The sequence below is a fragment of the Apostichopus japonicus genome, chromosome 22 (assembly GCF_037975245.1).
Source record: "Apostichopus japonicus isolate 1M-3 chromosome 22, ASM3797524v1, whole genome shotgun sequence".
Taxonomy (NCBI): Eukaryota; Metazoa; Echinodermata; class Holothuroidea; order Aspidochirotida; family Stichopodidae; genus Apostichopus; species Apostichopus japonicus.
In genome coordinates, this window is record NC_092582.1 from 24,548,097 (window position 1) to 24,620,185 (window position 72,089).

Here is a 72,089-nt window from a genome sequence, read left to right on the forward strand (position 1 = left end):
GCTTAATCCTATTCGTAAGTATTCTAAGCAGCAGATATTCATAGCTTAAGTCTATTCATAGGTATTATATGCCACAGATATTCATATATTAATCCTATTCGTAAGTATTCGAAACCACAGATATTAGTTGTCTGCGTGTCTGGTTGTCTGCGTGTCTGGTTGTCTTCGTGTCTGATTGTCTGTATGTCTGCGTGTCTGCTTGTCTGTGTGTCTGTGTGTCTTGTTGTCTGCTTGTCTGCTGGCATGATTGTGTGCGTGTCTGATTGTATGCGCGTCTGATTATCTGCTTGTCTGATTATCTGCGTTTTTGATTGTCTGCGGGTTTCATTGTCTGCTTGTCAGCTTGCGTGTCTCATTGTGTGATTGTCTGCGTGTCTGATTGTCTGCGTGTTTTGTTGTCTGCATGTCTGGTTGTGTGATTTTCTATTTGTCTGCGTGTCTGATTATCTGCTTGTCTGATTATGTGTGTGTGTGTATCTTGTTGTGTTCGTGTCTTATTGTTTGCGTGTCTGATTGTCTGTGTGTCTGATTGTCTGCGTGTCAGGTTGTTTGCGTGTCTGGTTGTCTGCGTGTTTGATTGTCTGTGTGTCTTACTGTCTGCGTGTCTTATTGATTGCGTGTCTTGTTGTCTACGTGTCTGAATGTCTGCATTTCTGATTGTCGCAGTGTCTGATTGTCTGCGTGTCCGGTTGTTTGCGTGTCTTATTGTCTGCGTGTTTTATTGTCTGTGTGTCTTACTGTCTGCGTGTCTTATTGATTGCCTGTCTTGTTGTCTACGTGTCTGAATGTCTGCATTTCTGATTGTCGCAGTGTCTGATTGTCGGCGTGTCTGATTGTCTATGTGTCTTATTGTCTGATTGTCTGTGTGTCTGATTGTCTGCGTGTCTTGTTATCTGCGTGTTTTGTTGTCTGCTTGTCTGATTGTGTGCGTGTCTGATTATCTGCGTGTCTGATAATCTGCGTGTTTGATTGTCTGCGGGTCTGATTTTTGATTGTCTGCTCATCAGCTTGTCTGATTGTCTTATTCTCTGATTGTCAGCGTATTTGATTGTCTGGTTGTGTGGTTGTCTGGTTGTTTGCGGATCTGGTTGTCTGCTAGTCTAGTTATCTGATTGTCTGGTTTCTGTAGCCTGCTTTTCTGCGGGTCAGTTGTCTGCGTGTCTGATTGTCTTCGTGTCTGATTGTCTGCGTGTCTGTTTGTCTGATTGTCTGCGTTTCTTATTGTTTGTGAATGTTATATTCTGCGTTTCTGGTTGTCTGCGTGTCTGCTTGTCAGCTTGACTGCGTGTCTGATTGTCTGCGTGTCTTGTTGTCTGCTGGTCTGATTGTTTCATTGTCTGATGTTCTGATTGTCCGCGTGTTTGATGGTCTGCATGTTTGTCAGCGTTTCTGGTTGTCTGCGTGTCTGGTTGTCTGCGTTGCTAATTGTCTGCGTGTCTGGTTGTCTGTTTGTCTGCGTGTCTGATTGTTTGCGTGTCTGTTTGTCTGCGTGTCTGGTTGTGTGATTGTTTGTTTGTCTGCGTGTCTGGTTGTCTGCGTGGCAGGTTGTCTGCGTTTCTGGTTGTCTGCGTGTCTGGTTGTCTCTGTGTCTTATTGTCTCCGCGTTTGATTGATTGCGTATCTTGTTGTCTACGTGTCTGAATGTCTGCATTTCTGATTGTCGCCGTGTCTGATTGTCGGCGAGTCTTAATGTCTGATTGTATGCTTGTCTGGTTGTCTACGTGTCTGAATGTCTGCGTGTCTGATTGTCTACGTGTCTTATTGTCTTATTGTCTGCGTGTCTGATTGCCTGCGTGTTTTGTTGTTTGCGTGTTTGATTGTCTGGTTGTCTGCGTGTCTGGTTGTCTGTTAGTCTAGTTATCTGATTGTCTGGTTTCTCTAGTTTGCTTTTCTGCGGGTCGGTGGTCTGCGTGTCTGATTGTCTGCGTGTCTGATTGTCTGCGTGTCGGATGGTCTGCGTGTCTGATTGTCTGTTTGTCTGATTGTCTGCGTTTCTGATTGTCTGCGTTTCTGATAGTCTGTGAGTCTAATTGTCTGCGTTTCTGGTTGTCTGCTTGTCTGCGTATCTGATTGTCAGCTTGACTACGTGTCTGATTGTCTGCGTGTCTGATTGTTTGATTGTCTGCATGTATGATTGTATGCCTGTCCGGTTGTCTGCGTGTCTCATTGTCTGATTGTGTGCGTGTCTGATTGTCTGCGTGTCGGATGGTCTGCGTGTCTGATTGTCTGTTTGTCTGATTGTCTGCGTGTCTGATTGTTTGATTGTCTGCATGTATGATTGTATGCCTGTCCGGTTGTCTGCGTGTCTCATTGTCTGATTGTGTGCGTGTCTGATTGTGTGCGTGTCTGATTGTCGGCGTGTCTGGTTGTCTGATTGTCTGGCTGTATAAGTGTCTGGATGTCTGCGTGTCTGCATGTCTGCGTGTGTGGTTGTCTGCGTGTCTGGTTGTCCGATTGTTTTTGTGTCTGCTTACTGTGTGTCTGCGTGTCTGATTGTCTGCATATATGATTGTATGCCTGTCTGGTTGTCTGCGTGTCTCATTGTCATATTGTCTGGTTGTCATATTGTCTGGTTGTTTGCGTGTCTGATTGTCTGATTGTCTTCGTGTCTGATTGTCTGCGTGTCTGATTGTCTGTTTGTCTGATTGTCAGCGTTTCTGATTTTCTTTGAGTCTTATTGTCTGCGTTTCTGGTTGTCTGCGTGTCTGCTTGTCTGCGTGTGTGATTGCCAACTTGAATGCGTGTCTGAATGTCTACGTGTCTGGTTGTCTGCGTGTCTGATTGTTTGATTGTCTGCATGTCTGATTGTCTGCGTGTCTGATTGTTTGTTTTTCTGCATGTATGATATTCTGATTGTCTGCATGTCTGATTGTCTGGGTGCCTGATTGTCCGCGTGTCTGATGGCCTGCATGTTTGTCAGCGTGTCTGATTGTGTGCGTGTCTACATGTCTGCGTGTCTGGTTGTCTGCGTGTCTGGTCGTCTGAGTGTCTGGTTGTCTGCGTGTATGTTTGTCTGCTTGACTGCTTGTCTGCGTGTCTGTTTGTCTGCGTGTCTTATTGTCTGCATATATGATTGTATTCCTGTCTGGTTGTCTGCGTTTCTCATTGTTTGCGTGTCTGCATGTCTGCTTGTCAGCTTGACTGCGTGTCTGATTGTCTGCGTGTCTGGTTGTCTACGTGTCCGATTATTGATTGTCTGCATATATGATGTTCTGCGTGTCTGATTGTCTGTTTGTCTGCGTTTCTGATTTTCTGTGAGTCTTATTGTCTGCGTTTCTGGTTGTCTGTGTGTCTGCTGGTCTGCGTGTGTGATGGTCAACTTGAATGCGTGTCTTAATGTCTACGTGTCAGGTTGTCTGCGTGTCTGATTGTTTGATTGTCAGGATGTCTGATTGTCTGCGTGTCTGGTTGTCTGCATGTATGATGTTCTGATTGTCTGCATGTCTGATTGTCCGCGTGTCTGATCGCCTTCAGGTTTGTCAGCGTGTCTGATTGTGTGCGTGTCTGCATGTCTGCATGTCTGCGTTTCTGGTTGTCTGCGTGTCTGGTCATCTGATTGTCTCGTTGTCCCATTGTCTGTTTGTCTGGTTGTCTGCGTGTCTGGTTGTCTGCGTGTCTTATTGTCTGCATATATGATTGTCTGCCTGTCTGGTTGTCTGCGTGCCTGATTGTCCGCTTGTTGCATGGTCTGCATGTTTGTCGTCGTTTCTGGTTGTCTGCGTGTCTGGTTGCCTGTCTGATTGTCTGCGTGTCTGGTTGGCTGATTGTCTACGTGTCAGGATGTCTGATTGTCTGCATATATGATTGTTTGCCTGTCTGGTTGTCTGCGATTTTCATTGTCTGATTGTCTGGCTGTATCTTGTTGTCTGCGTGTCCGTGTGTGTGTGGTTGTCTGCGTGTCTTGTTGTCTGGTTGTTCGATTGCGTGCGTGTCTGCTTGTCTGATTGTTTGCGTTATTGGTTGTCTGCGTGTCTGATTGTCTGCATATATGATTGTATGCCTGTCTGGTTGTCTGCGTGTCTCATTGTCTGATTGTCTGGTTGTCTGATTGTGTTCGTGTCTGATTGTGTTCGTGTCTGATTGTCTGCGTGTCGGACGGTCTGCGTGTCTGATTGTCTGTTTGTCTGATTGTCTGTTTGTCTGATTGTCTGCGTTTCTGATTGTCTGCGTTTCTGATTGTCTATGAGTCTTTTTGTCTGCGTTTCTGGTTGTCTGCATGTCTGCTTGTCTGCATTGTCTGATTGTTTGATTGTCTTTATGTCTGATGTTCTGATTGTCTGCATGTCTGATTGTCTGCATGCCTGATTGTCCGCGTGTCTGATGGTCTGCATGTTTGTCAGCGTTTCTGGTTGTCTGCGTGTCTGGTTGTCTGCGTTTCTCACTGCTGCGTGTCTGGTTGTCTGATTGTCTGCGTGTCTGGTTGTGTGCGTGTCTGATTGTCTGCATATATGATTGTATGCCTGTCTGGTTGTCTACGTGTCTAATTGTCTGCGTGTCTGATTGTCATCGTGTCTGATTGTCTGCGTGTCTGGTTGTCTGATTGTCTGGCTGTCTGCGTGCCTGGTTGTCTGCGTGTCTTCGTGTCTGGTTTTCTGATGTCTGGTTGTTCGATTGTCTGATTGTCTGGTTTTCTGCGTGTCTGATTGTCTGCGTGTCTGATTGTCTGCATATATGATTGTCTGCCTGTCTCATTGTCTGGTTGTCGGCGTGTCTGATTGTATTCGTGTCTGGTTGTCTGCGTGTCTGGTTGTATGATTGTCTGTTTGTCTGCGTGTCTGTTTTTCTGCTTGTTTGATTGTCTGCGTGTCTGTTTTTCTGATTGTCTGATTGTCTGCGTGTCTGATTGCCTGCGTGTCTGATTGTCTGCGTGTCTGATTATCTGCGTGTCTGATTGTCTGCTTGTCTGGTTGTCTGCGTGTCTGGTTGTTTGCGTGTCTGTTTGTCTGCGTGTCTGGTTGTCTGCGTGTCTGGTTGAGTGATTGTCTGTTTGTCTGCGTGTCTGGTTGTCTGCGTGTCTGGTTGTATGCATGTCTGATTGTCTGGTTGTGTACGTGTGTGATTGTCTGCGTGTCTGATTGTCAGCATGTCTGATTGTCTTCGTGTCTGGTTGTCCGGAACCAAACCAAACGGACAGACTGATTAGGGCTGTTTTCAAATCGTTTAGAACACCCGATGTGTAACCTATTTAGAAGGTTTCAATGGAACTAACTCCTCGCCAGGTCCTACGGGACGAAAAGAGGGCATGGGCAGGGCCTCGGGGGGCAGTTCCCCAGGCGCTCAACTATGATTTCTCTTTCTTTTTTCTTCTGCCATTCAAAATCAAACATGTGAGAATCGAACTAAATGCACACGTGTACAATTTGGCGGTAACATGGCACAAAGTGCACAATATATATGGTGGAAAGAACCGATAGCGGAATAACAGGCTGGAACAGTACGGTTGTTTGAAAGAAATACCACGGTAATCAGTAAACAGTTGTCCAAGTTGTTAACTAGTGCATTTGGTGCACTGTGTCTGTTTTGTTTAATAATCTTTTTTTTCTATAACTTTGCCTTCCAGATTTTAATATGCCCATCCGCAATATCTGCATGACATATTTAAGCTAGTCGTTGCTGTGTTACGGTTAAATCTACATTGTAAAATTGGGAATTTCCAGAAGACAATACAAACTGACTAAACAAAGCAAACAACCGATAATTGTACAAACCTTGACACATTTACTGCAACGTGCAAAATAGTTGTTGGAAAGAATCTGAAATATTACACATTGATCTAAGATCTATGTATGGTTTTTCGCAGGTGACTTACGTTTTCTCCATGAAATGAATCACAGTAGGCTATGCGATCTGCTATATGTTCATGATGCATGCATGTTCTCCTAAGCCTTTACTATCCTTTTTTAACCTGAGGCTCAAATTGTGACAAGCTCCAAAACTTATAAAATATTCAAAACTTCCGTCAAATCTTAATGTTATTTTCCACTCTGAATACATGGTTTGTACATTATAAACTAGTTCAAACAAGTACGTGTTGATCTCTATTGCCATGACGATTTCACTCACTCTGATATTTTCCGACAAATATTTCGTAATAGCGCCATAAATTTGTAACGGTATCCCATGTCTCCGCTGTAATGATGTGCTGCTCAATTGTACGTCCAACAGAACATTTTGCAGGAAATTCCACGAGAAAACCGATTGTTGCTCGTAACATATAGATTATATTCTCATTATTGTAGTGCGCGTGCGTGCTACAATATTGACTTTACTCGCCAAGTGAACGATACCTACATGACTGGACGTTGAAACTTAAAGTTTCAAATAGTCAATGGATATTTGCAGTTTCAGAGGCTAGCTGCGTAGCCAACTTATTTTGAGTCTGTCACGGCGCTGTGAGCGCCCTCATAGGAATTTGAATTGAATTGAATTCGAATTTATTGTCCACAATCGGGAATTCGGCTTACACAGGTCGTAAACGGAAGAAAAAGCAAGAGTATAAGTATCAATAGACTGCGATACACAGACAGTAATACAAACATATATACATCAAGTCCTACAAATAAGAAACTTATCTTCTCACTTGTGAATGAAATATATGGATAGAACTAGGCACAAATTAGTATCTGTAGCGGGCCCATAGTGTACGTAGTGGTCATAAACGCAGTTCAGAGCGGTTGTAAATGTAGTGCTCAAACAAAGGGTGTGTTTGGTCTTGCATGATTTGTTTCACTTTATTGCAGACCCTCTCATGATACAAGCACTCTAACGAAGGTAAGTGAGCACCGATTACCCGGTGAGCAACTTCCCTAGATTGCTCAATCATCTTCTCATCGATTCTTGTACCATTAGCAAAGTAACAAATTATGTGATACATCAAAACACTTTGCATGAGGGATTTATAGAACTAGGTCATGATTGTTTTATCCACTCTGAGGTTATTTAGTTTTCTCAAGAAATACGGTACAGCCTTTGATTTGCTTTCTTATGGACAACTGTGGCATTACTAGACCAGTCAGTTTTGTTACTCAGCATGATTCCTAAGTACTCATGTTTACCTACTTGTTCTACTTCAACATATATGGGAGTTATTGGCTTGCGACGGAAATCTATAATCAGCTCCTTAGTGTTGGACACATTAAGTTGTAAAAAATGATCATCGCACCACTGGACCAACCTTGTAATCGTGGTGGCGTATGAGTCAATGTCACCTGACAGGTAACAATGCAGTAATGACAGTATCATCCGCATATTTGATGACGCTACAATCACTGCTGGTCATACTCTGACAGTCGCTGGTATACAGGGGAATAAAGGGGGAAAACTCCATGCTCACTACAATACTGCGTGTTTGCAAAGTACTTCCTATAATACTGTAAGCACTCCATGCGCACTACAATACTGCGTATTTGCAAAGTACTCCCTATAATACTGCAAGCACTCCATGCGCACTAAAATACAGCGTATTTGCAAAGTACTTCCTATAATACTGCAAGCACTCCATGCGCACTACAATATTGCGTATTTGCAAAGTACTTCCTACAATACTGCAAGCACTCCATGCGCACTACAATATTGCGTATTTGCAAAGTACTTCCTATAATACTGCAAGCACTCCATGCGCACTACAATACTGCGTATTTGCAAAGTACTTCCTATAATACTGTAAGCACTCCATACGCACTAAAATATTGCGTATTTCCATGCAAATGCAGTTCTAGTTAGAAGGGTTTCTTTTTCCCTAGTTGTTTAGTTGTCACTACTAAACCGAATTCTAATTCTTATAAAAGGGAAGAAAAAGAGGGCGTAAAGTCAAGTGAGAGGCAATTGCCATTACGATCACTGTTGATATGCTGTCGATGATGCGATTAAGAATTGTAATACACATGGAAAGTAGATTAAGCACAATCAAGTGATTCAAAATCTCAAAACAAATACGGAAAGATTATGATTTATAGCTAATAAATGTACATATACCATCTATATGTGACAGAACGGCTTACCCTTGATAATCTATCATAGCGCCACAGTGAGTAGTAGAGCCCTTTTGATTTTGGTGCTCATCTCTAGAATATTAATGAGGTCACAGGGTCCAATGTAAACATTTTCAGAATTGAATCACACTTTGTGTGAAGGTGTTGGAAGATAGCGGGTACATTCTAATGTATGACATTGTTCAATGTGATATTATGCACATTTATTAGGGGGCAAGGCTTGAGTTGAATTTTACTAAAAAATAGCTTGTATAACATGGTTAGTTAACCTATTGAGTAAGTAGGTCCACAGTCAGTGAAATAACCTTGCTGATCAATTTAATCAACAATGACGAAAGCTTGGGATTATAATCTCAATTGCGAAGGAATCACCAAAAGCCCACTTGGTTGGGATATGCAGAGACACTTATTGTTGATGTATCTCTTTTGTCTTTGTTCTTTCAGTTCTTAAATTCATCTCTCTCTCTATAACACAGTACATGTGTGGTGAAGTCCTTGAAAGGAAACTTGAAGCACCCTTCCCTCAACCATTCATACCCCCCCGCCTCCCCCGGCCTCCCTCCCCCACATTTCTTCCTACCATCACAGTGTGTAGCATGCTACCGGTGTGGTGAATTCCTTGAAAGGGAACTTAAAGCATCCTTCCCCTCAACCCTTCATTCCCCCTGCAAAGCCCCACCCCTCACCTTTCTTCCTACCATCACAATGTGCAGCTAGCTACCAGTGTGGTGTTATTAATAATGTGCAGACGATATCAGCTATGATTTATTCTTAGAGTCCAGTTTAAAGAACATTAAACAAACAAACCATGAGCGTAAAACAAACAACCTTCCTTTACCGAACTGGAATGCTCTCAGATCCAGCAGTCCTCTTACATGGAGACTGGCTGCGTGGTTATGACAATGTTTTGTTTATTATTTAAATACATAATTTAACTTCATTTGCTATTCAAACAAAAATCCCTTTTTCTTCTTTTTTTTTCCAATTGTTTCTAAAGCAGAGTTTAATTATGGCTCTCATGATGTGTGATGACGTCACTGATGTTGGGTGTTCTCTGATCAGTTCATCATCTCATAGATTAATTTTCTTGATCTGAGCATCGAAGACTCGACTATCATCAATTGATTTCTTAATTTAGTCCAATATTCGTTCCTATTTTAGTTGTTTCACATGTTTCATGTAGGCTAAGTGTATAATTGATCAGATATATTCATGAGATGATAACAATTCTAACTCGATTGGTTTTATAACTAAGATGATAGGTTGTAAACTGATTAGGTATAAAACGGAGATGATAATGATAGTAAACTGATCGGTAATCTTACTGAGATATCATGATTATAAACTGATCAGCTACACTACTGAGATGATAATGATAGTAAACTGATAAGATCAAAATTAAGGAATCAACCATATTGATTACTCAGCTGATATGAAGTTACCATCGAGAGCCAACATAAATCCGGTGAATATATTGATGGTTTCATTCCAGACCAATATAGATTAAGTATGCACTTATCATTAACATATCTCTCTTTTGTGTTTTTCATCAGTTTGGAATGTTATCGACTATGACCAGTATCGTCGTCTGAATCTACAAACCGGTCAATGGCAGGTAAGAGATTGTTCACCTTTCATTCAGCTATTGCTCATAATGCAGGTCTGGTCAGCTTGTTTGCGTTATGCTGCCCTAGCACTGTTTTCAGTCCCCAATAAGTGTAAATAAATCAATATAGTGATACATTATCTGTGAAGTTTACGTGCTGCCGGTAATATTAGAAGTTCCGATGTAAAGAAAGAACTTTCAGACATCTTCCCGCTCCTACTTGGGGAGGGGGGGGGGGGGTTGTGGAGAGGGCGGATGGAATCTTGCGTGCTAACATTGTCTTAATGAATCTCATTCAGCGCACATAACGCTTAGTTCTATATTGACACACCCGTACAATGTCCATGTCATTGTGAGATCGTTGACGTATACTTCCAAGGGGTGGAGGGGGGGGGGGGTGGGGTGTAGAGAGCCTACTCTCATCTTTCCTGGTGTGATTTTGGTAAAATAAAGTATCATTATGTTTTCAAGGTCCTTATCTCCCCTTTTGCGGTTAAGTTTGCTGCAAGTAGATTTTAGCAAAAGCAACACAAAGTGTAGAAGCTAGAAATATCCAATATAGTATTATATCTTGCTAATAATTTAAATGTGTTGCTTAGAAAGCTTTAGGGGATTTGAAGGATGATTTATTATTCATCCATATTAGTGTCGTGACTGACATAAGTGTGTGTGTCTAAGCAGGCTTAAATATAATGAAAGGACGGATCTGGTTATTATTTGAAACCAATAAACTCTGATATATTCTTCTGAATGGTAATGCTTGACATGGTCCTGGTCACTTGTATATATGAAGGGAAGATGAGCTATTTTCATTAATGACATTGCAAGTGTTCCGATCTAATACTCTCTTGCTTGGGAGAGGGGATGGTGGTGATTATTGTATTCGTGTAAAATGGGAATAAATTTGAAAATAGAAAGAAACTCTGTAGTAATAATGTGTAGCTCTACTAACCCACTCTGTTGTTCCGTTGTACGGATAACATGGTAACCAAACATGTGCAGTCATGCACTTGATAACATATGAAAAATAAGACACATATTCGTATTATTTCCCGCGGGTTTTGAACAGACACAAACATACATACATAAGACGATTTTGAAGAGTCGATCAGGATCCGGGTAGGGCTAGGAGTGGAGTTGTTCCAATAACGGTAAAGTCGGTAACTGGTAATCTGATTTAAATATTCATAATTTGTCATCCGCTAATTGTTTATTGTATCTTGATAATTATCTTCAATTGTTAAAGGTATTATATTGCAACACCCGGACCTCCAGCCTCATGCATTCCTTATCATTAGTGTCTAGGATTGGGTGGAGGTTGAGGGCGCCAAATGATAGAGGAACAACTCACGTTCATTTTTGTATCACGTTTATTCCAAACGTAAAATAAACTTATACAAATCTGGAAGTGAACAGAAATACATATCTTTAAATATATTTTTGAGATGAAATTCTCGAGCATCGGTATGATAATTAACAACTGAGCATATCATTTCAATATTTAGTAGAACACTAGTAGCGTGTATGACTTTGAAACAAACCTGCTAAACGTTCCCAACATACCACTGTACATCCTCCTGAAACATTGGTTATATTCTTCTGAATCAAAACTTAGCTGTAGTAGAAATCAATGACATTAACAAATATCTTAATCAAATAATTTGTTCACCTAATGGAATTTACTGAAATATGCCGCTTTTACTTCACTGTCTCGATGAACATTAAATATGAAACCGTAGAATGTTGTCAATGATGCTGTACCGTTCTTGTTTATGTTCATTTAATTTCGGGGCAAATGCTCATCATGGCACAAACAGTTGTTGTATAAACAGTCCATTTAGCCGACCCCGTAGCTTACTGTGGCTGCTCTTGCATATTTTTCTTTGTTAGCAGGTATTAACATACCTGGTTATGTTATTTTTTTTTTCGTTTTCTCTGGTGTTAGGAGAAGTTGGTCTTCCATTAAATAACGCTGCCTATCACGTCATATATGTTGTAAATTGACCAAACCGTGAAATATTCGAAGAATTATTGGATACCCTGCACCTAACTAAGATATCTAGATATGTTGTCACAATCACGTGACTGCTCTTGATTAGTGAATTATTTGTCGTTTATCCAGCAGATTGTAGCAAAAACAGCACAAAGTACAGATGTTGTAAAAGTCCACTTTTGCAACTCTTTCTTCTAAGTTCAATCTTACTCAATTATTAACTCAAATTTATCAAGGTATATGTTCCTGCGACGGTTCCACGTACACTAATGTATATAAGACAATTAATACCTGTAGTCCCTAGGTCAGAAATGAGGATGAGCTGGTAGTGTAACGGATGGTGATCGATGCGAAGCAGCGCGATTTAACATTGTTGTTCTTTGTATGGTTTAAAATCATACCAGGAACTGGTTTACATTGCCAATTATTTGTGTGTGGAGTGCAGAGATAAACGAAATTGCTTGTGAACATTAGACTCACCGTTTTCCAAAGTGTTTATGCTGGACATTTTGGCGATTGATATAAATGAAGGAAGAGGTGAATACGTTTATTGATAAAATGAAATACAATTGAAGACTATTTTGTAAATTGTGAAAATATTATATTCGTGATTTGGAATAAAATGTAGAAGAAGATCTTGCAAATATGTATTTTTTTTAGTGGCAGCAGATTCGCTCTGTGGGGTAAATCATTACCGATGATTCGGTGGAGCTGTGATTAAATCCCTTTCTACGCACATTTACACAACAAGAATACTAGTCAATATGTGGGGGCAATTATACTTCAGCTTCGTTCTGTTGTCTAGATACCATGGCAACTAAAGAACTAGTTTTGTGACGCTGTATACGAACACAATGTTGAAAAAGATCATGCGCATGAATCTGTTTTTTTCTTTAAGATACTGCGTCACGGATATATATATGCTCAGCCTGAGCCGTATATTGCTTCTGCTTTTTGTTAAAAGCATCTTAGATGTGCAGTATACACTTCTTTGGAGAGGCTGGATGATCTGTGTACAGCTATGGTTGGATCACAAGACTAAAGTAACTTAAGGAATGTAGCATTAACATAGCTGGTTTCGTTTACAGTATCAACTTAATCGACATCAAATATACTCAAAAGCTTTCATAGGTTTCATGAATTATTATAAATCGGATAAATGCTTCAACTAATTAAAAAAAAAATGCTTCAACTCATGAGAAAAATGGTTGCTTTTTAACCAGCATCGGAACTTAAATCAGACCTATTACATATTTCATAACTAGCTTCACCTTCTCATACATGTAAAAATTTGGGCTGAAGTTTTTTCTAATTTCATCGCCTGTTTTGGCTAATTACAAGCGGTCAGATTCACAGCTCCTATTATAATATTGCTACACCGTTGTATAAATGACATGTACACTTAGAGATTCCGTAAGAAATATCTAACCAGAATCTATTACAAAAGTCGAATATATTGTTCATTTCATTTCCGTTAGCACCAGTATAAATATAAAATATTTAAACAAGGGAACCAAAGACTAAGAAATACAAAAATATGTACATTAATATAGGCGTAAAGATAAGAAAGTAAAAGGTTAATAAATACTTGAAAACTTGTTTCTAAAAATAATCTAAAAAGTGATTCTGTTTGAATAAACTTAACAGAAAAGCAAAGCAAATAATTCTGAATGGCTTTATTTCATTCTTTGGCAAGATATTAGTATTGTATAAATTTCTATTGGCTTTAACTATAAAATACCCTTAAGTGCTGGATGCAGTGCGTGTTCCATATGAATAGTTCATGTATACTCAATACAATAGGAATTGTCCAATCAAGACGCTTAAAGGAATAATAAGTTAACGGAAGATCTGTAAATATTACAGATTATAATTTTGAGAATTTTATTTCTGATATACCGTTATCGATGATCCAATTATCCCTCGAGACCAAAATGGTATAAGTAATGCTATCACTGACATATCACCTTTGAAAATGTCATAAGAGGGATTTGTCTGAAATACAGACTAAGCTGATTTACAGAAAAGACTGTCTGGTATAACAGTCATAGCACATAGTCATATAGTATATTGCTATAGGTATTCCATTGCAGTCGCTACGGACTAAAACATGTTTGTTTACATGTGTGAAAGTGCTACAGTATGCATAGCTATAGAGACTTAACTAGTTGATATTCTAACTTCAAGATATTGACATAAATATACAGCAGATTTATTTTAATGCATTTGTTTCAAACTGACAAATCAGTGAGTTATTGTACAAATAACACGAGGTATGGTACAAATAACATGAGGTATGGTACAAATAACATGAAGTATGATACAAATAACATGAGATATGGTACAAATAACATGAGATATGGTACAAATAACATGAGGTATGGTACAGATAACATGAGGTATGGTACAACTAACATGAGGTATGATATACAAAAAACATGAGGTATGGTACAAATAGCATGAGGTTTGGTACACATAACATGAGATATGGTACAAATAACATGAGGTATGGTACAAATAACATGAGGTATGGTACAAATAACATGAGGTTTGGTACACATAACATGAGATATGGTACAAATAACATGAGGTATGGTACAAATAACATGAGGTTTGGTACAAATAGCATGAGGTATGGTACACATAACATGAGATATGGTACAAATAACTTGAGGTATGGTACAAATAAGATCAGGTATGGTACAAATAACATGATGTATGGTACAAATAAATGAAACTAAATGAAGTCTCCTTCCACGCTCGTACTCCAGCACTTTCGTCCTATTTCCTAATTATTGTAATTATTGTTGTCCTTCTTTCTCCGCATGTAGACCCCTACTGTATGTGCTCTCCTTTTAGAAGTTATTGCCTTGTGAATCAATAAAACTTCTCAATTTTAAAGTAGAGAATATTCAGACAGATAATTCCTTATAAAACAAAATTAGTCTACCGTGCTTGCAATGTCTCTCTTCCACACCGTCTCAGTCAAAAATGTTTTATTGGTGAAAATATCGATGCATACTTTTGATCTCTAGAATCTTTACGTTGTGACGTCACTGTACGCAGTAATACAACAGTCAGTAACTGTGACTCGGTTCTAATAGTTTCAGTTGTAATGGGATTTGGGGGATCCATATTGATTATAATTTATTATTTATTTAGATTAATGTATATATACGTGACTGACATAAAGGTGTGGGCCAGAGCAGGCTAAGATATGAAACGGCAGATCTGTTTTTAACTTGAAACAAAGAAATAAGTCTATTTTTAAGGTAGATTTCGTCAATTAGATGTACTTTAACATGCAAGGAAAATTGAAGTAGAGGTGACTACATTAAAGGTCAACTTAAAGGTGTTAAATTTAAGAATTTGATTTAACTTTCAAGAAACTTCTTTTGTACCATCCTCTATATGTACAGAACTAAGCAGCAGCATTATGATACGAAACAAGGCAACGGTGAATATGAAGTAATAATGGTTCAAAATATTTGCATTATTTCTTTCGTCTTTTGAATAACTACTAATGTGTATAATGTAGAGTCTTGAAGGAGCCTGGGCCAGATAAGATAGGGGAGGGGTGGGGTGTTCAAAATAACTGGTAATGTGGTTGATTTTTAAACAATTAACACCCGGCAAATTAATAACTATATTCAAGCGCTGACAATAACGTAATGCAACATCCTGGCCTTGTATCCTCACATGGTTCCTATTATTATTAGTACTTTTTCCAACAGAACCATTCAATATGTCTGTATGTTATAGTATAATGAACACTCTGATGTAGTTGAGTCCAATTATTCCTGATTCCGAGTCGAGTACGAGACTACTTGGTTCGAGAATGGTACTCTAGAGTCCGAACAGAGTTATAGAGTATATGAACAACCCAAACCAAGTCCGAGTCCAGCTAATACATAGAGACAAAGCAAATGACAAGCTGATACGGTGTCTGCCTATACTAGTCTAATAGACACACAGGGAGTATCGGTTAAATACACAGACTCTAGTCATTCATAAATTACAGGCCGTCGTTTGAGGTCTAAATTTTCCCTGCCTAAATTGGACAGAGAGAGACAACTATTGCGAAACTGATTATTTGGGCATGTACAACTTTCAATAAACAAACACACCCACACAGGTTAAAGTTAGAAAGCAAAACTTCTGTGCAGGGTTTATAACATTTCATTGTTTTTCAATGTTAACAGATCTCCACCAGTCTATTTAATTCTCCCTTATGTCTCTTATTTTATGAGTTCATCACACAACTGCATTTCCCAAACTGTCATGGATATCTCTACACGATCAACAATACGATAGAAACATCCCATCTAAGACGGGGTGGGGGGGGGGGGTAAACAATATGCTGCATTGTGGGCTTAACAAGATTTTGATTTATTTTGACCATTACGTCGATCCAACCACGATGTTCTGAGTTCTATCTTTGAATACTGCCCTCTTTTCCCTCCTCGTCATCTTCTAGTACATGGTATCCATCTGACCATCTCAGGGAGAAGTTCATCATCATGACGTCACTCAGTGTTTGATGACGTCACTCAGTGTTTGATGCTTGTATTTATGTTATTAAGTCCGCGAATCTTATAACAGTGACGAGTCTTTCTCTTATATTGACTTTAGTGTGTTCAATACAGATGTGTGTTTACCTGCGGTGCCTGGAATAATTTTCTGCGACATTGGTGAACATATATCATTCTAACTTATAATTTTTTTACTTCGCCTATTGAATTTTCCTAAAACACAGTTTCAACATCTCATGATAATAACCTATCTCTTCCTTTCAGCCCTGTGACGGACTGGGTAATCTACCAGGAGAAGAGGTAAGAGAGACACAGATTCATGTTCCTGTTAATTAGTAACGGTAATTTAGTATCAGTCAAGAAGGTGTTAATTACTGTGGAACAAGGAAATAAGATAAAAGAGTATTATACTTTGTATCTCATGATGGAGGAAAGATTTATAATTGAAGTGTATCGAACAGGGAATTTAGATGGGCAAGTTACATTGTTATCAATGTGAAGTTTAGATGCGGCCTAAATAATCTTCCTTCCGCACACAGTCAAAGAAATGATAAACAAAGAAACGGATAGACTTGTAAATACTACAAGGTTTGGTCCGGTGTTATGGTGTGTTGCAACCCCCCCCCCCACCCCCCCTGACAGATGCGTAATGATTATTTCATTTCACTCTCTTGATGTGCATATCATAATTTGTTACTAGTTCAAAAAGTATCAAAGAAGCATTTTCAATATTTCTTGTAGTAAATCCTTTGTTTATTCATTTCTTCGCGAAACAATTTTCACAGGTTATTGACTGTGAAAGAAACTGACAAATAAAATAACATTTTAAATGTCACTTTTAATGCTACATTAAAAATAATATATTAACATCATTTAATATCATATGACGGTTCAACAGTGTTACCATATAGTGTAACAATTTTCTCAACATACAAAGGGCTAACTGTAGAAGTCTATACTCAAATCTCCTATTCCGTTATTCTTTGATTATATAAAATCATAAGAATCATTTTCTGGGATTGGGGAGGGGTTAGGGATGATTAAGGAGGGTATCCGTTGGGTTATATCATCATTATTATTCATTGTGATATGAGAGCATACACTGTGCCATAAAATCACTCGGAGCGAACTGTTGTTGTTATATGACATATAATGAAACTAGAACAAAATAAAAAGTTGATATCTTAGTGACTGAGTGATGACGTCATACCGTAATCCCTTACAGAGTGGATTAAATGGAGGAGGGGTGCATCAAGTAAGTTCCAGTTCGGGTCCGTTTATATAAAAGGCATGCATGACAGCAACGGCGTAGGTAGCTAACGACACTTAAGTGATTTGAGATGAAGCTGCGTGCATGAGAGTTGACTCTCTCCACATAAACTTTATAAAAAAAAACATTTATTGAGCAGTATACTTCCCAAATGTGTGTCACTTCAAAGCCTCAAGTCAGATTTCGAGAAGGTTTACGCTGGTTTTTATCTCAAGTAGTGATTATTTATGAAAACAACTTGTTACAGTTATTTTTTTATGGTGGTTTTTAGTCTGTTTTCAGGTGCGTATCCAGGGGGGCGTTGGGGGCGCGCGCCCCCCGGGTAAGGACAAGAGGAGAGAAAAAAAGAGAAGAAAAAAGGGAAAAGGAGGGGGGAAAAGAAAAGGAGGAGAGAAAGGAAGGGAAAAGAAAAAGAAAAAAAGAGAGAAAAAGGAGAAACGGAGGGAGTAGAAGATAGCCAAGACCTCGGGAAGAGAAAGAGGAACAGTCATAGTTAAAGCGCTGATCCCAATTATATACACAGGGTAGCCAGTGACAGATCAAGGATTACGGAGGTGGTGTGCGACTCACCCTACCCCTTACACCGACAACTCCATTTTTGACGTTTCCATTTTTCCTCTCTCACTAATGTATCTATATAAATACTATATATGGTCTATCATAACCCGTGTGTGTGTATGGACGCCTTAACAATTGTACAATTGTGCTATATGGAACCAACTGTGGCTGGTCTTGAACTCGACCGAGTCGTCGGGGAACATGACGCATTTCGGGAAGGGGGGCGACCGCCCCACCCCCGAGAAAATTTTCTTTACGACATCGCTAGTAATTTCAAAATAGACAATGCTTAGATGCAACTTACAAGGCCTGGGAAGTGTCATTTCGGCCAAAATGTTTCTTGTACGCTTCGCGCCAACTCATGGTGGCGCTTCGCTTAGATAGTTTGCCTACAGGCTTCGCCCCTCCCTTGTCAATTACTCGCTTCACGCCTGTTCGAATTTGTAAAGCAAAGAGCAGATATAACATCATATCAGTGAGCATTGAAATGCATGTTCCACGATGAACAGCCTCAAAAACTGTCTATGTGTGTAGTCAAAGGCGTAGGAGCCAAATTGGATTTGGGGCTGTAACGACTTGCCCGAAAAAAAAGCCAAAATTTTTCGCGCGCGAAGCGCGCGTTCAACATATCGATGCCAATATCATATAAGCAACCATCGGTCATTACATTGCATGGCATTCGTGTGCCTTAAGATCCGTGAAAGTTGCACAGTATACCGCCGGATGCTAATGTAAACAACCAAATGTCTTATGTAGATGGAGAAAAAGCATACAGATCCATTTATGTCAAAACTCTCTTTTACAGTAGTAATGTCGGCCAAGCTTACAACTTTATTTTAATTACCAAGGAGATCATTTTTAAGCTATTCATTGCTATTTATTTTTCTTTCAGTAGGTGCCAGAAAAAATGGGAAAAATTTGGTTGCGGGAAGGGGGGGGGCTGCAGTCCCGCCTCCTACGGGACCTACGCCTATGTGTGTAGTGTTCGGTTTCGATATACCTGATATCGGAAATATCTGCTATTTGTCATTTCCTTCAACCAAGTTTTATAATAGCCATTATAAGAGGTTTTAATATTTCTACACCAATAAATTAATTGTGTCTGAATTTTAGAAAATTTCCTCACCAACATTCTTCATCATACTTTCCTCTACTCGTGCAATTTTCACCTGTCTATTAGGGGTTCAAGGAGGTTTTTCTATATTGGTTGTCCATAGATAGAATTTTGTGCAACATTATGGGTATGTTTTCAAGTGATTTTTATTCACGAGAAATGTGAATTTTCAAATTCTCAACAAATAATCGGCTTAAAACCTTGAAAAGTGGGGCTTTCGGATATTGTGGGCCGTGACGTAGAATCACCTACAAAAGCAATGATCCATAGGACATGCAATCAGGTCGAACATGATGTGTGACTGATGACAATCTTCAAAAAGGTTATGGATGGAAAAAAAAAAACTTTTGGGAAATACTTGGTTCTCAGGCAAACGTGTGCATCTGGTTGGTCATTTTCAAGCCCGAGAAGTGCCATTTCCGGTAATCTGGGGGTATCAAAACCAGAAATTTTCTTGTACGCTCCGCGCCAACCGATGGTGGCGTTCCGCTTAGATAGTAATTCGCGCCCCCCGGGTTAGAAAATCCTGGATACGCGCCTGGTTTTTTCTTCAATATGAAAGCCGATTTCTGAATATTTTACCAAAATTTTCTCATGTTAGTCAAAATTAGCTAGCAATGAATTACAATAACACATCATTACATCTTCTCCCCTCTATATATGAAATCTTATTTTGGAATATTCAATGAAACATTAATCTTTAACATGTCGTTACCTACACACGTGTACAAACAGATGACACATAAAACACCAACTGGGGAAGTTCCATTTTGCTTTTTATATTTTAGATAATATGTTGTGAAAACCTGACTAATCCAGCTAACAAATAACGTTGTAATGGGCGTTTGATATCGAATAATGCCAACGTTTATGCAGAATAAACATAAGAGCTGATTTCAAGGCACGTTTTATCTGCCTTCCTATGGCCCATTTAAATTATTTGTAAATATGCCGGTAGCTTACACGTGTAGCAATGACGTATTAATGCTACATTAGCATGTTATATATACGAAACTGTACTAAGGGAATTGGGTGTGTACTCACCATGCAGGCGACGGATAAGTTGACGTGATGAAGTGTTCCTCCTGAAAGGCAGAAAACTAGCGGCTCGTAGTGCCATTGTTTCGAGGCGGAGGGAGGGAGGATTCGTGCGAATAAATTGATTAAAACAAGAGTATGTTACCCAAAGTTGGATGCAAATTTATATTAACCTCATCCCATCCCTCTTCATGGACGTCTTTGGTCCACCAACTTTCTTCGGCGGAGTTTTAGAAGTCACTCATAGTTTAATAATTGTAATACACCTTGATACATTACGTACATAGACATCTTAGACATAACTGTAAGGAGTAACCATGGAGATACAGGAACACTATTAATTAATTACCTAGATCTAAAGCTATTTTTATGTTAATGGATAAAGGAAGTTAATAACCCTTGGATGTCGAACAATAAACCGTCGAAAACGTTTACAATATTTTCATAAAGAGCGGTCAGTTTCACCCTTCAACGTCCGGAATGCCTTTCATTTTGAATTAAGAAGCGCTAAACTGATACTGCACAGATAAACTAACGATATAGTAAGAACAAAAGAGTAGGTAATTCGTGTTTTACGAGACGTTCATTTTGATTAATTATGCGACTCATATGGTTAACGCTGGATTCACGTTCATTGTAAAGTCAAAACAATAGAGCGAAAAAATAAAACAAATAAAACATATATCTTTCAAATCATTCGCATCACGTGACACAAAGTGTTTCTAGTTCGTATTGTTTACAATGTGTTACGGCTTCCAAGTATATTGATATCTCGTTCATCGTTCCGGACTAATAAGAAAGTAATCTGGCTTTCAATTTCTTGTTTTGACAGTTTTTTTTTTCATTTTTGATCCTCTTTGTCCAAAAAAAAAATCTTTGTTTCTTCTCCACTCACTATTTTTATCTCTTCAATTTCCCCAATCTCTCCCATCTCTCTCAAAACACAAACCGAGGTCAAGTCTTACTGTAACTATATGCCTATACTACCAACAAACTAACAGGTTCCCAGACAATGGTACTACGGTAACTAGAGATGCCCGGATGCTACGGGAAGGGGACAGGAGTGTATTATGATCGCGAATTATTTTTCGGAACAGTAATTTTCTAACACTATAGTTGTGTATATTTTCGCATTGGGGTTCCGGGATGCATCAAATACTTTACAAACTTAATTTCAGGAGTGTTTAGACTTCGTAGGCAATATGTCTTTGGTTCCAACTAGACCACTGACCATATGTATTAAGCGAGCTCTTGACCGTGTGAACATTCACAAGGTAGCGCTTTCAGCACCCCTAAACATCGGTCTGAGTCCGCCCTTCCCCCCACCCCTTCCACCGTTCATCTCTAACCTGGTGTTATTGTTAAAAGTCTTTCTCACTATAATATGCACTTATAATGATGCCCTAAACTGTTAATATCTTTCTATTGAAGATAAAATATGCTAATGTTAACACAAGTTCCGTCGAAACAAAACATAAAGCAGAACCCAGTCTAGCATGGTCAAGAAAACCAACTTAAATAACTATCCCATAAGAGCTCAATAATGATCATTTCAGGGAATTTCCTTATTAAAGGAACAACAGTATGAACGTCAGATAGTGACACGGCCTACCCAACATTTTACACGAAATGATTCGATTGGTTTCAAAGTTCTAGAGAAAGAAGGGAGAGGGGTGGGGTCCAGCTGGAAATATATATACCACATTTATGGATCAAACTCAGGTTACCATCAGAATGGAGTACACTGGGCATTTTAATCCCCAAATAATGCTGCACCCTTCACCAGCTCTTGAACTCTCACCTTTGTAATGCACAATCACGTAATTCAATGCCCAATTTGATGTGGCTCCTACATTTGTGAATTCTTAAGAAAAGCACATAATGAGAGATGAGTGACCTGAATATGTTTCTGTAACGATTACATTAATGTTTGAAGGAATTGTCGAACTTTCATAATGATGAGAATGTTAAACCCTGCAGCTACATTGAAAATGGTTACTCAGGTTGACGGGATCAGCTTATAAACAGGACGGAACATTTCCTTGCATCGCCAATGTGTGATAGTACATTGGGTTGCATTGATTGAGTCATCGTGATATCAAGGGGAAATCCCCTGAATAGAGTCATTTGATGGTTACCAGTAGGGAAGAGGATGGGGTGTGGAGATAAGTGAACTGATTCGCATTAATCCTGTAATACACAGAAATCACTTTTATAGATTGGGAGAGGATTAGATCCTTGAGTTATGAGTCAATAATTGTTGACATTAACTTTTCAATGTTGTTACTTATTTTCAATATTTCAAGCAAACAGTCGAACTTTTTTTATAGAATCGAACCTTCACAAATCAGTCCTTTCAAGCATGAAATCAAAGCGACCACAGCATTAGTGACCTTGGTTTCATGGATTTAGCCTTCATGTGTATATCATGTTCAGTACCAAAAATATTCGCAGGACGAACTCGTTAGAAATCCCTAAAATAATAACTGAAATAATAATAATAATAAACCGGACAAAAATTGTCAAGACATTTAAAACATGCAAAGTTTAATGTAACATGACTCGATTTATCTGAAATAACACTTTTAATATGGATGCATATGATGAATATTTACAACATTTAACTATACTGCATTGTCTTTGTATCTGTATTATCTTATACATATTCATTACTTATATTTTTCCTCTTGTTTAGGGATTCCATGATGAGAGTTACCAGTTTAGCTTGGAGGACTTCAACCAGGCAAGGCGCATGTAACTGTAAGTCAATACAGCTGAATACTCTCTACCTTAGTATTTAACATTGTATTTGTTAACAGTGATTGTCTGCTACTTTTAGTTGTAAAATCTTAATATAGGCCTATTAAAAGTAATCTCCATCAAACACCAGAATATGTATTCCTATATCTGTGATTATCTAATTTTATCTGGTCACTAATATCATTTGCCTCAACTATAATTGGTTTTATTATATTTTTCGTAACAAAGCTGATCCCTGATAAATGTATGAAAATGAGTGATAAGTTCCTTCCATTAACAGAAACATTGTTCGCTTGTTTCCCGTGTCGCGGTGTTTTGTTTAGCTGGTGGGTTAAATTACATGTTAGTTTATGGTATTGCTGGCGCTTTTTCCGGGGGAGGGGTGGCTTAGGTATCACTTTCCCATTATTCCACGAATAAGTGTTTCCTTGACCCATTTATTATGAAAACAATGTTACATAATATATCTCATTTTATCTCTATCTTACAGTTCAATGCAAGATGCATGATCATCTGGCGTTGCCAATCATCAACAGGACTGTGACGTCATTCACTCAATCCTCAAATTGATGGCAGTAATTTCAGTGAGAAAGGATCTAATAAAGAGATTAGGTTGTAAAACTATTAATATATCCCGAATACTACAAACAGCTCCAGATAGATCTCTAGTATAATACACATGCAATTAGTCTTGTATGATTGTGACGTCATCAAATGCCTATATTCTCAAGACAATGGAATGGTGACTTGGTGAAGACTGTCACTTTTACATTCATTGTGATTGGATCTTGAAGAGAGATAGAATAGATATAGAGATAGAGGGATTTTAATAATTTCATGTACAATAAAGAAGTGAAATTTGAAAGATAACTTTTCAATTTACATTTTGTCTTAAAGGATGACTTTTAGTAGAATATCCATAAAAAAAGAGTGTTTTTAATGTTTCTTCAACTTTCTGGTTTGGTAAGATATTCACCTTTTAAAATATGCTATATGTCTTGAATACTCCTTTAATGTAAAATTGATGATGACGTCAGCCCCTTAGTACAGGCCTAAATATTCATGTTAATAATGTGATTTATACATTTTAATAACTCAAAAGAAAATCAAATGTGGTCACTTTGTCCTTAAACCAGAGCATATTTAGATGATTTTCAACTACATTTGTCCATGTGGAATGTCTACTACAATGTTAACATGTTATTTGAGGCCATATAAGTCTTCTCATCCCATTGTGTTTTGTGTTGTATTTGAGGAACTGACATAACTGTCTCCGTATTATACTATATAGTCCAGCTACCTTTACTGATGAACTCAGCTGTTTAAAGTAACATACATGTCTCAAAATAAATGTTATAGTAAAAGCAGCCTAGACTGAAAGCCAGTGGTCTACAACATAACAACATTAATGTTGTGATTAAAGCAACCCTGTAATATGCTACATGTCATACTACTTAGTTTTGTGCGCTAAAGTGTACAAATGTAATTTGTTAGGCTTTGTTAGTCACATTGCTGTCCTTCGGGGACTAGAGAGGTGGTTGGTGGGGAGATAAATGTTATCCTGTGACCATTTCTGAATCTGATGAATATGCTGCTAAAGATTGTTATGAGTACACTGTCCACTATCTATCTCCTATTGTGAGACAGCGCCCTTATTTCGCCAACTATAGTATGGTGACGGTAGTAGGAAGGGTTTGACGTAACTACATTGGTGATCAAGTAGATGTTATAGTAGTTATTTGCACCACCAACATAACGCTAATCTGTAGAATGGGAATTAAATGGTAATGTACAGTATCTTCACCCCAATATGTTACAAAGTCTTCGTTACTTGCGTAAATAAAGAGAAAAGTTTGTTTCACGCACTCCTCGTGTGCAGGGTATAACAACCTTAATTGGTCCAATTGTATGTAATGTTATCATGCATCCCAATTCCAGACCCATATCTCCAACCCCAACTCCCCCCCCCCCTGCCTCCCCCGACAAACACCTTACTACTCAGAAAATTTCACGCCTAATTCTGTACATATTTCTATACTATTTCTAAGCAGACATGTTTAGAATGCTTTCGTTATAATCTGTACATACAGTATCCACATACACTCGGTAACTAGGAGTGCATGATTACACTTTATCTTCGTTCTTCCTTTTACTACATTTTGATTTAAACTGTGATGTATCGGTTACGTAATGTCTTAACCCTAACAAGAGTAGAGTCACCTTAATTGTGTCAATGCTAAGACTAAATGACATTCATTGGTTATCTACAATACAATTGTGTTATTAAAAGCGAACTACAAGAACTTTGATGTGATATTAATTAATATCTGTGATATGTTTTTTTTCTTTCTAAGTCAGCATTTCTTCATGTTTGTCGGTTCCAATGTATTATCGTTCTTAACTTGAAGACATTTAGATGACATGACTGTGACGTCATATCATATGATTTAAATAACAAATGTATATTCTGTATGGTAAGTAACTGAGACCTAACTAAATCGATCAATGCTTTTCATTGTATTCTTTGATTATTATTTAATTTTCGCTTTATAATTGTTTTTATTGATTTATAGTCTGTCCGTTCAAATCATTATCTTAATAATTAAGTTTATTGTTATGACCTTTACGTCATACCCTATTTGATGTATTAACTGATTCCATCAGCGCACGAAGAATATAACATGAACGCTCAAAATAGTTCACCGACAAAGAAACATAGTAAAGTTTCTATTTAGTGTTAACACTAATATTTCATTATTAACAATCAAGTAAAGGATGCTTTGATCATGCGCAATTAGTTCGATCTCTCCATGTATGATGACATAACGTCGATACAGGATTTAACATTACTAAAGACATTAATGAGGTAGACAGATTCCCCTTATTTTTAGGGCTTTTAATGGATATCATATTTTTATTTTTCATTTGCTTACTCTAGAATTTTGCTACATTTTGAAAACTGTCTGTTGAAGTGTTGGTTATGTTTTGACTCAAAAGAGACTGTAACGTCGATAATCTTAAAAGGAGAAAAGGAAAATGTACATTTGACTTATTAAAGAGAATCATATACTAAGCATCCTGGTGAAATTTGTATCCAATCCATGCATTTTGGAGATATTGATAGCTGAAATTGTAACAGTTAGTACCAAAAGTAAACTTGGAGCAAACAGGTGTGACGTCATAGTTGCACACTAACAGAAAAATGTTCCAGTTTTTTATGTTTTTACTTCCTTCGTTTGACTTTGGATTGGGAAGGATCCCAACTTTGCTTTAGTGTATGTGATGATGACAATATCCATTACTTGGAAAATACACATAGTTTAGTGCATACCAAGTTTTGATTCCTTATCGAATGCAAAAGGAACATATGCGATGGCGTGTGCGTGTGTGTGTGCGTCTGTGACACTTGCTTGAGTCCGCGATAACTCAACAACGGGGTGATGCATATTTGTCATACTTGTTAAGTAGATAAAAGGTGTGCCCAATTTTTATAGAGATGACCTTTTATTAATAAGGGTATGGTGTCAAACGTAAAACGTTTTACTTTGCAATAACTCCGCAACCCGAAGTCGGATTGCAGCCAAACTTGGTATACAGTTGCTGGTTAATGTCTGGGCCCCCAAAAATTCCGGACCCATTGGTGGAACTAAATTTGATTTCCAACTAAAATGCATTTTGAGGCAACTTCTTTGGGCCCGAATTTTTGGGTCCCAATATTTTGGACCATCTGAGCCCACATTTTCTCTCCATTGCAATAACCATTGCAACCGTAAGTCGGGTTGTAGCCAAACTTGGTAAACAGTTGTTGGTTAATAGCTGGTACATGTAGGCCATCTGTATCCCAATAACTCCGGGCCCATTTTTTGGGCCGGCAGGGACCAACTTTTATATTCAACTCATATGCATTTTAGGACAAGTTCATTGGGCCCGAATTTGTGGGCGCAATATTTTTGGGACCATTTGAGGGCAACATTTTATTCGGCCCAAGTTTTTGGAAGGGCCAACATTTGATATTGCTATAACTCCACAACCTTCAAGTATATATGATTGTTTCCAAACTTGGAATACAGTTGTTGGTTAATAGCTGGTATATGTAGGCATACATATTATGATAATGAGTGATGGCATACAAGACTTTAATATTCACTTACAAAGGAACCATAGTGACCGTTGGGCTCTTGTTAATGCTTTATCGCCTTCATTTACCCTATACGTTGTTATTTTATAGTCCTAAGTAAAGCATTTGGACAAAACGATCACGTGAGCTTACAGAGTTTAACGAGATTGAATATGATAATGCTGACAATGTTATGTACATTAAGTAAGCCCTATATGCAATGGTATGCTCTCTGTGTTTCACGATTTTATTTTTTCCTTAAAATGTTTACTGAATCTTTTAAAGTTCCTACTTGTTTTGTGAGACTAAAGGAGAATCAAACCAACGATAATTTCAATATTATGTGATAGGTAAGCTATCGATCATTGTAATATTATGTGATAGGTAAGCTATCAGTCATTTTAATATTATATGATAGGTAGCTTTCGATAATTTAATATTACAAGGTAAGCTATCGATCATTTTAATATTATGTGATAGGTAAGCTATCGATCATATTTAATTTTATGTAATAGGTAAGTTATCAATCATTTTAATACTATGTGATAGGTAAGCTATATTTAATATTACATGATAGGTAAGCTATCGATCATTTCAATATGATGTGATAGGTAAGCTATTCGATCATTTTATTATGTTATTGGTAAGCTATCCATCATTCTGATATTACATGATATATGGTAAGCTATCGATCATTTTAATAGTATGTGATAGGTAAGCTATCGATCATTTTAAAATTACATGATAGGTAAGCTATCGATCATTTTAATATTACATGATAGGTAAGCTATCGATCATTTTAATAGTATGTGATAGGTAAGCTATCGATCATTTTAAAATTACATGATAGGTAAGCTATCGATCATTTTAATATTGTGTGATAGGTAAGCTATCGATCATTTTAATATTACATGATAGGTTAGCTATCGATCATTTTAATAGTATGTGATAGGTAAGCTATCGATCATTTTAAAATTACATGATAGGTAAGCTATCGATCATTTTAATATTGTGTGATAGGTAAGCTATCGATCATTTTAATATTACATGATAGGTAAGCTATCGATCATTTTAATATTATGTGATTGGTAAGCTATCGATCATTTTAATATTACATGATAGGTAAGCTATCGATCATTTTAATATTATGTGATTGGTAAGCTATCGATCATTTTAATAGTATGTGATAGGTAAGCTATCGATCATTTTAAAATTACATGATAGGTAAGCTATCGATCATTTTAATATTACATGATAGGTAAGCTATCGATCATTTTAATAGTATGTGATAGGTAAGCTATCGATCATTTTAAAATTACATGATAGGTAAGCTATCGATCATTTTAATATTGTGTGATAGGTAAGCTATCGATCATTTTAATATTACATGATAGGTAAGCTATCGATCATTTTAATATTATGTGATTGGTAAGCTATCGATCATTTTAATATTACATGATAGGTAAGCTATCGATCATTTTAATATTATGTGATTGGTAAGCTATCGATCATTTTAATATTACACGATAGGTTAGTTATCGAATATTTAATATTATGTGATAGGTAATCTATCGATCATTTTAATAGCATGTGATAGGTAAGCTATCGATCATTGTAATATTATGTGATAGGTAAACTATCGATCATTGTAATATTATGTGATAGGTAAGCTAACGATCATTTTAATATGAAGTGATAGGTAAGCTAACGATCATTTTAATATGAAGTGATAGGTAAGCAATTGATGAGCAAGTCACTTTAGGTTACTTACGCATTTGAGCAAAAACTGCATTTGACTTTGGAGATATCGATTCTTAAATATTTGTTTAGATACAAGAATTGTAGATTTGAATAAGTTTTGAAATTTTACATTTGACTTCATTAATTGCTTCATTAAAAGTCTTCTCTAATAAGGTATGTAAGTAGAACGTTAAAAGTAAATTCTTTTAGCATTACATAATTTTGGCGTAGTAAAGCTGATAATATTATGTATATATCAAGTAATCCTTAAATACCAAGATCGGCTCTGTATAGTATATACTCTTCATTTTATTCTTTCATTGTTATTTTAATGCGCCTTATAAATGATTCTACTGGTTTCATTTTATTAAAGATCTTCTTTATTTCTTTATAATCCGATATTTTCCTTCGATTTATAACAATTATAATACTCTAACAAACACTTGCTCTAATTATTGTTATATTTAGACATTAATTATTAAATTACTTCCTGCTTAAACCATTTATTAATTTTACTTTCTCTCTGTTAAGTTCATTTCTTTCGTTCCTCATATTCTATATTATGAATTAATCTTTGATATTACTCACGCGTAATACAGTAAGTATTAGAAGAATATTGTTGAATGTTATCATAATAACTATGACTGGCTGTCTACCGTTATACCATTGATTGTGTTACTCAAAATCATACTAAAACACTGTCTTAGACATTACTAAATAACAATGACATGTTTTGTTTTTAAATCCAGTTCTTTGTTCCATTATTATGATTTCTAATCATGTTTCTTTGAATACAATAGGAACACGTGACTTTGACGTATAATAGTAAGATTTTAACATTATAGTAACGAAGATAATGTTCTGTATAATTAACATGAACCTTAAATGCGATGATCGGCTTACTGTATTACGCGTGAGTAATATCAAAGATTAATTCATAATATAGAATATGAGGAACGAAAGAAATGAACTAAACAGAGAGAAAGTAAAATTAATAAATGGTTTAAGCAGGAAGTAATTTAATAATTAATGTCTAAATATAACAATAATTAGAGCAAGTGTTTGTTAGAGTCTTATAATTGTTCTAAATACATAACTTTCATTATCCTCGTTATTTTGCTTCTTCTTATTAATGGTGCTGGTTGATAATTAATGAATATTCATGATCTCTTCATTGTAATTCATTTTTCGTCGTATTTGCTTTAACCCAATTGGATATTATGAAGCCATAAAGTTTACCAATATAACCCAGCCCTGTCACGCAAAACTGCATATATTTACATAACTACAAAGTTAAACACAGATTAACAGATAAATATGGAAGAAATCACTGCGTTGCAGTATCTGTTTATGATATTAGATTATTTCCATGGAAATAATTATTCCTTTATTTTGTAATTGTTCTTGGTATCTTCGATCTTTCTGTATGCTTGTACAAATATATAATTTTTGCAACCAAACATACTTGTTCCCTTTGAGGCGAACCTGGTCTCTCATTATGATACAATTACAACATATTCATCCCATTTATCTGTTACTATATCATAAGTTCATATCGTAGAATCTTATAATGAAATGATTGATATGTATTGATATTGTAATGTCAATGGAAGCAATAAAAGAAAACTAATCAGAGAAATATTGTCAACAGTGTTATCTCTGTGTAACATGTAGTCTATGTACTACCTTGTAATTTCAACATACTGTCCTGCATCAAGGTCACACAGAAGGTTACGGCTGCTATAGAGTAACTCCCCTGAAAAAAAAACAGGTGAGGCTGGTAAAGTTGAGGTTGGGATCAAGAAATTCTTGTCCTAATAAAAGTGCTGATATCGCTATGTGTGCCTTAAATTTAAACTTTCTCTTCAAGTTCATCTCAACATTTTCTAGCAACAGGTGCTTTTTGAAAGATTACAAGCTTCCAGCTTATTACCAAATATTCAAGAGCGTGTCATAAAATGATCTTAAAGTATATTGCTCAATGTGGCACACAGTGACCATTATCTGATATTATAGCGTATTTTGAGCCATAACTGAATCATCTCCATGCATGATTTTAAACTGTTTTAAATTTTCCTTGTTTTATTCTTAAAGGAATATAATTTCACTCATCGTCCCCATACGAGGATTTCTCCTTGTCAACGTTCAATGTGTTGACATTTGGCGTCTCTGCACGCGTGAGGGAGGGGGAGGGGTTGTTCCTTGTGGATTCCCTTCATTATATTAACCTTAACTCGAGATGAACTTCCTCATTGAATTTCATCATGTAAATTAATAAATTAATAAACTGGTATATTAATGACACCGATACCCCTGGCCACTCTATATTCTTACTGAAAGTTCTCCCGTACAATGTCCTTTCCCTTCCCCGTTCGTCCTTAACTGCACTGGATACCACGTGTGTCTGTTTCTATGGATTGACAACGTCATAATGCTTATAAATATATGCTAACATATTTTGGAGGTCTTCGTTAGGTAACACTTTGTCACGCCTGTCTGCTGGGTTTTGCTTAAACTGTACCCTAAAACGCAAACGAACGTAAATTAGCTGAGAATGTTTATTAATAAATCGATGACGATATCCGATTCTATTCTATTTTATAATTTTCTTTCGTGAATTTGAAGGTTTGCTTCACAGACTTGTTTCAACATAGATTTCAATCCTTTCTTGTTTTCACTCTCTTTGACTCAGTTTCGAAAGGTCGCAAACATTGACCTATATTGATGTCTGGCAGTAATATAAATGGCTTATTTCATCCTTCATGCTGTGATTTTGTGGTCTTGCAGTAAAAGAGATATATCGTCTCGTTAACACCGCGGTTTATGATATACCGCAAGTTGATATATTGTGGCAATTCATCCTAAGCAAGAGATAGTATCAGATTGATACAAAGTTCAGTGATGGGGTAATGATTGTTCCTTGCTTTACGTGTTTAATTATTCAACTTACTGGTAGTAATAAAACAAAACACACATCAAAGTTCAAAATAGGAAAGGGAAGAGGGAGGGATGGCTGTAAATCTGGACACACTAGCATATATGACGTCATGATCAATTGTTGGTGCGTAAGATATGCATCACCACATATATCATGTAAGACTGGACTGGAGGGGGGGGGGGGGGGCTGGGGTTGGCGTGGATAAGTTACATTATTTAGGTTGTACTGAGGTCACATGTGGTTCAATATCTTACCATGAACATTGCCTTGCCAAAGTCAAATATCAATGAAGCAATTATAGCTCCTATTTTGCCGGAAGACATTGTTTTCCAAGGTAAATATATTACGTAAAACGACAGTCGATCCATTGTGAGAGTGAAGCAGGAGCGGGATTTGTGTGGAAGGCTAATGTGACCGGAACGATGGTAAAACCTGATCATGTTTAGTTAACGTACGGATGAAAATAATTTAACATTTAATGACACTTTAAGTAGCATGTTTGTGTGTAAAAGTGTAACTTCAATCTTTCTGACCAAGCCATGTAATGTTAACTTCTATAATAATACTATCAATATATCTAACCATGTGACTGTGGCTGTCAACCTGCTGATAAGAAAGAAACTATTATGACCAATAATACACGATAAAATACATTTGTGTTATCTAACACACAAAACCGTGTTATCTTTTTTCTTCTTCATATACAAGCCTTCGCTCTGCATATATTATAACATCGTTTAATAATATCTTAATTACCTGAACTTACTTTGAAGCAAACGTCAGCCATGAAAAGAAATTTGCTTTGTTTGTTAACATTAAAGCAGCCGTATTTCGACTTATCAAGAATATAACCCAAACATTCAGACTATTCAAAATTAGATTGCAATTAATCAAATTAAGGTATTTTGTTTTAAGTCGGTTAATGAGAGTTATCAATTAAGTAAATAAAGCTTGCAATCTGTCGTCACCCAGATATTTTTCTAATTAATCCTTTGAAGAACTAAAGATGAACTAGAAATATCCAAACTTTAATTTAACTGTTAGCTTGAATTAATCCTTACAATTTTAACGAACTAGACTAGCAAAGTTAACCATTTCTCTGCACTGGTTTTAACAATACCAGCAGTGGTCTTTGCACAGTTCTTATTCATCTGTATGCAAAGAGTACGAGCGCCCTCTAAAATAATAAAGTTTGCATCACCCAGGAGAAGGACACGACTATCTTCTGGTTGTAACAAAGTTGTCGTAAGATGAAGAATGTGGATTACGGTCAGGATAGTCAGAGTGAGGATGTAGGATTATTTAGATCATCCATGTTTATTTGAGATTAGAAGGGCCGCCCTGAAGTTCGTTAGTTGTTGATGTTTACAATAATGAATATTCAAATAACATAATGATATAAATATTAAACATCAAGAGAAACAAAGGTGGAAACAGAGTAATGTACAGCTTACTACCGTAAAAGCTCTTTCCATACCTTGGAGGTTGGAGGCGGGGTACTTGTGAGAGATAATAACCAATTTGATTTCGTTAACGTTTGGAATACAACTATACATTTACAGGCTGAATTTAGTTATAGCTAAACCATTCATTTGAACGATATGTTTATGATGGTAGTTTAAGGCCAAACTTGTTTTTATGTACATAATTTCAACAGGATGGCTATCGAAATATTGCTCGCTATGGACGTATGGCATGTATAGATACAAACAATTATTCCGGTTAATTAGTCCATAATCTAGCATTTTGAACGATAAGCCTGCATAGTCGGTCGAAAAACCTTGATTAACAATGATAAACGCCGATAATTTACCAGACAATCGGTCTAATTTTTAACCGATAATCCAATTTTATTGCCTATAAGCTTTCATTTCCAGTTGTAAAACATGAAGTACCGGTTCAAAACAAGACCGGCATTGAGCAATGATCAAATTTTTTCGACATAATCAAAACTGGAATATATCATTAGTGGGTATTTTGTTTTGCCATACACGTGATCAGGAATGCGACAAACATCCGGTAAGATTAGCATTACAATACGAGTAAATCCCATTCTGAATGAGAAAAACCCGCAGGTGGCTTTAGCTTTGTGAACAATCCAGGTCATACAGTATTGTATTAAGTTATAGCTTGAATAGGCTCGTTGCTCGTGCATACAATCCAACATAAGCAATTGGACGTACAGGGACTGCTGGTGATAGTGTAACCATCTAGTTAAATAATATTTACTTCGAAGGCATAAATTAAAAGACACTGCAACCTTCTCATCGTGCTCTACATCCATGGAAATGTTTGTGCAAATTATTCTCGTTGGATCAATATCCCAGGATATTACCTTGTGAATATTTTGCAATGATTTCGTAATCCAAAGTGATGTGCCATGAATTCAGGATCAATAGTTTTCAGAGACCTTCACCTTTTCGTGGGCTGAGAAAATGATTTCTTATGGATGAGGATTTAAGTTTTCGAGAGGATCACTTAGTTTGTATATCTGGATACACTTTAAACTATAGCATAACGATAATTCTTATCAGGTGGTGGAGTTTGTAGGTAATTCTACCTTCCGGACTTCCCGAAAGCTTTGGAGATTAACAGATATTGGAAGACAAAGTATTGTCCCGTTGACCCCTCATCAACTCATGTGAGTACACATTCCAATTGAAAATATTTGTTAATATTAATAAACTGGAATAAACGGTACTAGGTTAAACGCGAACAACAATTTACTTCTCAAAGTCAAAGACATATAGGTTATCGTCACATCAACAACCAGAAACACAACCCAGAATTAAAAAAACTTGAACTAGGCCAGCTTGAAATTTCTTCAAAAAAGAAGCAACTTATAATGACATTTGTTATAAGTAAGTTTAATAATACCAGAAAACGTATCCCTTGATGTAAACAATAACATGGCAGTAGCTGTTAATTTAAAAAAGGATAGATGATAAATTTCAATCGCCTTTCCTGATATATCGATCGGAGAGGAAACAAACATACCGCTGATACCGGTCAAAAAGTAAAATAGCAGCTTAACAATTGACAGGCTAAATTGTTCATGGTTAAAATAATGTTTTGAACATCCTCCGATGGTCAATCACCACCCCAGTCTACCCCCCCCCCCAATAAAAAAGGTGCATTGTGTAAGACAATAGTCCTTGACTTTCTTGATAGAGACGAAACTATTAAGTGCAGTCATTGTCTATCATTTGTTTTGAAAACACAGAACCCCAAAAATACACATTCAACTGTGACTGATTCATTTGCATAATTAAAGTAAATTAGTCATTATTTCCATAACAATCGTTTCTTGTTAACTAAATCAGAGCCAAACCTAACTTGATATTACAACCGATTTAAACTAAGTATCAAAAAAACCTTGTCACGCTAATGCATCAATTAATCGCCGTTCATTGTTTCAAGGGAGTTAAGTACCTTCCGTCAATAGTTTGGTCTAAATATTCTCTTCACTAATGGAAATTAGAAACTTTCTGCATGAAGATATAATATCCAGCCTAGCCAGCGACGTAGCCAGGAATTTGAAAGGGGGGGGGAGCACTTTTTACGATTGATATGGATTTCAAAGTTGTAGGCACAACTATCTGAGCGGAGCGCCACCATCGGTTGGCGGGGGAGCGTACAAGAAAATTTTTGGTTTTAAAAACCCCCCCTCCCCCAGATGGCCGGAAACGGCCCTTCCCGAGTGTTCATTCTGGTTCCCTGGCCTCTTGCTAACTTGAGACACCTCATTCAATATCACTTTTAAACCCCAAAAAACAAAAGAGTTAAAATAGTACGTAATTCAATACTACATAATGTATATATTTAAAATTAGCAAGGTACATGTACAGAGTAGTCTTACATTTCAACTTCTGATAATTGTATATACAAAGATAGGCCAGAAATGTCTTTGATACAACTATAGCCAGTACTTGTCTTTGATACAACTGTAGCTAGTAAATGTTTAAGTAAGCCTAATAAGAGAAGGCGAGAGATATCCGACGATTGCCATATGATGCAAATTTCTCAACTGTTTTCTCAACTGAAATATTATTTGCGTAAACGGGTTCTTAACTAGATGTTACTACTGACAAGATCGGAATCTAGTCCTTTTCGGCGGGTAGAGTGTTGATCGAAACGACACGCGATAGAAATGACAGCCTAGATGACAGAAAAATAGGTCACCAATAATTTGGCCATATTCTTGCTACGTTCATTTCAATAGTTTTTCCTGTCTAGAATCTTAAACTCGTCCAGCAAGCTTATGGATTTGAATTATGGGTGTATTTAAAAATAAAGGTAACTTGCACAAAAATGTGTAGGCCCGGGCCTGCAGTGCTACATACTGGCTACGCCCCTAATCATATGATATCTTATTATCAGCAGATTTTGCTTCCTGTTTGAATTCTTTTACATGTTCTTATACGTAATATATCAGAAAGACAAACATAGTGCCCTTTTACAATTTTTCCAGTAGGATGATTCTTGTTTATTGTCCAATGTCTGGACTTTAATACATTTGACGAACTTAACTGATGGACATTATAAACTTTCATATTTTGTAATATAGCCAGATATGCAGTGGTCTAAAAAAATATCGTTATCGCAGTGTATTAGCAGTGTAATAATTATTTATAGGAAGTGCGTATCACGATTGCTAGCTTAGCTTCATAACATGCTGTTCGTGCAACAACTCAACGAATCAAAGAAAGGATGAGAACGAACGTTGTCGACGTTGTTGTGCATACGGTTCGTGACATAAGGCAATATGTATGTTATTACGCTGTGGCCAACTGTAGGCTTGTAATAGGCTATAGGCTAAATTTAGCTAATTGCATCTGCCAAACTGAGTAAGTAGTTCAATCAGTAGGCGGGAATGTTTCTACGATTATAATCGAGTTAACGGTGCTGACGAGTATTCAAGATCAAAAGAGCACTGAAAAAATACCATGCTAAAAAACGACAGTTTTTAAACATTTTTTCGAAACTGAAAGGGGGGAGCGGTCGCTCCCCCTGCTCCCCCCTGGCTACGTCCCTGAGCCTAGCACAATTATGTTTCTAAAGTTGATTTTCATTTGATATGTTTAAAGCACCACTGTAGTTAATACCTACCTTTATTTTTTCCCTTTTCTCTTCGAAATTTCTTGACCAACCTTCATAATTCCTTTAATTATCAAAATTGATTATGCCACCATTGAATATAAATTGCTGTCATGGTTAAAATAGAAATCCCCAAGTTGATTTTTAATAGCACAATCATAAAGTAATTTTTGATTTTTTTTAAATCCATTTACAGGGATTAAACAGCAACCATTAACGCATGCGCGAATTAAAGGACATTTCCCCTTCTTTGCTCACACTGCTTCTTAAGAATTTGATATATTGTTGATGTAATATGATCGATCCATCGATAATATGACCTTGTTGAAGTATCAAACTTATTTGCAAATCAATATGAGAGATATCCCTATCAACAGTGTTCCATCAGCGTTATCTATATAAAACAGAACATACAGATCTAAGCGTAGCTGAGTTACCGTATCCCAGTTCAGACTTTTATAGGCTTGTAACCACTGAATTTAGTTGACAGTGGTAAATGTCGAACGTTATTTCCATTGTGATGATGACAGCAATTAAAATGATTTACATCCTGTTACGTTTAATTAATTTAATTTACCTTTTTAATGATGATATTATTATTTTTAGATGTTAAGCTCATCGTGCATCAAGCAAACTTATGTCGGCCGTATTTTCACAGCGTTGTAAATCTACAGAAAGTTCGTTCAAAGTCTTCTCGCTGGAACCTTCGGTTCTATTTCGTTTACGTAACTCAATATAATGACGGCTATTGCGAGCTCATCACCAAGACTAAAGGTGTTGCAGCACTTTAGGGAGAGCGTGACTGCTGGTGAAAGATGATTGTATAGAGCTCTCAATGGTATCAGTTTGACGTCATATTATCTGCATACTTTATAGTCTTCGCTTCCGAATTCTTCTTTCCTTTTCGTACGTATTTTGTTTATTTTTGGAAATGTCTTGATAAATTCGCGACATTATGGAAGGGTCGTCAAACCACTGTCCCGTTGACCTCCTCCTTATGTAAGTACACTCGTTTATTAAATTACTTTAAAAACAGTAAGTCATAAACTACAGGCTTCATACTTGAAAGAAATTGTTACTTTTTGAACTTTTCATTCTCATCCCAAATAGCGTAGGAATAATTGTGGACTGGTACATGGTTTTGTCCAATAGACCTATAATAGTTGTAAGTAATGTTTAAGGATACTTTTACAACTAAAGATAAAGCTATTTCCTCGGGTGTTAATTACAGCCAACGCTGTGCAACAACGAAGTAATATTATAATCTGTGGATAGAAAACCTCATGATGATATTTGATATTTGTGATCTCATTAACACTATCATTTGATATGCTGCCCTCTATCCCTTTCACTGTTATACAACCAAAATGAAAGACACGATCGTGACTCATTATCTTACCAAATCATCACAATTGACCTTTAATATTTGCAATCATATAAAATAGTAAACCTATTTATTATCACTGGCTTATCTAACTAAACACTTATAAGGTAAGATCAACTATAGGCCCCATTAAACATCAAGTAATATTGTCCGTCAGATAATCAGTGTCTGTTCGCGATGTTTGTTTGCTCTTCAATAACAAAGCCAGAGGGGCGACGATACAAGGGTTGGTATGGGCGTCATAGACATACCTCCATACCTAAAACTGTTGCCTTCAAAAAGTGATAATAGGTATACTTGTGCTACCGTCGAGTCAAAGGTACCCCTCCCCCTATTCATAAAGTTTGTGCCACTGTTCGCGTATAGTTGTCCACGCGATAAAGAAAGGTCATAATTTGTTACTTGTCATTATTTGAAAAACAGCAAATTCGTCAATTTGATCCTTTTCGTCCAGATGTAACGTTAGAATCACTCGAAATCTCGAGGGGGGAAAAATACAAATTTGTCGCGTTGTCCTTTCAGAACCACCGTATATTTGTCATCAGTGTTTAAATACGAATTTATGTTAATGTTCAAGAGAGAGGACAATGAATGGGAGATGAGAGAGTTCAACTGTTCTTGTAGTTAATGTGGTTAGATGTACGTGTATATTGTATATCGTCAAAGCATTCCAGCACGCACGTTACGATAAACTGATTTGTGATTTTTAAATATCAACTTAACTGTTGTTACCGAGAAAAGTGAGTTTTGTCATGGCAATTAGAAAGAAAGTGCTCTTTTGTTTGAAAATATTCAAGAACTGGCATTTGCGGTAGAGAATTCACGGAGGGTCCGTTTGGTCGGAGCGTTTAAAGTAATACTGTGGTTGCCCCATTAAAAGTCACAAGTCCCACAGCTTTTAGAAGTTTGTGAGTCCACCCCCCCCCCCACGACCCACCAAAATTAAACCCCCATGTTCCACCATGATGGATCCATAGTTTCGGATTTACCAAACATTAAACAACAGCGTGTCATGGCAATGGTTGGTGTTTTTCCACTGCAAATAGATGTATGGATTTTAAGATATTTCTATGTTATTATTTGACATATGATAAATATAGTAACGTAGATAGTTTTATTTCAGTCAGTGTGTGGATACACGTTAAACAGGACAATATGTTGTTTGATACATAAATATCGTAATAATTCCAAACCTGACTACTGCTATACTGTTTAAAGATCATCGGTGTTACGTTCAAACGAGGTTAATATTAATTTAAAGTAGAATATATTCTACTGTGTTTATAATGTTTAAATATGATCGATAGATAACTTTTTTGATTGTGTTACTTATATCTTTTTTGAAATAATTGGAGTCAGGGTTTTGTTTCTTCCGGAAGAAACCTATTTCTTCCGGGGACGTGGAAGAAACTGGAAGAAACCTGTTTCTTCCGTGTTTCTTCCAGTTTCTTCCGGAAGAAACTGGAAGGTCGTTTGAGTTATATACTTTACTGTGTTAGGTCGATTGAGTTAGATAATTTACTGTGTTAGGTCGGTTGAGTTGTATACTTTTCTGTGTTTGGTCGATTTACAATGCGAGTAGTTCTTATACTGATTTAGTATATTACTAGAACTAATTCTATTTTGTTTTCTCTCTTCTAATAAATTCCACGATCCGACAAATACTATCATGAACCATAAACTATCTTTACAAATTGCCCTCAGTTTGACATACTATATGATGGTGCTTATGATGGTTATGTAAATATTGAATGAATATTAATCTTACGTTATCAAATTGTCAATAAAACCACCCTCCTTATAGGAGGGTCATATAAGCAGAATGAAGTCTGATCCAATAACCCAGTGAGTAAATGTCAGCACAAAGTTCACAAAACTTGTTCATGACTTTGCGTAAATATATCTTTATTGCTTAATATGAGAATATATGGTGATCAAGTAGGCTATAAATTAGTCAGCTGAAAATGATTAACCAATCAGAGACAAGCAGATTTGATATAGTCGCTGATAATATTTACCTATATGACATTGATCGAACAAGTCACCCTCGGTACGTTTATTTTATTGAAAAACTGTAAATTGGTACCTGGTACAAGGCACCGTGGATCCGGAAGGGGGGGGGGGGGGTTACAAGTAGTTATTTGCAAATCCTTCCGTTTAGACCAAATTATAGACCTCATTTATATTCAAATAACTATGCCTCAGAATACCATATTTCACGTCTAGAATGTTACTATTCTGGGTGGCCTTTTCCAAATCCTGAATTCACCCGGGCCGATTGACATCCTTTACATATTACACTTGAAATTACAATAAAAGTTATCAGTATTTGTCTCTAAACATGCTAGAGTAGTCGAATAATGGTCACACATATATATTATGCATTGCTCTGCTACCCTAACATCATTCCCTAATTTGACACATTATATTGTCTATTTAGTCCATTATTACTGTCTTGACAGGCTTTGATTCCTTGTAAAACATTTATTAACTTTAAACTATTGAAATGCTTCCGTTCATTAAAATCCTGTTCAGAATAAAAGAGAAAAAGAGCAAATAGTTTGAGACTGGAACTGGACTGATCTGCTTTACAAATCTAGAAGTGTGTCTAGCTTGATCAATTGTAACTTTATTTTCAATATGATGTAAATATTCAGTTTAATTGTAGTCCCATTGTAACATGTACATCATGAGTCATTGTTACTCATCATTTCTGATATTATATTACTACCCTATGTATTTCATACAGTGATTTATTGTAACATATTAACACGAGCAACGTCACTCTTACATTATTACCAGAGATTTCGTATAGCGCTTGTACGCTCGATATCCTTCTGCGTAGCAGCAACGTTATTGAAGTACTAGAAAAAACTAACTTGTCCAAAACAAATATAATGTGTGTGCTAACTACAAATATATTGGGCTAATATCGATATTCGTTATACCCATTTTCTTGTAAAATATAATATTTCCCTCAATACGTTATTTACTAAACGACTCAATTGAAGATAGGTGACAATGTGTAGTTTGTAAACTACGTATAAAATGAAACTATAGCGTAAACGAATTTACAAGAAACTGTTTCAACGACATGATAAATAGTTGAACACAGCATGAACACATGTTCTGGAGGAATAGAAGTGGAATAAAAGATGAATATGATATATAAAAAAAAATAATGTAAAGTTGGAAGTACGTTGTGACTAATCCAAATGGTTTCAAGTTTCTAGATCTGCTGTAAATCTTTATTTTAGAGGGCGCTCGATATTTTCCCTAGATCAGTCTCTGCGCGGAAATTCTTTCGGAAATATCTACGTTGCTCCTAAAATCTTTGCTTTTTGTTGCTGCTGTTGTTGTTGAATTTTCTTCCACAGAAATTAAACTAATGAGTGCGGTAACGAGCATTAAAACTGCTGTTGGTGTTAAATATAATCTGATGGTGTCATATATACAGGAACTAGCTTTAACCTGCTGTTATTGGTAAATATGATCTGATAGTGTCATATATAACACAAACCAGCTCTATAGGAGAGAACAGATCATCATTATTTGATTCCAGAGTCCAGATAGTCAGCTCGCGCATACACAGCAACGAGGCTCAAAGTGATCGGTAAACACAGTAAATGGCCCTGGTTTTATATTTTTGTTTTTGCTTGGTGACACCAGTTTTCACTTTAATTATCTTAGTGAATGTGTCGGCTTGGGAAAGGGGCGTGACGAAGAGGAGGAAGTACCCCTCGCATGTAAAACTTCTACCTCATTACGGGTGCTGAGTTGCAAAATGATGTTTTACACGAGAAGAAAATGATCAAAATAATTCACTTTCTTTTCTACGCCTCTGCGTCGACATACAAATTCACCCTGCGTGTTCGTTTGCTTTTGAGTGTTGTGTATTTACGACATCGTGTTATTTTAAAGCATAATTTTGTACACTGTACAGATAACGCACGTTAGGACCAACAGTCTGAACTCAGTTAGGACCTAGATAGTCAGCATCCTCGGATAGGACGCTGGAGAGCCCCATTGAAATCGAAATGACTCGATCAAATATCGAACGACTTTATTCTGTGAGTTCACTACATGGCGTGTAGAACTTCAGTTCATCATTCCCAATAATAATCAACACATAAATTTAATTTGGCAATGTTTTATCAACTTGATATTTCACATGCTATATTTATTCTAACAATAACCATCAATTTACCATAACCAATCTAATCGTGTACTGCTGTCAACTTAATTGAGGGCGCAAGACATCGTCGGTGTAAGTGACCACCAGAGCGCGGGCAAATAAGTTTTACTTTCGAGGGCGCTCGACCATCTCATTCAGAAAAAAAGAGTGAACATTGAATGATATAACTGGATTCAATGCAGTTTTGTTCTTTTCTAATAAATCTGAACAATCTCTGCCTAGTTGGGAATGGTTTTCGTTTGTCCATGTTTTCGTTCTGCAAGGGACGGCGGAAGAGTTTTAAATCCTGAGGAGTGTGTGTGTGGGGGGGGGGGGGGGGGCGGGGGGACGAACTTCAATGGGCAATGGGGTTAAAGACCACCAAGTTACATATAAACTTTCCGGCAAAACTATTTTCTGTGCATGCCGTACCACAAAGTACAGCATTGAATGTTCTGTTTTAACAAAAGATAACATGTTAATTTTAATTGTATTCATGTATTCAACAATATGGTACATCATAATTTTTAAAAAAGGGCATTTTTACACAGTTACAAATTTATAAGGGGTCATTTTTATTAGAAAAGATTCGTATTACAAAAAGGGGCACTTTTGCTGGGTACTTTAATTGTTATAAAATATCGTTAATATCCCCCCCCCCCCTCCCTCTCCACCATCCCCCACCAGACACAGACACATCACTTGCAAGATTATGTAAGTGCTCTGAATTTGTTCAATATTACTATATGGTTGTACAGAAGGGCTGTCGGCGATGTTAATGGCAGAACAAAGTTCACAATGATACTTGTTGCTGTCCCTATACAGTGTACAGAATCTTCAGTAAGGTTAATGTGCAACAATAATATGCTATGTAATCTAACTAATTAACAGGAACGGATAGCCAATCAGAGGCAAGCAGAGTAGATAACGTATCTGATTATGTATACATGTATATAATAAAATATCAAACAATCACCTTAATTCAATAGAAAGAGTATTATAATAGAGAAGCTTTATATCCACATATATAAAGCACTTTAAGCAAGTTAGGGTTAGGGTTAACCTAACCAAGACATGAAGAATTGAACACCTTAATTCAATAGAACGAGTATGAGAATGGAGTATGTTTATATCCACATACATGTAAACCACTTAAACTAAGTTAGGGTTAGGGTTAACCTAACCAAGAACATTTAAAAGCTGTATCTTACACATATCAGTCATTGGTAATTATCAAAAAGGTGTTATTGTCTATGAATTTGCTATGAAACTTTTATATTTATATAATGTTCATTTATGTACATTACTTATAATTACATTCAACTATTCCATTCTAAACATTTCCCTCTTTGACACATTATCTATCTGAGCACATTCTAAGCCACTTGATACTCGTGATTGCCAACTGTATCGGATTATCTGTGACTTGATACACCCAATCAGACATGGGCGTACACAAGGGTCCCACTTGCCCCTGGGAAAACAGAGCATTTTACAATAAAGCAAAAGTAACTCAAATTGATTGGCCCATGCACCCCCACTGGGGCTGAAATTAATGTCTCGATAAATCATGAATATCAAAGAATACTTAATATATGAAAAGTGAAAATGTCTCAGCTCAAGTCGCAGGATTCCCAGCAAGGCTTAGCATACATTCCAGAGTAATTTAATTCCTTCCTCTGACATGTGTGTTCGTGCTTTAAACTCACTACAAGCAGTGGAGTAGCCAGAGGGGTGGGAAAGAAGGGTGTAAGCAGGGGGATGTCCCTCAAAAGCATTTTCGAGGGCGAAACGGGTTAGCAAGAAAGAGTGACAAACCAACAAAATTTAATGCTAATAAACTATATTTTGTTATGAGAAATGAGTATCATTAAGGATCGGTAGTTAATATAAAATCTGAATGAGCCAATGAGAACACGTGGATAAATGATATGATAACGGAATTTATTTCTGTTTTCAACTTTTCTAACAAAACCGAACGATCAAAACCTGCCTGTTGTGGAATGTTTATTGGTGAACCACGTGACCGATTCCTCTTCATTGTGTCCTTATACAGGGGCTTCGGAAGAGGGTTCAATCCAGAAGGTGGAGGGGGGTGGGTGGGGGTGGTGGCATACATCGAATGCAGTGGGACATATATCAACATATCGCTAAGATTATGTCCAAGATTATCATACGATAACAATATCTCAGTCAATCGATTCACCATATTATAGACATATGCATATTGGACGTTTGCAAGTAAGGAATATCTCAAAATGATACAGCTTCCGGGGCTTCACCCCCTGCACCCTACTAGGTATTTCACATTCATTTCAGTAAAATGGAATTTGTCTTTTAAATGTATTTTTTGCTGTACAATGAATATCTGGTAACATTATGAAAAGTGAAACGATGGTGAAGCTCAGTGAAGTCCCAATGAGACCCACCGGGGTTTAGAAAACATTCGGGAGAACTTTGATTCCTCTCTCTGACCTGTTTTTTGTTTTTGCTTTAAACTCGATATGAGCTGAATTAAACCAGGGAACCCCCCCCCCCCCCTTTCGCCTCACGCAAACATTTTAGGGAACGCAACCGGGGTTTGCAAAAAGGAAAATTGGCAAACGAAAATAATTAGCCGTGATACATATGATACTGGATGGGCTAATTGTGTTGAAAGTACGGTGTGATCTACCTCTGGTCAAGTTTTCCATCGTTAGTCATGCTTAGCATAGAACGAAATTTCATCGAACAAGTTAATTTTGATTCAGTTGCATTCAGTTGATTCCATTGCACTCCCCTCCCCTCCAACTCCCCTTCCCCTCTCCTCCTTCCCATATTCTCCCTTCCACTCCCCTAATGATGTGAAACGTTGCTGAGTTTTATAACACACGCAAACATAGTCGTATACATAGGAGTTGACGTTATGTAATGATAGCATCATTTTGCAGTATCGGGGCCTCACAATCATATTGCGTGCCGGGGGAAGTATGGAGGGGGCTACACAAAATTATTGGATATGTGACCAGTGAAAAGAGGGGACCTGGTACTGTCCTCGGGACCGGACCTGTCATTCGACGCTCCTTAAAAGGAGTGCACAAGGGGGTGGAGGAGGGCACGCGGGCCATGGCCCCATCTCGGATCGTCAGTCGGGGGATGTGGGCCATGGCCCCACCTCGTATCGTCAGTCAGGGGGCGCAAGGGTTTTGGGGAGTGCATGTGTGTCATGGTCACATCTTGGATTGTCAGTCGTTGGGAAATGGTTCAGTCGGTGGATTGTTGCAATCATCCTGGTGAGAATTGGACCCTTAATACGGTTGTATCATCACCCTTACTATTATGTTATCAATTATTAGTAAACATTGCGTTGAGTGTTACTTGTATGGACCTGGTTTATAGTTTAAATATGCACAGTGCACAATTTTATTTCTAAATTTATATTTTATCTTTCCGGGCGCTTTTTTTCCCCAGGACGAACGTGCGTTTCAGTTTTTTTAGGAATTTACAAGTTCGATTAAAATCAGAGTTAGGGTTTAGAAATTGGGTTAGGGATGCAGTTTCTATGAAAATGAAGGATTGTCGTTCATAATCTGGGGTCAAAACTAGGAAAAAGATTCAGAACATGTTTTTTGAAAAAGCGTCACATGTTTGGAATCCAGGGATTTGATTGGCCGATGCCCACGTTCGTCCTGGGAAAAAAAAATACGCTTCCGGGACTGGATCTCCAGACTCCCATCTCAGATAGCAGCCGGTTTAAATAACCCAGTTCCGTCCCCCTACTCTATAAATTGCTTCATCCGCCTCTGGACCTATCACAAAAGTTCAGGCTCCAATACCTTAAACACCATATTGTCGCCTAACTGAAGCATATAAAGTTCTTCAAAAAAGAAGATATTCTCAGTTTCCATGAATAATGAACCTTTTTGTCTATTATGGATTACGAACCCTTTGTTCTATTATGAATATCGAACCCTTGTCCCATTATGAATAACGAACCTTTTTGTCCATTATGGATATCGAACCGTTTTGCCCATTATGAATATCGAACCTTTGTTTCCATCATGAATACCCGACCTTGTGAATTATGATCCCTTTTAATTATGAATAACGAACCTTTATTTCCATTAAGAATAGCGAACCTATTTATCGAAAAAATGCACGTTATGAATAACGAACCTTACAAACAATGACCCTTATGAATAGCGGACCTTATAAATATCGGGCAGACCCCATGCTAACATGCTAGCATTGCGCAATATCCTGTTAGCATTGCGCAATGCTAACGTTTGTTAGCATGAGCTATCTGTTGACATTGCGAAATATCATGTTAGCATGGTGCAATGCTAACAACTTTTATCAAGTAAAACGTGAAGTCATTAACTTTGCCCTCAGTGGTGCGTCACTGGGGCTATTAAAGGAGAGGATATCTTGACACAATATTCATTGAGATAGAATTACTTGAAGTCCTCTGATTGTCAGGATTTTGTGATTTTGTGAATATGTGAGCACCACTGCTATAATAACTTGTAAATTGGTATAGTTAGTTTTGTAGGTCGAGTTTATGACCGAATAAACACAGCAAGGCATAAATATCAGATATGTATTGTGTTATCAAATAAAGTCTAAATTTGATTGTGTAAACTATAAAACATGAACTTTGAAACCAGTTGAACTATAGACTGATTCCTACCGATATCTATTTAGCCCCCAGGATCGTATGTTAGAACGTCACATGACCAACATGACGCCATCTTGTCAATTGGATGTTCTTCATTCCTGTTCCCGTATGTTCTTTCTTCGTGATTTTCATCAGTTATTTAAGGATTAAGGATTCCTAACTTACATACTACTCTGGATGATTAACCACAGGCGATGATCGTACTGGTAAGTAACGCACAGGAGACTGCAATGGTGTGAAGCTATATATGTACTGATATAATAAACACGTCATAAATAACACTGGCTATGTTAAATTCATGACAACAGATTTACTATATAAACATGGCGTCTTCAAGGCAATTTCAAGTTATAAGAATTATAATCCATGTCTGTATGATCATATTTCAATGTCGATTTAAATATTTCATTAATTTAAAGGGAATAATTTTAAGCTGATGTTAGTCAAACTCTTATTACGTAAATCCTGGTTAATTTGAAAGTTCCTTCATGTAGCTACAACATATCTCTTCCAATCAGAACATGTGCTATCCTTTCACTTTACTGCTGTCAGACCAGATCATAAATATACTAACAGTGAGTCCTGTCGAAACAGAAATAAGGATTGTAATACTTTCATAGCAGGCCTTGTAGGCCATCAGCTGAAGGTCGAAATTCGCTTGTTTCGTTCCAGCAACTGCGGGTCTAAAATTTCTCTACAGCATTGAATACATAAATTAATTAAGATTAATGATCCAAAAGTTCTCCATGTACTTTCCTGCAGTTTTTTTGCAATTCCGCTCGAAAGATCGAACTATATTTTTTATTGCGTATGTTAAGAAACTTGCCGTTTTACGTTCAAAAGTTGTGCGCCAGTGAGATATCTGTACCATGTGATATGAATTGTCCAATGAGCCATGAGTTCTGTGTGCAATCTTTGTAGAAAACAACAAACATGGCGGCTCCCACGGGCGCTAGTCAGTCTCCGACACACGGAAATCTACAGTGCTCAGTGCACATTGAATCTGTAAAATTTGAAGCATTCAAGGCACTGACGAATAAACGATGGACTAAAGTTACTTCCTGCGCTAAAGATTGGCTTAATCTCAGCGGCGGAGACAGTGATATCGCCGTACTACTGATTACTCCATGGCCTACTACGGTCAAGCGTGTGTTCAACAGCATAGTATGATGGGGTTCCACGATAAGTGTTACAGGCGGTTCATTGATAGCAAGCACATTGCTGCAAGAAAACGGACAGTTCCAGAGGAGACCCCATATGATTTTAAACGAAGAATTGACGGAAAAGATCGAGGAAACCAAGCAGAATCTCTGGTGTATTGCCTGTTCAATTTATTATATGTGGGAAAAGAAACAATACATTACTGCTAGGCGTTGCAAACGGGACAAGCTGCAGCAGGCAGAGACTTTCGATGGAGGTAAGCCTAAGCATACTACACGACTCTACTTGCACTTCTGTGGCATAGTTGAAGTGTTAAGAGAAGTTGCATAATGCAAGATCAGTAGCTCTTAAGGGATATAATCCAAGTCAAAGGGCACAGTGTTGGACCTGAACATAATATAATTAGTGGCATGGTCATCTGATTTGTTTTGTTATATGGTGGTAGGAACGGAAATTTGTTTCAAATTCTCCATCTGGGCACTAGCCTAAGTGTTAAATACAGGCTTCATAGTTTTCTTACTGTGGTCCTTTATTTGAATGATAGAGATATTATATTAGTTAGAAAAATAAGTGTAACAAAGATGCAATAAGGTTAGGTTTGCAAGGTCTTATGGTCAGCCTGTCTAGCTTTACCAAAATGAACAAGTATCTGTCTCCTTTATTATTAGTAACAGATATAATCTACCATTGTATAATTTAAACCAGAACATTAAGAGATAATGTACTGTACTGTCAAAAAAAAGCCTGTTTTAATTCTTTTTTGCATGACACTGGTTTGCAAAATTTGAATGTGTCTTTGTTTGTCCATAGAAGATGAGCAGATCACATGGTATATAAATAAAATTGTCTTAGTTCTTATTTGTTCAAACTTACATTTTGATCAACAGAAAATGCAAAACAATTTGCTTTTTTATGTCATTTTATTAAGGTATTGCTTCGACAAGCAGCAGAGCGGAAAAAAGATGAGCCCAGATTTTATGAATATTAGAGGAAAAGACCGTGTTGCCATTGAAGTGAGGTACCACTCTCTATGTTGAAGAAACTAGATACAATTCTTGACAAGGAAGACATACAGATCTTGAAAGGTAAAGTACTCTCTCTCCAATGTGTGGTTCATTGAGTGTTCAGGGGTGGATCTAGGACTTTTGGAATATGGGGGTCCTCCCCCAAGGAAAATTAAAAAATTCTCTAAACGCTTTGAGATGCAATATCAGGTTAATCTTTCCATTGAAATTATTAAAGTAATTTGCAACATATTTCTAGCTGAATTGTAATTATATTGGTACCCCATCATAAAATGTGAGACTCAAAAATATCGAATTTCATGGTACAAGGTGTTCTGTTCATCTCCTCCTCAGAGCAGAGTTTACCACCAACAAAAGATGCTCTGATCCAGCATGTTAAGCGCTGCACCAACCAGGCTGCTATTCACAGTAGGGCATTGCAGCAAAGGATTGATGCACTCTCACCAGAGGGACATGGATGGAAACTTGAAAATGATGACCTTATAATCACTTGGATGACGAAGCCACCTGACCCAGATGTTTTGCTTCAGTGTGTCAGCAGTAGCTGTAGAGTCGGCAAATGTCTTAAAGGAAGATGTTCCTGAATGAATGCACAACTACCGTGTACAGACCTATGTAAATATAGAAATTGCAGCAACTTCCAAGAAGATGTTGAGATTGTTGATGCAGGGGAAGATGATTTGGAGGATGAACTGTGATGGTGTTAAATCTTGATATCTTAGTCTGAAATTTTAATCAAGTTTGGAGTTTGTGAAGAGGGTTAACTTTTTCAAAGTCATGTTGTCATTATTTTGTTCCCCAGAGTTTAAAGGAACCAGAAAACATGATCTTATTCATATATTCATTTTAGCTATTAGTAGTTTTACGTAGATTACCCTACCTACCAGACACCTTTGATAAATATCCACATTTTCTTCAAATCACACTTTTTTTTGAGAGGGGAGGGGAGGGGGGAGGAGGGTGTTATGGGCATGCTTTACCTCTTGCATATTCACAACTACATTTACTGATGACGATGACGCAAATACCGCGCCCTGAAACCAGTCAAAGGTTTATATACTGTTGTTGGGGAACCATCGCCCCTGACCCTGTTCCAATATCACGGTTCTTTATTGTTTGCCGTAACATTTCGTTACCTGTTTTATTCATATTGTTAATATGTTCTGTGCATCTGTTCAAGTTTTGACTGAAGGATATTCAAGTCTTTAGTGACTTTTATTTCATCTAATTATCTTCACCTCTACTACGGAATAGACTTTCCCTTTTCCATACCATATCTGACTTCCATGCAGTGAATTGAAGTGGATACTGTTAAGACTAGTACAACTGTCCTTGGATGAACTTTTAATCACTTATTAATTCCGCGTCGCGCCTTTTGATGAAGAACCTGTATCTTGAATCATTGCAAAGGCCCAGCTCTACTACACCATTGAGTGTATCGACCCAGTCTTAATAGATACATTATTTCTTTCTATCTGGGGCTTAAGTTAACTGTCTTTGTTATTCACTTATTTGTACCATTCACCTTTATTATTCATATTATTTGTAGAATATAGAACTATTATTATTCAAAATACCATTCGAAACCTTGTCGATCTTTTCTTTTATACGTTAACTCCCTTGGAAACTCTTTTTGCAGGAATACGAATTATAAACATGTCGATTCAGTAACAGGGAGAAAGTACCTAGTTTTGCAGAAGACCGTAGAAAGAGTACTAAGGTAACGGATATATACCGACTATAACTTTATTTCACATCTACGATATGCCATGACGTCTTAGTGTGCCAACTTATATATTGATTTATACAAAAGAAATAGCTCACTGGTCTTGGGGCATTGGTACATCTCATTGTAACTAGGGATTTAGCTACATGTAAAGTAGAGGGGGAGGGGGTCGCATTTGTAAAACAGTTTGGATGGGGAGTGTAACAATTATGGAGAGGAACTTTTCATTATATGTGTATATTTACGCATACATGCACAGACGAAATGCATTCATAACATAGGGGGAAAATCTAAAAATATTTGATCTATTACAAAGCATTATATCTGAGTTTATTAAAAGTGGTACATTTTTATAATTAAAACCCTTTAGTTACAATGTGCAAAAATTGTATTTCATATTTCAAAGTTGAAAATGTGATTTTTTACCATTTTGGGGGGGGGGGGTACAACTTGTAATGCCTGAAAACAACCCTCACTGACCCTTAGACCAGAATCCTCTTCCACCATTCTTGTAACCCTGACCCAACTATTTTACAAAAAAAATATATCAGTCGTAATTTAACATATAAGAAAAGAGTAGTATGTATGCACCACTGTACCAAATCTAACGTTAGCACATGTGTTCCTAATACATAGCATCGTAGCACGTAATGTCTACATAACATACCCAATTTCAAGGGTTTCTTACAAAAATACTGCAGGAAATTTTTTGGAGAACTTTTGATATAATGTTTGTGATGCATTAAACTACCCAAAAATGCATTAAAAGTCTAGACCCGTTGTTGCTGGAACGAAACTGATTTTACAGCCACATTTTGAGCTTCAGCTGATGGCCTATTGGGCCTTTAGGATTAGGTTCAACTTAAATGAATGAATCGGGATGAAAATCATTTAATATATTCCTCAAGGTATAGGTTTATTTTCAGCTTGCATTATATGCATGAGAGAAATGCATTTGTCTTACTTTCTACCCGTATGGAACATGGAGTAAATCATGTGGGAAGAATATGGACAATTGGATCAGTTTTACTAAGATACATCTAGTGGGAAGTTCATGGAACATGGTATAAGTTAGGCCTATATGTGGGAAGTAAAGAGAACATTGAATGAGTTAAAATAGGCTTACCTTGTGGGAATGTGGTTTTTGTAAGTAAAACCACGGTGAAACATTACAGTATTCTTAAACTCTACAACTTCCTGATAATTAGGAAGAATATTAAATCAATAGTATAAACAGATTAAGTTAATGAAGTTAACTGATTTGTATGTTAGCAATCACGTGACTGATATATTTTGCTTTATCAGGGTGACCAGAACGATGAATCGTAATTGTTATTTTTCTGAAATTATTTGAAAAATATAAATCATGTGAGTTTCAAACTAATATAGCTTATGAAGAAACCGTAAAAATTATTTTCTTCTGCCCGATATTAAGTCGTATCGCTAAAATCAGCAGTTTAACTTAGGCTTACAATTTACCGTGGTAGGATAATATACTTTACACAAGTATGTGTATTAATAACAGCGGGTCATCCCTCTTTAATGATATCAAATAAAGGTTACTGAGTGAATAATTAATCAATTTGATTGGATCCTCAAAGTTAATATTGCGTCACGTGCGCGCTTTGTATTGCTGCAGAACAATCATTAAATACCAAATTGGAAAATGTTTCAAAAGGAAAACAGATTTTTACCTCACTTTTTGCAATGAACCTTGACTACAGTTTAATTTGATGTTACTATCGACTAGCATCGATAGAATGATAAAACTTAGCTCGAACAGCTTCTTTAACATGCAAATGAATAACCGTTGTATCTACAATTAAGAGAGCCTCGCAATAAATGTGAAGCCCGCAATCTAAAATGATGAGCTGTAGGTGACATTCTTAAAGGATATCATGAATATTGATAACAAAACAGAAAGTTGATTTTTTTTCAGGGTGGGTTAATATTAGATTACTTCAAAGGTCGATGTTTTGTGTAAACAATACACAGTTAATAAGAGATAAGGAGAGATTCACCTTGATGTAATCTTTGTCGAGCCAGAGACCTGTTGGTAAAGTGACTGGTTCTGTTGACTTATAGAATTACACATTGATTTATGATAATTTTGTTAAGTTAGTTTTATCCATGCATACTGTATCTATATTCAACAGATCATCGCTTTGAGAGATAATCATGGGTAATATCACTCAAAGGAAAAGAAAAGTCCAAAGCCAACCAGATGCGAAAGCTGTTTTGCAAGGTTTGTAGTAATAACATAATTTGGTATCAGTAACTTAAGCATAGGAACGCTGATGCTAAAATAAACATTGGTAACGACTTAAGCCTCAGCATTGTAATAACTCTTACAGCGTATGATTGAGAGTTCAACACGATTGGTTTATTATTATTTTATTGTATTTTAATAAAAAGATAGTTTGGTGATATCAAACTGATTGAGTGACTTCTGTAACATTGTGAGATATTATAATACACTGTATTAAACTGCAACGAACACACCTCTCTTGGACTGCTAGGCAGGACTGAGTTCAGATGTAAAATGTTCAAGTTTGTTCCAAAGAAGGGGAATGAAACGGTAATCCACCTGTATCAGATCGAGAGCAAAGTAATTGAAATATTTATGTTATTATAACTTAATTCACAAAGAGCCAATAAAGTCAGCATCTACTGAATTCGAAGTGAATTATACCAGTTGAAATCGACATCTAGATTATTAATTTGACCTAACTGATTATAATTGTTATATGTAGATATGAACGCATATAAGGCGATATATATATATGCATATTACTCCAATTTAACTGGTATAATATGTCCTTCACAGTGACATCAAACAGCTTGCCCATCGTAATCGTTTACAGTTCATAGGCACTGACACGCCCCAAGTTTATTGACCAAAACATAATGCTTACAAATCAAAGTTTGTTCTCTTTTCAGACAAAAAGGACATTCTCATCAGTTCTCTGAAGAGCAGGTATAAACTACAATATGACGCAATCCAGCCCATACCGTACATCAAGGACAGATTATATTGTGTAGACAAGGTATTTGTTGAGGGCGGTACAGAGATCCATATTGTTAAAGGAGCGACGAAGGAGAAAGAAGGCCAATGGGTACGTGTGGACTCGTACAAAGATATCTTCACAGACCCTCTAATGAAAACCAAACGGCGCATCATAGAAGCAGAAGCCGGGTATGGTAAGTCAACAGTGGCCCTACAGCTCGCCTATGATTGGTGCAATGGAGTCAAGGATTCACCTTTTAAAGACGTAGAGATTCTAATTCTGCTCCGGTTGAGGCAGCTGAGCAGCAAGATATCTATCTATCACGCAGTAAAGCTGTTCTTAGCACCTAACGATCCTCGAATCAAATCTTCTGATATTAAAGATATCATTGAAAGCTGTTCTTCTGTTAAGGTACTCCTGGACGGGTATGATGAGTTTCCTGATAGGGACGGAGCTACCGGAAGTGACGTAGAACGTATCATTACCAGCCATCTGTTTGGGAAGATTGATGTTACCCTGACAACCAGATATCTTCCGAAGGACTATGACAAAGCAAACACAAAGCGAGTGCGGTTAGTTGGTTTTGACGAAAAAGCACGTGACCAGTACATTCGCAAGGCTGTTACTGGGGAAGATGACGAAAGCGTTGCTAAAGTTAAGCGTGCTTTGAAAGCAAACCCGGTTCTGGATGACTTATGTCAAGTTCCTCTCATCTTTGTCATGTTTTCTCACATGACCCACGAAAAGACACATTTTCAGAAATTTAAGTCTGTTACCGAGTTCTTTAGTTACATGATCCAATGCTTCCATAGTCATCTTAGTAACAAATCAATGGATAAAAGTGCAAAGGCGTATAATATTGAGTATGCTGTCAAATACAAGGAACTTAGTAAAGTAGCATTTGAAGGTCTCTGCGGTGAAAACAAACAGTTATCATGGCGTAAGGATGGACTCTGTATACGACTAGGTCAAGGGTTTTGTCAACATTATATTGCAGTTGGTATCTTGGTAGAGGAAGAAGTGTCTGCTGTGACAAACGAACATACTTCTGCTACAGACATACAGACAAGGACTGACGTAAGGTTCTACCATCAACTATTCTGTGAATGGTTTGCGTCTTTTAGACTGGTAGAAGTTGTAACTGCTACAAGAGGTGCATCTGAGCTGGAAAATGTTCTTGATAAAGTGGATCCATTTAATCTTCAGTACCTCTATCGATTCACCTGTGGGATAAGCTCAGCAGTTGGGAAGAGAATAATAGAATACTTGAAGAGCAGGGGAGACGGTGATAAGTTTGCCATCCTCTGTATCCTGGAACAAACTGGCGAGGTAGATGGAATCAAGGACACCGTCAGGGATCTGTGTTCAAAGAAAGTTGACATCTACAACCACGACAGCAAGCTTCTTCAGAGATCCACCTTCCAGCTCTTGGAGATTGCATCTAGATTTGATGTAAGTATGTTTATCATATGGAAAAAGTATGTACGTTAGTTTCTGTCAACTATACCAAAACAACCTGATGATGATCGATTAACTAAATACACAAAAAATAAATATCAACAACAACATAATTTAAAACAAATATCCACTTCATAAATGTTTACGTCATATTCTATGACAGACAAATCTAAATATATGTATATTACATTAAACTACTCAGCCCGCCAAGAGAAAGTCACTTATTATCAATGTGTTGTTTTATTCAAATAAATCTCTTTTCATCGATGACTGTTTTGTTATTAGATATCATTCAAACTTATTGAAATTATAAGCAAAGATAGTTCAAGAATTAAGTCTACTGAAATAAATATCTCAGATAATCTAGACAGACAGCGTTCCGTCGGTTCGTAAATACGTGATTCAGATCTCTAAAATATATAAAGAAAACCAATCTGTAAACTCCAAAGGGTCACCACGAGAGTTAATTCATTAAATGACACAGCTGAGAGATTACTGATCAAATCTACAGGCCCGAACAGCAATTTGCTTTATTGACTTCTCGACATGGCCCTCTAACTAAACGTGGCAAGGAACTTAAGATTCAACACCGTACCTTTCACCGGTAGTTATGTGAAACCTGTAGTAGAGGTGCAAAGTAAGATTTAAACTTAAATTTTGTTACAAAACTCAATCACAAAGAACAAAGTCAGTAACAGTGTAGATTGATTCCACGATATATTAGAGTTTTGATATGGATATGTTGTAGCTGACGCTGCAGGAAGGTTGATAGTGTATATAGTTTAATACATTTCGGAATTTATGTTTTCTTGACATAGGATGGTACCTATCAACGCATTGGATACTTCATGACGGTACTACAGGCTAATGTATTACTTATAAGTAGATATTGTCTTGAAGGGTAACTATAGGCAGAATTTTTCGTATGGATATGTTTTAGTCAAAAAGAAAAAACAAAATTTAGGTGCCAGAAATATATCCATAGCTATTGAATTTTTCAAGAGATTCACCTTAAAACTATGTTAAAAAACTAGAATGCTCCGTTAAGTCTTCAGAGATGACGAGTCACCCCTCTGAAACAGGCCTACATGTTAACACTAATTCATTGATTTATAAATTACATTACCCCTTGACATATTTGAAATTTCGTGTAAAAATATCCCTTATTCATTTTTTTCATTTCATTTATTGAAACCAGTATAAATATAGCATATTTATAAAAAGGAGCACACATGTCAAACTTAAAAATAAATAAATATGAAAACCATGATAGATAAGATGTTCAAAAGATTGCACAACAAGAAAGCGTTAAAACTATGTACATTACTAGAACTAGATGAAACAATTAAAGAATATGAAAACCGTGATAGATAAGATGTTCAAATGATTGCACAACAAGAAAGCGTTAAAACTATGTACATTACTAGAACTAGGTGAAACAATTAAAGAATATGAAAACCGTGATAGATAAGATGTTCAAATGATTGCACAACAAGAAAGCGTTAAAACTATGTACATTACTAGAACTAGGTGAAACAATTAAAGAATATGAAAACCGTGATAGATAAGATGTTCAAATGATTGCACAACAAGAAAGCGTTAAAACAATGTACATTACTAGAACTAGATGAAACAATTAAAGAATATGAAAACCGTGATAGATAAGATATTCAAAAGATTGCACAACAAGAAAGCGTTAAAACAATGTACATTACTAGAACTAGGTGAAACAATTAAAGAATATGAAAACCATGATAGATAAGATGTTCAAATGATTGCACATCAAGAAAGCGTTAAAACAATGTACATTACTAGAACTAGATGAAACAATTAAAGAATATGAAAACCGTGATAGATAAGATATTCAAAAGATTGCACATCAAGAAAGCGTTAAAACTATGTACATTACTAGAACTAGGTGAAACAATTAAAGAATATGAAAACCATGATAGATAAGATATTCAAAAGATTGCACATCAAGAAAGCGTTAAAACTATGTACATTACTAGAACTAGGTGAAACAATTAAAGAATATGTAAACCGTGATAGATAAGATGTTCAAAAGATTGCACAACAAGAAAGCGTTAAAACTATGTACATTACTAGAACTAGATGAAACAATTAAAGAATATGAAAACCGTGATAGATAAGATATTCAAAAGATTGCACAACAAGAAAGCGTTAAAACAATGTACATTACTAGAACTAGGTGAAACAATTAAAGAATATGAAAACCATGATAGATAAGATGTTCAAATGATTGCACATCAAGAAAGCGTTAAAACAATGTACATTACTAGAACTAGATGAAACAATTAAAGAATATGAAAACCGTGATAGATAAGATATTCAAAAGATTGCACATCAAGAAAGCGTTAAAACTATGTACATTACTAGAACTAGGTGAAACAATTAAAGAATATGAAAACCATGATAGATAAGATATTCAAAAGATTGCACATCAAGAAAGCGTTAAAACTATGTACATTACTAGAACTAGGTGAAACAATTAAAGAATATGTAAACCGTGATAGATAAGATGTTCAAAAGATTGCACAACAAGAAAGCGTTAAAACTATGTACATTACTAGAACTAGGTGAAACAATTAAAGAATATGAAAACCATGATAGATAAGATGTTCAAAAGATTGCACATCAAGAAAGCGTTAAAACTATGTACATTACTAGAACTAGGTGAAGCAATTAAAGAATATGTAAACCGTGATAGATAAGATGTTCAAAAGATTGCACAACAAGAAAGCGTTAAAACTATGTACATTACTAGAACTAGGTGAAACAATTAAAGAATATGAAAACCGTGATAGATAAGATGTTCAAAAGATTGCACATCAAGAAAGCGTTAAAACTATATACATTATTAGAACTAGGTGAAACAATTAAAGAATATGAAAACCGTGATAGATAAGATATTCAAAAGATTGCACATCAAGAAAGCGTTAAAACTATATACATTACTAGAACTAGGTGAAACAATGAGTAAAATTAAATGAAAGGTTCCAAAATACCAAATTGAATGTAAATTGCAGCACGGTAGATGAAAGAGTTCTTATAAAGTTGAATTCTATATTTTGGCAAGATATGAGGGTTCCTAAGATTCCTGGTAGCTTTCACCAACAGACAATTAAGTGGCCCATGTAGTGGGTGATCTTTGTCATCTCTAATTTTATTTGTCATCCTTACAAATTCATTCTTTGCAGCTGTGTTTACTTGATCCTTCAGTAATAGCTGGCTTACATTCAATATACGTGAAGTATACTTAAGGAATCTCATCAGTCTATGCTTGTCAGAAGATGATATAAAGTGATACCATACAGGAACAGCATAAAGTAAATGTGGCAGAATAAAGGAGCTGAACACATTTTTCCTTGCACCTTCATTAAAGAATGACACAATATAGGCAAGACTTGAAACAAAATAATACACTTTTTTCAAGATTTTCGAGATATGCGACGTGAACGTTAGATTATCATCAATGCATACTCCTAGGTATTCAGTTCTTGATGTTCGTTCTACCTCAGATTCATGTATGGTGACACCTTGTGATCTTGCAGACAGAAGACCTTGATGTTTTATATTGATGTTAGCAAAGCACATTTCCTTCGACTTCTTAGCATTTAGCAACAAATTCTTTCTATCACATTGTAATCTAGGGTAGAAAAATCCCTTATTGTAAGCTAGTGTAAACATCATATCCCTAATTTTAATATGGTGTTAACATATCACTTATTGTAATCTAGGGTAAACATCATATCCCCTATTGTAATCTAGGGTAAACATCATATCCCTTATTGCCATCTAGGGTAAACATCATTTCCCATATTGTAATCTAGGGTATACAAATACCTTATTTTAATATAGGGTAAACATATCCCCTATTGTAATATATGGTGAACATTATATCCATATTTTTAATCTGGAATTGACATATCCATTGTTTTAAGATGGGGTAAACATATCCCTTATTGTAATCTATGGTAAACATTATATCCCCTAATCCCCTATTGGTATCTAGGGTATGCATCATATCCCCTATTGTAATCTAGGGTAGACATATCCCCCATTGTAATCTAGGGTGAACATTATATCCATTATTTTAATCTGGGATTGACATCCATTGTTTTAATCTGTTGTAAACATATCCCCTATTGTAATCTGGGGTAGACATACCCCTTATTGTAATCTAGGGTAAACATTATACCCCATATTGAAAGATAGGGTAAACATCATATTCGTTATTGTAATCTAGCGTAGACATATCTTCATTATTTTCATCTGAGATAGACATATCCATTGTTTTAATCTGGGGTAGGCATATCCTCTATTGAAATGTGGGGTAGACATATTCCCTATTGTAATCTGGGGTAGACATATCCCCTATTGTAATCTGGGTTAGACATATCCCCTATTGTAATCTGGGTTAGATATATCCCCTATTGTAATCTGGGGGTGGTCATATAATATATTGTAATCTAGTGAAGATATATCCCTTAAAGGTTGACATGTCTCTTATCGCCATAAAGCGTTGTTTTTCCAATGAGTTTTGAGTTGTATCTGAGTAACTTACAGTCTACAGTATTAGGATCTATTGTACAGTCACTTAATTCATGGAATTCACTTGTTTATATGTATTCATTCTCAAAAAGTAAAAGTGTTATAGACATCCAACCTGCACTTTCAGTAGCGTGTTTTAATGTTCAACAACATTTCGATATTACATTTCTAGTGCTTAAAATCATCCTTTAATTTAGCCTCTGGTTTTACAATTAGTCTTATTACTTAATTTGTTCGACGTTTGCTTTTGATTTCTACCATTACAAACATGTCAAACTTGCCGCGAAACAGCGAATTTTGCAAAAGGGGCTGCGAGGTTTGAACTGGGCCGCAGAAGTGGAGTTTAGATAATCATCAGAGGACCCCTGGGTGGGAATATAGGGGTAGAGTCATATTCATTGTAGTACGCATGCGCGCTACAATATTGGAAATACTAGCCCTCTTCACCATATACAAGGCTGGCTGGTGAATGCCAGCTCAACATACATTCTTCAGAGCAATCTCAAATTCACAGGTTGGCTACGCAGGGAAAAAAATCCAGATCCAGATTTGCAAAGAACCGCGGCGGCGAACTGCACACGTAAAGACAATAGACCTCCTTGAGTGGCATACTTCTTCAAAAATTGTTTACTTTGGCTCGTTATTCTAGAATCAATGAATACAGGTAACATTTAAAAGCATTATAGTTAAAAACATCCTGCCATGAGTTGCAAGCAACAAATATTAATCGTATTTATCCGCAACGACTCGGTGTTATTTGGTAACTCTGGGCACTTACAGCTAACCCGTAATGGCGTGAGATGCTATAATGCACTCACCCCCTTCCCCTATAGCCATTCCTTCCGACTCACACCGACCTTCCTTTGACACTCCAGGTATTCAGCATGTCGGTGCAACGAATATCACCTTTCATTTGTAGAGTGTTTTAGATTTCAATTCTAAACAGTACCTTACATACGGAGCAGTAGTACAACGTCCTTACTTAGTTTAATAGTGTAACTATAAATACAATGTACAAAACAACAATAACTCACACGTTGAACTTCAGCTGGAGTCTAACAATTTGTTATATTATACAAAAAGTATAATTATACAAGAATAAATGAACAATGGAAAACTGGCTGGGAATGATAGACAAAGAAACAGAGAATTTAAGTTTAAACAGTGAACAAAATAATCAGCATCTCATGAATAATCATCAACCATATACATAAACATGAGAGAGTATTACTACATCATTAGCCTTAACTAACCGTCCTTAAAATTCATTACTTTAGGTGTTACATTGATGTTCTGTATGTAATGGTGAACACGTATTATGAATGGTTGGGCCTACATCACCCAATCAAATGATTATACATACCATGTATGCCAATCAATTCATTATACATACCATGTATGCCAATGAACCCATTATACATACCATGTATGACAATCAACTCATTATACATACCATGTATGCCAATCAAATTATTATACATACCATGTATGCCAATCAACTCATTATACATATCATGTATGATAATCAACTCATTATACATATCATGTATGACAATCAACTCATTATACATATCATGTATGACAATCAATTTATTATACATACCATGTATGCCAATCAACCCTTTACACAGCATAACTACATAACTCACATGCTCATATTAGCACAAAGCTTAAACAGTGTAAAAGTAAATAATATAGCACATAAGTAACCAGTCAACTAACCATCATAGCATATTCTGACAATGAAATATGGAATACTGTTACCTTTATAAATCAACAATAAAGAAAAATCCTTAATAAGAAATGGTCATCAAGTGAAGGGTGAAACATAAATCATGTTAAAAATGCACATCTCACACAAACAAGAAAAGTCCTCTCTACTGGAATGTCAGTGTTAGATATTACATTAATTCTAGACTGAAGTCTTGTGTAGATATAAAATCTGAATTTTACAAACAAAACAGTCATTACTATTTAAAGCATAACAAACTCTATAAAACATAGAAAGTCTATTACCATGACTATTATCTAACCTTTTCTAGCATATTCAATATTATGTAACTACTATACAATCATAACAATATAAGTGTTGGAGATTGGGTTCTCAAAGTTGTAAAACAAAAGAATGGCTTAGTGTAATATTGATTCAATAAATAATAAAATGGATAAAATCAAGGTAAATTTGTTTCCACTGACAGAGTATTTTCTGATTGAATCAATATGAAATTTGTGTTTAGGGCTAAGGAGCTGAATAGGCTTTGGTCATTCAATGCACAAATCATACACATCAATACAGCAGCATGTCAACAAAATGTGAACAGAAAGATTGTACTTTGAAACAGAGCAACATACCAATGTACCAAGAATTGAAAACAAACATGTTGTGCATTTCAAACAACATGAAAATTAATATAGTGACCTTTATCTGTCATATCTTGTTAACCAAAGAGGAAAATCTCAGGTGCTGATACATCTACTTTGGTAAGTCTGTCAGTAAGTGAAGTTGTATAGAAAACAATTTCTGCTTTCATTTGTCATCATTTGGAGTACTATAAATTCATACATATTTCCCACGTAAACCTTATTAACTGATTCGTTGCTTAGTTAATTTTGTTTGCAAATTTTATACCCAAAGAAATATACAGTTGTAAAGCACTGATTAATACTGTACTGACCACTAATATACTGGCTACCACTGTAAGTTATGAAAACAGAACACATTGGGTAAAAAAACACAACATTCTTATTTCTTCCCCCACCCCATTTCTCCCTTTTGCCTTCCATGAATGTCAAACATGCTTTGTCAATTTGCAGAAAGAAATCGAATCACATTATGGCCAATAAATGAGACAAATTACAAACAATAACAAATGATCTGCAACAATGTCATCAAATAATATTACAGAAGCAATTGTAAAAAACCTTCCTCTCATCAACCCCCTAATTCTGTGTCTGTATCTTCCGATTAAAATTATAATTACCCCCTCCCCTCCTCCCCACACACACCAACCTCCCTTTATAGAGCAAAACAATACCCTCCCTTTCAAAAAGCAACTCCAACGGAATAATATTTTGATTTAAAGATATATTTTATTTCTTAGTCCTGACAGCTGACAATTTCAGTTGTTTTAAAAATCCTAATGTTTCATATACAGTTCTAGCAAAGTATGACCTCGTTAGAATCGAGCCATACTTGCCACACTTTTACAACATGGAAACTAAAGATGATCATTTACTTCTCAGAACAGTTTCCTGATCTTTCCACGGTACTTTCCATCTGTAGACACCTCTGTGTGTTTTCCATGGTAAAATCTATCAGTAAAAATGGAAAGAAAAAGAATGTAAACGAGTTTATATTCAATAAATATTCCAAAAGGCTCACAAAATAATAAAATAATAAAAGAATAATTGCCGAGGAGTGAGCTATATTAAATAATACAAGAAGATAATGCTACCAATGGTATGAAGTAGCAGGAACGCTGTAAATCCAAAGGAACTTTAAATAATTTAACATAAAATGGACAGAATAATTAAATTCAAACCAATTTATGCTGATGTGTTACATACTAAATCTAACATTCTTCACTGGGTGGTGTAGATGTGCACAGCTTTTGCCAAGAGTGAGGAAGGGGGGGGGGGGGGGGTAGATGTAGATATGTATGTGACATTCATGTGTTTCCAACTACTTTAAATGTGAAGGTGTTAAAGTTAAGCCATGATGGTACCATGACTTGCAAAATGGTGGCTGGTCATCTTAAGAAGAGTAAACATGGTAAAAATAGCTTATCAAGAGTACCATCTACACTCCTCACCTCCCCCCTTCCACATATCAAACCAACAGAAACTGGACTCTGGGCTAGTAACACAGCAAGAAGGACTATCCACCAAAAAAACCTGATGGACCAGGATTTTCCATCAAGTAGATCGGCAATGTCAGTTTGTGGACAGCAAATTAGAATCCCTTGAGACTTACAGCACTTGTCTTATTTTCTGTATTTAAAATGTTCTCAAATTTACATACATGGGTATCCAATGACTGTAACTTGCTGGCTACCCAACACAATGTCTCTCACATATGAATTCACTATATGTATAACACAGTTCTATGTAACTGATTGATCTCAACAAGAGTATTTAATTAAGTGCCAGAAATATGGAATTCACTATTCATCACTTTAGCATGTGAAGTTTAACGTTTCAAAGTGTTTTAGATGTACACAGCAGGACTCACTACCATTTAACAACATATCCATGGAGTTATAATATTGTAATGAAACTCATGACATCATTGATGCTTGTCTAACTGGCTTGTACCTTCACTTTCCATGATCACCGAGTTGTGTAGAGGCTGGTACATCCTGTAATGTAGTGTTGAAAATATCGGTCACATGCAAGGCAAGTATAAAATGAAAAATGTAAAAATTCTTGTAGCTGAACTTATAGATCTATAATGGTTCATAGAGGTCAACAGGTGACCAGATTACATGGAGGCCGTCTAGCTATTAATGGTAATATTCAAAATGACATACTTATTTTAGACTTTGTGACAACAGTTATTACTTTCATATTCATCTGTAGGTCACTTTCGTATAGGAGGGCTGGGAATGGGAGGGTGGGGAGTGGGGGGGGGGCTGTTGGTCAGTGCACAATTATCCTTAAGAAGTGTATTGTTGTCTCCCAGTCTCCTTTACATACATCAGCTTGTTCTATCATGAATTAAATACAAAAGAGAAATATCAAAGATTCATACTTATCAGTATGTTTTAATGTTACTTAGCTCATTTCTATGTAAACCTGCTGTCAACCATTTGAACTGTGTTATCACAAACATTTGTTAAAATATGACATGTGGGAATCTTCTTTTTCTTTGTGTAAGAGAAATAGTAAATTCAGACTGTGACTGTCTATGTACCAGCATGGTAACTCAACATGCTGATAATAAGTTAGGGTTGATATGTAACAGCATGTCAGAATTCCTTGGAGTAACCCACAATAGCTAAGTGCAATTGCAAGGGTACATGAGTGTAGCCACCCTTCTTGGTGTGCAAGTTTTTGTCCCCATTTCAGGAGTTAGAAGTTGAAGGTCTAATTGATGCCTTATTGTTTCATGATATGAAATGGGCTTTACCCCAGGAGCTTGACAACCTTTTTGTAGTGGGAGGGGATAAAATGTTATGATGTCCAGAGGAGGGGTGAAGAGGAGTTCTGTCCCCCCACTCTTTAAGATATTTGTAAAATGAAGGGTACTTAAATGCAAAATAGGTGAAGATTTTATCAGCTGTGTATGTTGTACTGCATAAACATGTTATATCTTTATACACTGTACTTCAGATATTTCTGTAAGTAGTCTCCCTGCATGTTACGGATCACCGCCCTGCCCCCTCCCCCTTGAGATATCTTGTTAACAAGGTTTTCACAATTTGACCCCTGGTGACCCCAAATGACCTTTAAACTCCACCAAAATCAATAGGCTTCTTGTACTTAATGTGGTACTTCTACACACTAAATATGAAGTTGGTCTAACCTTCCCGGTAACACCTGGAGGCTAAAGAGAAAATACAAAATAAATCAACTTTCTATTCACTAGATTTATCATGATGAATAATCATCAGGTCTGTGGTCATTTTGTGTCTTATTAAAACGTATATAATATTTATATACATGTAATCTCAGGGCAGCATATTGTTTTCTATTTCTGTTTTTATCTTTGGGTTTGCTGGACTGACATAGCTATAACAGCACAGTACTTATATCATTATTCAAAGCACCTTTATCTGAAAGGTGCTGTTTAAGAATATATTTTGCAGCTGAGGTAATCAATTCAATTAGTTATTTATAACACTTGCAGTGGTCATAATATTTTGAAACCCCCACCCAATAGAAAACAACTTTTGACAATTGCTGGAGTTTTTCTACAACATTTGTGAGCTATCTTCCATTGTATTGCAACAGGAAATAAATGTAGAAAGCACATTTGCTTGAGTTTGCTAGAACATCTCTTAAATGGCCAGTACTATAATTGAAGTGCAAATACTGTACATCTCAGACAGAACACATTAAGAGAATCCTTCAACACTATTGAACAATGGCTAAGAATGGAATTCTGAATTACCTTGGCTTTTACTCTGAGGACATGCATAGGATCCAGAAGCTATATGCATGTCTTGTATTACTGACTGGCTGACAACATATGCACACAATACAGTAAACCAAGCAAAGACTTCCACTTGTAATCCCTTACTATACTGGCTCATTGGCAAATGGCATGAAGACTAGTCATCTTCAGATTTAAATTTGACATCAGTTTTCTTGTGTTTTGGATGCACTGAGAGGGAAAGGGTAGGAAAGGTTAGGATGGAAAAGTAGAAATGGAATTCCTTTAGTCATTTTACATTTTATTAAACAAAGACTTAGTTGTGACATATATAACATATAGCAAGTGGAAGCACACAGGCTTCAGACAGTGTGATCATATTAAAGAATCACTGACTCTGTTGCTGAGGCAGTTTTTCAGGGTGTTATTCACTCTTACATTATACAGTATATAGTAAAAAACTCACAAACATGTCTCCATTGAAACAGAATGATGGAGAAGTATGTCACATATTAAATTATTTATAAATTTAAAATTTCTTAGCCTTGGCAAATCTTGGTTTTTATCAAAAGGAAATAATCTCAAGTAGGTACTTTATTGTTGAGATATTAAAGTGAAGATAACTCAAGTTTGAAGGTATATTTAAGGTAACCACTGGGCCAATGGAAGCCTTACTATGTACTATAGGTTTGGTCAAGTTTAACTGCTTGTGCTTAAGACAGATTACTACCCTTACCTGCCACACATCACTATGACACACTGACAAATTAGAAGGGATCAAGTCATCTGAATATTTTGTTCCTCAATTTATGAAACAAACCAGAAAGCCAGTGGGCTGATTGTGATTTCTTGCCAATTGATATGATAATTCCAAGCTTTTATAATTCCAAGCTTTTGTCATTGTAAATTAAATTGATCAGCAAGGTTCTATCACTGGATGTGGACCTACCTACTAAATATGTTAACTTACCATGTTTACAAGCTATTTTTAGCAAAAATCAACTCAAAGGTTTACATTTGACCCTGTGACCTCATTATTATTCATGAGATGAGCACCAAAATCAATAGGGTTTATCTACTCACTATGGCGCATCTATGTACCAAGTATGACTTCAATCCAACTTGTTTTTGTTCAGTTACCGTGTTTACAAGCTATTTTAGAGAAAATAAAGTTAAGCCCTGCCCCCTGATAAATATGCATAATATCAACTTGAACATATATCACCATTTACCCGCTATCTACCAACATATTAATACCAAGTATAAATAAATAAATTTTGGTTGCGGAGGTATAAACATTTGAAGATTTTAACGTTTGACCCTATGACCTCATTAATATTCATGAGATGAGCACCAAAATCTATAGGGTTCTTCTAATCAGTATGGCGCTTCTATGTACTAAGTATGACTTCAATCCAACTTGCCACTGTTGAGTTATCGTGATTACGAGCCAAGGGCGTCACATACAAACACACACGCAATCACCATGGAATAGATTCCTTGTACCTTTGAGCAAGGAATCAAAAATGGACCCAGTATATTAAACACATACACCTCTTTGTGTACTTTTACACATTGGTAAGCAATACAATGTTTGGCAGGCAGTGCCTACTATATGATGTATGTAAATTTTCAGGCCTTTATCTTCCCCTCTGGTCCTTAGGAAGGTTGTTGATCAAGCAAGTTTCAAAGCAGTTACTTTTCCACCAGAATTAGACAGTAAGAAAATCACTTTCTACCCAGACTCAAATCTACAACCTAGCTTACTAGTCCTGCTGTACACTAATTATACACTTACTGTACCATTACCATTAGCATATTGTAAACCATTCTGTGCAAGATCCGCATCATGTGACCCCCAAAGATTGTCTCAAGACTGATTAATCCACATTTACCTAATGAGGAGATAAAATCAAAGACAATATTGAATCAGTTGTCTCTTTATTGAGAATATCTGAACTACATATGTTTTAATGCACACAATGAAAAACTTTGTTATTGAGTTTGCCTTTTTAATATTTACTCAAGAGTTATTCCATTGCTCACAGATATACAACCTATTGCTAAAATCACTCTGTGTCCCAAAACAACACAATAGACACTGAAAGGCACTTTTGTTATATTCAAGTTGCACAGTTTTGAAAATTTACCCATAAACAAAACAAGAGGTTAAATTTGGTAAACATGTTTGTCATCCTTTGGATTTGGCTAATTGATCAGCACACTTTCTAGTTTGGTACTTTAAACATGATTGGTTTCTTTGATTTTTTTTTAACACCAAATCTCTAATTTTGTTACTTTAAAGTCAAGCAAAGTTAGGCCTAATTATTGGTCTGGATTGCTTTTGTCAAACAATCAGTATACCAGTGTGAAGCAGAGGCTGCTTTAAGGTATACATGTTGTTGTCTTTGCTTCCACAACTGTCCCAGTAACTTTACACCCACCATTGTCAATATACATCAACCTGATGACCCGCCCCCCCCCCCCACCTTCTTCCCCAAATACACTCTTATAACATAATTACTGAATTACATCATAAGATTAAGACCATATAAAGAATATAAAATGCATTAAAGATTTCAGATGACAAAACATGAATTGTGTTGTATGATCTTCTCTGATAGAAACATAAACTGTTGCTTGTCTCAGTGCAACACTCAATACCTAGCAGTATCCATGACAACTATTTAATATGATGGGATAGATGGACCTTGTCTTAAATTACTTTATATCCACTCAACCTGGAGATTGTGACAATAGAAAGCCTTCATTAGCATCATATGCTCACACAGGAATGAAACTGTTTCATAATGAAACAATGGATGTCTATTTACCATTAAAATTGGTCAGATTTGAAAGATCAGAGATGTACTTGGCATCAGAATTTCATCCTCTTGAAACCTACAATTATGGTACAATTTGTAGAGATGATGTTACAATTAGAGAAAGACTGAACAAAAGAGGTCTCACAGAACCCCGGCCCTGAGTTTAAGATACAACCTTTAGCAGTATTCTAACTAGATTGTTCATATGTTATGTCTTGGTTTGCAGTGATTGGAATTGATGGGGGTTGGGGGAGGGGTGTTGGATGATAGACTTTCCGGTGGGGAAATTTCCCTTAAGGGATCATCTGATACGTCATGGAGTAAAAATATCCAATTAAACACTTGTATTCTCATGTAGGAGGGGGATGGGTGGGTGGGGTAAGAATCAGGTGGTGGGCCATGAAATCATTACCCTGCTCATGTAAACTGTACATATTCTTCCAAGAGCTGTAAACCCGGATATGAAACTCGTAAATCCCTAAAACTGTTGATCTCAGGACTGAATAATTCCAGTTTACCTGATGATGAGAAAAAACAAAATGCATTTGGTCATCAGTTATAATAATTATTAATGTAAATTGTCATCACCAGGTCTGCAAGTAGCAGCATTCTATCATGTAACATTGTCAAACACAGAACACAGAGATTATAAACATATGGTATGCTACTGTAGTTTCAAAATAATTTGCTCAGTTATAATTGCAAAGAAACTTTGCAACTGGTGAGGAGATAATTGTATCTAATTTAGTGTGTCAGCTTGGTTCATTTAATGGCACCAGGCCCCTGGAGACTGCATTGCCTATATTGACCTAGTTACACCACTCTCGGGGGGGGGGGGTCTCTTTCCAGATTTTAGATCACCAAAGGTTTATACAGTAGAGTACCCTGTTGAGCTGGTCAATTGCTATCCAACATGGTCAGTTCTTTCCACAAATTTAAAGAAGTCACTTGTAACCTCAACATTTTGAGTTGAAAAAGTCTTGAGATAAAAAGTCAACATTTTGAAATTTGGTGACACTTACTTGTTCCCCCCTATGTCCATAGCAAGCCACCGTACTCAAGTCGGCGAAGTTAGATCAATTTTGAGAACAATTAGATTTTTAAAACCAACCGCTGTGACTCGCTCAGCAATGTTTAAAAATTAAACAAGCGCAAGTGAAAATTCTGTATTCACAGCTGTATATACTCAGATGAGTTGAAAGTATTTCCAATTGTGTTCTCTGTTTATAGTTGCTGCACTTACAAGGGTACTGCAAAGCTCTCCAAATCTTCAGTATTTTCACATAGTTTCTGGAATCTGCTAGCAATTTTGAGCAAATGAGGACATGCCAGAAATAGAAATACTTAATATGGTTTTACTCTGTGGAATAGCTGAGCCCTAGCCGGGTGCTTCAGAAGAGCTCAATAACATTTCTGAGACTTCTTGTCCTCTTCTACTAAGTATATATAAAGCATTGAATACATGTTAGAGAGAAAAATGTAATTTGTATGAAGTATAAATCTAAGCCCTGGTGAGTCTCTGGGGACTTCAGCTGAGACATTTTCACTTTTCAGACATTTAATGTTCTCTGATAGTATTTTTGCAACCCTTGTGGAGCCCGGGGGGAGGGGTGGGAAGTGCTCACCACCCTAATGGATGCCAGTGCTTGTATAAATATCTTTGAATGCCCTCTAAATATGTTTATTTTAAACAGTAGTTAGCTCTCAAATATATTCATGGAAGAATTGTTATCATGATATGATATTGATAAAGAGTGGCAGGGGAATTTAACTTCCTTAACCATGCTTGCTAGCCAGCAGTGTGATGAATCAAGGCACAACAAAGATTTACTCCATTCTTACCATTCCTATGTAACTCTGTGCATCAAGAAGTGTAGGATACTGAAAGAAGCTTGATATGTTCATAGGTCCTGATCCCCTCTATCCAGTACAGTCTCTGTCTTCATATGAACTAGAGGGTTTCTTCCTACGGTTGAATTATTACATCATGGAGCTGTTCGAGCCTCAGTGACTTCTAAATCAAAAGTGAAACACTAACATGAAATCAAATTAGTTATTCAAAATTTCAGAAGACTTCAGAAACAATAGGATACTCACAACAAAGAAAAACCCATGGTAGCAGTTCCACTTTGATCCAATCATTGATCTCAATTAAGTGATTATACAGTGTTTGGTTTCTGAAGCTTTTTGAAGTTCTTATGAACTTTTGCATTCAGATAGCAATGTGATACTACAGCAGTCTTTGTGAGCAATCTAATTCACATGTTAGCTGTAAAAGACCTGTACACTTTTAGCAAGTAAATTATGTCAAAGTGCATATATTTGATTTGTGATATTGAAGCTGAAGATACGTCAATAGGAAATGTGCATTACTAGCACAATACCTGGAAATGCTGGATACGTTCCCATAATGGGTTGTCTTGGACCAGTAAGGGTGGTGTAAATCACTGCAGTATTTTCAGTGACACAAACTACAACAATGCTTGTATATGATATGGAATATTGAAACTCAATCTCTGGAAAATCTTGCATTTCATTTGACCTTTACTCACTGGCAGGTTAGAACTTAAATCCACAATATCCCAGGAGAGGAAACAACTCCAGAGTAGGCCTACTTTAAGAGTAGGTTTTAATGACTAACTTTGGCTAAAACTGTTCAGACGGTTAGATGATCTCGCAAATGTAGAACACCTTCAATAAATTAATACTATGATCAAAGTATTTGAAGGAGGAAACCTACCCTTCAACTTGTAACCAACTATAACAGGCTAGCATCACCATACTTAAGCTACATTAGTCCTACATCGTGCCGAGCATAGGTCACGCTTTATGCTGGCATTGCGCGACTATTGAATATTGTAACTAAAATCATTGGACTATGCCTAAATTAGGCTGCCCTTAGTTATATGACTAGAGAAGACCTAAGCCATAACGTTGAACGTTATGATGGCCTGTGAACCTGTAGTACTTGTACGTGCATAGCCTAACGCTATGAAAGGAACTCAACTGATACGTGGGATTTCTTCTTTGACAATTGCAATTATACTCAGTTGTTCCTTTCAGTATCATGTTCACCATCTGGAATATGCTGCAATATTTTCATATTAGTAAGCCAGTACTGTAGCTTCGGGGAATCACGTCAGACAAACAGGGAAGTACAACCGTATAACCGTTCTTCAAACGCTGCTTATATATACAGTACTGTACTGTGTCGTTGGTTTGTTTAGATTTTGAAAATGAGACTTGTTCAA

The 72,089-nt window shown here is 36.5% G+C and overlaps 1 protein-coding gene and 2 long non-coding RNA genes across 3 annotated transcripts; all 3 read left to right on the plus strand.

Annotated features, from left to right (window-relative positions):
• The first annotated feature begins 9,566 nt into the window (after window positions 1-9,566).
• LOC139963648 (uncharacterized) lies at window positions 9,567-26,504 on the plus strand. The gene is made up of 4 exons (XR_011791713.1): window positions 9,567-9,606; window positions 16,387-16,422; window positions 22,798-22,862; window positions 23,353-26,504. It is a non-coding gene; the product is annotated as an uncharacterized lncRNA (long non-coding RNA).
• A 20,512-nt stretch (window positions 26,505-47,016) lies between these two features.
• On the plus strand, window positions 47,017-55,380 carry LOC139964102 (NLR family CARD domain-containing protein 4-like). The gene is made up of 3 exons (XM_071965453.1): window positions 47,017-47,175; window positions 53,038-53,126; window positions 53,822-55,380. Exons 2-3 carry the CDS (start codon window positions 53,060-53,062, stop codon window positions 55,378-55,380), a joined length of 1,626 nt encoding a protein of 541 aa, XP_071821554.1. The 5' UTR covers window positions 47,017-47,175; window positions 53,038-53,059.
• LOC139963590 (uncharacterized) lies at window positions 47,602-50,797 on the plus strand. The gene is made up of 3 exons (XR_011791605.1): window positions 47,602-48,386; window positions 49,059-49,215; window positions 49,489-50,797. It is a non-coding gene; the product is annotated as an uncharacterized lncRNA (long non-coding RNA).
• Window positions 55,381-72,089: the final 16,709 nt, after the last annotated feature.

Excerpts from the sequence above, each read along its gene's own strand:
- LOC139964102 (XM_071965453.1), top strand. The coding sequence starts at position 53,060 with ATGGGTAATATCACTCAAAGGAAAAGAAAAGTCCAAAGCCAACCAGAT. Across the intron at positions 53,127-53,821 it reads TGCGAAAGCTGTTTTGCAAG|ACAAAAAGGACATTCTCATC; the intron begins GTTTGTAGTAAT and ends TTCTCTTTTCAG.